At 43.1% G+C, this 72,089-nt stretch overlaps 1 protein-coding gene and 2 long non-coding RNA genes across 4 annotated transcripts; 1 reads left to right on the forward strand and 2 right to left on the reverse strand.

Moving 5' to 3' along the window:
• Positions 1–3,298: 3,298 nt before the first annotated feature.
• Positions 3,299–6,329, forward strand: LOC311424532. The gene is made up of 3 exons (XR_014686125.1): positions 3,299–3,445; positions 5,065–5,172; positions 6,269–6,329. It is a non-coding gene; the product is annotated as an uncharacterized lncRNA (long non-coding RNA).
• A 23,649-nt stretch (positions 6,330–29,978) lies between these two features.
• On the reverse strand, positions 29,979–33,082 carry LOC311424800. The gene is made up of 3 exons (XR_014686199.1): positions 32,927–33,082; positions 31,894–32,046; positions 29,979–30,968 (listed from the first exon to the last, which is right to left on the reverse strand). It is a non-coding gene; the product is annotated as an uncharacterized lncRNA (long non-coding RNA).
• Positions 33,083–35,374: 2,292 nt separating this feature from the next.
• Positions 35,375–59,673, reverse strand: LOC311424573 (nucleoporin Nup37-like). 2 transcript variants are annotated; one of them, XM_084499856.1, is made up of 8 exons: positions 59,589–59,673; positions 58,139–58,358; positions 56,418–56,542; positions 55,329–55,401; positions 48,151–48,245; positions 41,626–41,700; positions 40,984–41,040; positions 35,375–35,943 (listed from the first exon to the last, which is right to left on the reverse strand). In XM_084499856.1, exons 2-7 carry the CDS (start codon positions 58,292–58,294, stop codon positions 41,034–41,036), a joined length of 531 nt encoding a protein of 176 aa, XP_084355982.1. In that variant the 5' UTR covers positions 58,295–58,358; positions 59,589–59,673; the 3' UTR covers positions 35,375–35,943; positions 40,984–41,033. The 2 variants fall into 2 exon arrangements, with proteins under 2 accessions (XP_084355982.1, XP_084355983.1); XM_084499857.1 differs by having other exon boundaries at positions 58,139–58,362; positions 59,589–59,630.
• Between the last annotated feature and the right edge of the window lie 12,416 nt (positions 59,674–72,089).

The following is a 72,089-nucleotide window of genomic DNA, read 5'->3' on the forward strand; positions in this document are numbered from 1 at the left end:
AATGTGAAGATTGCGCAGATGGCAGTGATGAGAGTGCTTGTGTGAAGAAGATGTGTGAAGAAGATGTGTGCTGAATCTGACTTTGTGTGCAACAGCGGTCAGTGTGTGCTAAACAGATGGCAGTGTGATGGGGATCTGGATTGTGAAGATGGGTCTGATGAAAGTGCTGAGCTGTGTCATATGAGAACAGTGTCATGGAAATATGATGGTGAAAAAGACTGTGACAGTGGAGAAGATGAAGAGAATTGTGGCGATGTGACAGAGATCTTTATTGTAGGGATGGAAGTGATGAAATTAACTGCCCTTCCTGGACCTGCAGGCCAGACCAGTTCAGATGTGAACTGTGTCCATAGGAGAAGGCAGTGCAGTGGTGTGAGAGACTGTCTGGATGGCACTGATGAAGCAAACTGTAACAATGTTATTCAGTGCCTGGGACCTGGCAAATTCAAGTGCAGAAGTGGAGAATGCATAGATATCAATAAAGTGTGTAACCAGCAGAGAGACTGCAAGGACTGGGGTGATGAGCCCCTGAAGGAATGCAACATAAATGAATGTGACTGTCCAGCTGGGAAACTGTGGAGATGTTGATGAATGCCAAAACCCTGGTATCTGTAGTCAAATCTGTATCAACCTGAAAGGTGGCTACAAATGTGAATGTAGCGATGGCTATCAGATGAATCCTGCTACGGCAAAGCAAATTACATAACCGTTGCTTAACTTGTCAGAAGATAAAAAAGAAAGTGTTTCAACAAGCAGCCATGGGAGGGAAGAATCACTGAACCCCCGATGTGAGGGACTGTACCTTGTTTTACTGACTACTGAAACAGCTGTGAGAACTGCAGAAAGGGACCCACGCATCCAGAATAAAAGGACCAGTAACTACTGAAACTTGGAGGGTTGAGTCCGCTCCTGGGAAACTGAAACTCAAGCTAAGGAAAAACTAATATTCTGGCAACGAGGCTCTGCATTAATTAAGGATGCCAAATAAAGGGGACAAGCCTGAAGGGAGGAAAGGGAGAAGGCAAGACCGGGGCAGGACCCTCCACTGCGGTGTGTATGGTCTACCAAGGGAGGCAACCCCTATGGGTATTGACTGCCGAGTGAGAGGGCCTCGACCAGACTTCTCCCACACTAAGATCAGGTTGTACAGGTTGTCCTGAGAAAGTAACATAAGAACCCTTTTTAAACCTATATAAAATTGTGATTCGTTTTACAGGAGCTGGATCACCCTGACAGGCTGAACGGTAACACAAGCCTGAATCGACCCTGAAGGCGTTTGCCTATTATGATCCAACTACGTGGGCAGAAGACAGATCCTGGGGCTATAGGACCCCAGTATATATACTTAATAGAATAATTAGGTTATTAGCTGTAATAGAAATAGTTATAAATGATGAGAACTGATCTAAATGAGTTATAAAGATGAGAACTGCTTTGTATCAAAATTGCCTAGCTTTGGATTATTTACTAGCACAAAAAGGAGAAGTCAGTGGAAAATTTAGCTTTAGTAATTGCTGTTTAAAGATTGATGAAAAGGGTGTTTCTTCCTAGTAGCTGATAGAATGTTATGTTCTGGTCTAGGATGAGAAGAATGTTAATAATATGCTGATGTTTTAATTGTTTTTAATTGTTACAGAGTAGTGCTTATACCAAGCCAAGGACCAAGCCAAATTCAGCTTCTCACTGTCCTGCCAGCAGGCAGGCTGGGAGGAGGGCCGGACTGCTCGGGGTTAGGTTGGGCATCGGACAGCAGGTGGTGAGCAATTGCATTGTGCATCACTTGTTTCGTACACATTATTACTAGTAGTAATATTATCATTATTATTATTGTTATTATTATTATTTTCTTGTTTTTATCTCAACTCACAGCTTCATTTCACTCAACTCAACCCACTTTCCCATTTCTCTCTCCCATCCCAGAGAAGGAGGGGGGGAGGTGAGCGAGCAAACACAAACCTGGAAGGATATGGAATGGGATTTATTTTCATGGCTGCCTGGTGGACCATGGGTTAAAAGAGTGTTATTTTTATTGTTATGTGGTGTAATTACGTTATTATTTGTACCTTGTATGATACCTTGTCTTACATTATTAATACACCAGGAGATAAATAGTACATTGGTAATAACTTCATTAAAAAAGGAAGGGAATATGTCAATTATGATGCTTAAGAATTGGACCCTCCAAGAACAAACTGATGAAATCCAATTATTAATAACAAAAGAGACACGAATTGGGGATATTAAAAAGAAGATAAGGGATTGTGAGGAATGTTTTAACGATTCGTGTCCATAAAGAACAATTCTGTTTGAATCCTGTCTGCCTCTGGGCTCTGCACTGGCAATTTAATTCTTGAACCACAGATGCCGTGTGTCCCAGTCTCCCCCTCATTCTAGTCAATTTATCAAGTCTTCAGAAAATACTCCTTAACTTTATGAACCTGTTTGCTTTTGTTATTCCGGACTTCTATTTCTAACAGTTACAGCCTTTTTTCCTGTCTTCTTCGAGATTAACTTAACACTGCTATAGATGTGTCTGTGAATGGCTGGGGAAGAATGTTTTAATTACTCGTGAAGCGTCAATAAGAAAGCTGTTTGTGTTTGATGTCTGGGAGTTTCAGAACAACTGATAACAACTAGTGACTGTTATGGGATACTATGCAGATCTTTGGTATCTGGCCAGGGGGCCAAGAGATTAAGAGGAAGAAATAAGAAGCTGAAGGAAGGCTGGGAGACAAGACCTGCAGAAAATGTTCTATAAACTTGGCATGGTGCCAAGTGAGTACAAAGGGGAGAGGAAGACTACGAGCCTTCAGCATGAAAGACCCCTAGAGACCCCCAGAGGAGACTGATGCACATGCTCCAGTAGGAGGGACTGGACCCCGGAAGCTAATTATAATAATCTATTTTTTTAGAAGTAGTAATGAATATACATTAGTCTAGGAGCATAAAAATCAGCTACTTGATGTAACTGGTGTGCGTCCTGGTGGAGCGGAGACTCCCGGTGCACCCAGCACTGTTTGCTTACCTCTATTCCTTTATATTCTTTCAATAAATCCTATTTTTTTATTTAATCCTAATTTGAATCCTGAGCCATTTATAACAGTTAGGTATGTTTGTATCATTTTATACTGTAGGTATGTCTTTATACTGAAGGTACAAAATTGAATATGCATTACTGAAATACAGCATTGAATACAAAAGAAATTGTTTTCCATCCTATCGGCATCCTGAAAATGAATCACAAAAAATAATTTTTTTTTTTTTCTTTTATCTGTATTTGTGCACCAACTGATTTGATTGCTTCTTAGTCAAAACCTGGTCATAGTAACATCAGTATCCTATCTGCCTGATCATTACCCTTTCCTATTATCATTGCAGGTAAATTTTGTTGCAGCTATTGATGTATATGAAGATGGTGAAGCTGGCCTACTATTATGTTATAACTGTAAGTAGTTAGGGAAGACTGGAAATGATAATATCTCAACATGTAATTCTTTCTTCATTGGAGTTTAGATCTGTATTTTAAAGTTTCGGTGTTTCATGGAAAGTATTTCAAAATACTTTTTTTTTTTCAATTTAAGTGCATATTAGAAGGACTAGAAATGGAAGTACTGTTTTATTGTGGTGTGTGTAATTGGACAGACATTACCATCTTACTCACAAAAGTCCTATTTCTTCAGATCTATCTTATTCTTTGCCTAGTCTCACACTGGGTGTTTCTAGGACGTGTACAAATTAGTATTCCACCAGTTTTCTTCTTTCTGCTTTCCCATTCTGTCATTGTGCTTTCTTTCCTTCTGCACACTTCTTTGTGCTGGCACATTTCAAAATTGTAATTCTCTTAATCTCTTTTTATAAAACGGCCTTGGATTTCATATGGATATGCTCTTCTGTGCTGTACACATGTAGTTTTGCTTTCAGTCCTCAGGAAAATCAAAGTTACGAGTATGAAACGTCCTTTATGAGGTGATGCTGAAGGACAAAGCACAACTTTCTGTTTCAGATGGCATGTCCTATTTGCCTTTCCAAAGAGAGCATTGATGGAAACAGGATAAATACATCTACGTATTCTAGCATTGGCCGTTAGATTGGTACCACAGGGAAAAAGTCTCTAAAGTGTATCTTTGTATGCTCTGTGAGGCCTCATTGGTTTCGGTAGTTTAACAAATCCTACCTAGTTCTGGTTCACTCAGTACTGCTTCAGAACTAAAAGGTCTGAGACAGAGCAGTGTGAATTCCCAAACCTGTACTTCTGTGCAGAATCAGTCCTACTCTAGTAGGCTCGTCACAGAGCCAAAGCTAACAAACTTGGTTGATCCTAAGGTCCTAAAGCCTGTTGCACAGGGTTGCAGCAACTTGAATCCCTATTTGTAGGGCCCTGTCACAGGGAAACCTCTTATGGTCTTGTGACAGTTTTACAATTATGAAAGTATCATCATGGAACAAGTATGAAAACACATGATTTGACAGTGTTCTAAGTTTGGATTTTAAACAAGACCTTTTTTTTACACTTGTGGATATAAAGTCAGTTTAAGTTTAAGGACAGCAAACACAAAAAAAAAAAAAAAAAAAGATTTTACCTAAAAATAGAGAAGTAGTAGATTCACAAGTTATATGATTAATGAAATCTTGGTATCTGTAGTATCCCATGTGTATTACAATCCTCAAAGAACACAAACTGTGCTATTATGTGGCTGCTTGAAGGGTAGTTCTTACAGTCAGAGGGGTACAGCTCTGCTTACATCACTTTCAGAAATGTTCTTAACTATTCCTCCATCCATAGACAAAGTAAGGAGCTGATGATTGCTGAAACAGAACAATACTTACTTTGTGAAATCTGACAAGTTATTAAAATGTAGCTCTACTATTTTTATCTTGTAAATGTATTCACAAAGGAAGCACGTTTCCCTTACGGTCTGTTTAGATATAGAGGGACTTCTACATAAGTGTTTGATATTTATCTCTGTATTATCCACACGTCTGTAAAATCTACCTAGAATGTTGGTGTTTGTCTTTTGTGCTGTAAGATATTGGAGGTTTCTTTTTTTCCTTTTTTTGTTACAGATGTTTGCCAATATAGAAAGGTGTATCCTTTTAATGGAGGTTCTCCACTCGTCCAGTCATCGGCTTACGACTTTCACTTTAGCTGGAAACAAGTTCCTTACGCTGTTGGTAAGAACATACCTCTTTTACCCTTTTTTCATTACTGTTTAGGCTTGCACTTGGCTGTTGGTGGAATTGCAGCATGTGTGCTAGGAATATATAAGAATAAATCTAAAATTAAAAATAATTTAACATACATAAATCTATTTTTAATATAATAAAATTTAATAAATATGGGTTAATAAATTCCTATAAATAAGAATTTCTTCATGGAGAGGGTGATTAACCGTTAGAGTGGACTGCCCAGGGAAGTGGTGGAATCCCTATCCCTGGAGAGGTGTTGACATAACACCAAGGTGTTGAAGGATTTTTTGAAACAGCAAAAATCCCATGGCTTGCTGCAGCTGAGCAAACCAAGCTACCAGGGCAACTATGAGAAGTTCCCATGACAGTGTTCCCACATCGCCCAACTGAGGAATTTAGAAAAATATTGTTACCAGCCTCTGGCTTAAAGGACAAGGTCTACATGACTGCTAATCACAAGAGGGGTTGTTTTCTTGCAGGTGGGGTTGTTTTCTTGTAGTTGTTTGTCTGAGTGCTTTTGACCAATAATTTTGTGTGAAACACTATCCACCCCTGTTAAGTTCGTTATAAAAGTTAGGCTATTCGGGCAATAAAATGGAGCATTATCTGACTCTACTGGTGTCTGTTGTGCTTTCAGCCGTGCTTCCTGCAACACCAAGGGACATAATGATGGAACTTGGTAGGTCAGGTTGATTGTTGGACTTGAAGGTTTTTTCCAACCTAGATGATTCTGTGATTCTCTAAGTGTGTTGCATTCATGATGCCACTTCAGCTAAGATTCTGCATATGGTATCTTTAATAAGTGGAGCCTTGGGGCCAAGTTTTTCCTCTGATAAACTTTTTTTTCCTTTCTCTTTTTTCTGTTTTTTATTTTCCATTCAGTTTATATTCTGCCACGCATGGAGAGTGAAGTTTTCTTCAGGCTTGTATCTGAATGTCCATCAGTACAGTAGACAAATCTTGTCATAGGAAAGGGAGATACCAGAGTAGGTCAGATACTCAAGAATTGTTTTCAGGGAGCATCTGAGAAACATTTACATTAATCATTCTTCCTTGCAAAATAATTTTTGTTTCATTGTAGTCTGTGCTTTCCCTTCTATCCTTGCCTTCACTACTGATTCCATTGAGATCCGATTAGTGGTGAGTGGAAACTTAGTCCACACAGCAGTTGTGCCTAAGCTTCAGCTTGTAGCATCAAGGGTAAGACACGAGAAAAGCATGTTTGACTATTTGTGAGGTGTTGGGACCTAATTCACATAAAGAGTTGCTGAAGCCCAAAACAAACCAAAACTGACACATTTTCTGATTTGCATTAACTGTTAATTTGTGTGCTCTTAGCTTGTAGTGAGTACAGTGAGAATCAATATTGATCTAACTGTCCTTTATTGATTGCAGTAATGCAGAGCTGAAGTATTTGATTATTTACAGGGCAAATGCTCTTCTGAACATCACAGAAGTTCTCCCCATTTACAGTAAGATAGCCTTTCTGTGGCCACCTGTAGTTAACTTAGCAGCAATACAGCAACAGTGGCAACAGAACATAGTGGACAAACGTTTAAGCTCTTCTTCAGCAAGTGTTTAAGAAAGTTTTGCTGTACTAATGATGAGTTCTTTGTGATTTCAGTCAGATATTTATTTTAAAGCTACTGCTGCAATAAGGGGATCATCTCATAGCAGTTCTAAGGAAATGAGTTCAAGTTCTCCTCAAGCACCGACGGCTTATGAAATACCAGAATGTCCTCTTTCTTCTTCAGAAGGTAACATGGTTTCCAGGCTGCTTGAAGCTTTGATTATTATCTTTAGTAAAATGAAATCAATCCGTTAAAAGATTTTGTTTTCATGGCTGAGAGTCTGGAAGATGGAAACCTTATCCAGAGATCTGAAACACCTGGATGAGCTTTTGCCCCATAGTATCTCTTCTGAATGCACAGCAGCACTGTTTTAAAGAAATCATGTCTGTAGGAGGGGAAGAATTAAGCTTCACTACCTTAATGAGTCTTTGGCAATATGGCTAAGACTATAAAGCAAAAAGAGGTATAAAATTGTGGGAAAACTTTCAGACTTCACATATGCCATTCCTTTCATTTATGAACAGCTAAACTATTGATAGCTAATTAAACTAATGAAAACTAAAGGCAAGAAGTATTTCTAGTCTCAAAAGAGTTAATAAATTTAAAGTTAATAAATGCACAGTAAATTTGGTGTAACATGATCTGTGAACAATCAATCTACAGGGATAAATAATAGAGAAACAAAGGAACACCAACTAGATAATGCAAGATGTATGTAGATCTTGTTCATTTAGATGTATTTAAATCTGCTGCTGCACTGTTGACAGAAGAGGAAAAGAGAAAGGAATCTGAATTTCAGTTTTTAAGACAGGCAATTTGCTTTTTCTCAGTAAGCCAAGTTGTCAGTCTGCAAAATGTGGACGTATTTCTTCCTCCTCCTAGCCTATTTATAGTGAAAGATACAGTACAAGGAAGATCTTTGTTACTTGGGTTAAAAAGCACCCCACATAATGTTTATAACTTTTCTGTATAACTTTTCATTGGAAGTATTTAGAACTGATACTGGTATGAAAGTGTAATGTTCTTTTTTCCTTCTGCATTTCAGGTGAAGTTCCAGGCTGGAGAAGTGGGCCCACGTGAACCTGATGAGGTTCAACAAGTCCAAGTGCAAGGTGCTGCACCTGGGTCAGGGAAATCCCAGGTATGAGGAGAGACTAGGAGAAGCACTCATTGAGAGCAGACCTGCAGAGGAGGACTTGGGAGTTCTGGTGGACAAAAGGCTCGACATGAACCAGCAGCGTGCACTTGCAGGCCAAAAGGCCAACTGCATCCTGGGCTGCATCAACAGCCCAGGTTTCAGTTAGAACAGAATTTTCTTCCTAGTAGCTGGTGGAATGCTGTGTTTTAGCTTGGGATGAGAAGAGTGCTGATAACACCCCGATGTTTTAATTGTTGCAGAGCAGTGCTTATACCAAGCCAGGGACATCTCAGCCTTTTGCTCTGTCCTGCCAACAGGCAGGCTGGGGGTGCAGTAAGAGCTGGGAGGGGACAGACCCAGGACAGGTGACCCAAACTAGCCAAAGGGGTATTCCATACCATCTGACGTCATGCTAAACAATATATAGGGGTGGCTAGCCGGGGGGAGGGGGCCGGACTGCTCGGGGTTAGGCTGGGCATTGGTCAGCGGGTGAGCAATTGCATTGTGCATCACTTGTTTGTACATATTAGTAGTAGTAGTACTATTATTACCATTGTATTATTATTATTATTATTGTTGTTGTTGTTGTTGTTGTTGTTGTTGTTATTTTCCTGTCTTATTAAACTGTCTTTATCTCAACTCACGGGCTTCACTTTCCATTTCTCTCCCCCATCCCAGAGAGGGAGGGGGAGGGTGAGCGAACGTCTGCGTGGTGTTTAGCTGCCAGCCGGGTTAAACCACAACAAGTGGCCAGCCAGTTAAGGGAGGGGATTATTGTCCCCCCTCTACTCCGCCCTTCTGAGGCCTCACTTGGAGTACTGCATCCAGGTCTGGACTCCCAGCACAAGAAAGATTTGGACCTGTTAGTGCGAGTACAGAGGTGGGGCTACAAAGATGATCAGAGGACTGGAGCACCTCTCCTATGAAGAAAGGCTGAGAGAGCCGCAACTGTTCAGCCTGGAGGAGAGAAGGTTACAGGGAGGACCTCACTGTGACCTTTCAATAATTAAAGAAGTCTTGTAAAAAAGATGGAGAAGGACTCTTTACTCGGGTAGATAATGATAGGATGTGGGAAGTGGTCTTAAACTAAAAGAAGATAGGTTTAGACTAGACTAGGAGGAAATGCTTCACTGTAAGGGTAGTGAGGCACTGGAACATGTTACCAAGAGAAGTCGATGCCCCATACCTGGAGATGTTCAAGGCAAGGCTGGATGGGGCTTTGGCCAACCTGATCTAGTGGGTGGCATCCCTATCTATGGCAGGGGGGTTGGAGTTAGATGATCTTTAAGATCCCTTCTAACACAAGCCATTCTATGATGATTCTATTGTAACCGTATTCTAAGCCAGCTAGGAACTTTTTAGTTAGTAATGAAAACCATCAAGAGAGATCACAATGTTTTTTGTGAACATTTTATTTCCTTTTGAGAGTATTAAGACTTTTATTCCTTTATTGAGGCCTTTTGGATGAACCTATTCCCAAGACAGAAGGTGCACAGAAGCAAAAAAAGTCTTCTCGAAGACAGTCAGATCCCAAGCAGGGAGCGGTTAGATTAACTAGTAGCGACAGGTAAATATATGGGCTTTAGAAAATAACCTAAGTTAGACTGTAAGTTTTTTGGGAATTGATTGTTTCTCAACCTTTTTACTCTAATCTTAGTTCAGTATAGACTGACTGAGGCCCTTGTATACTACTGAGAATTTCATCCTAATGTGTATTAGAGTATCTGAATACTATCAGTACTGAAATGGTTATACCTCTTGCTAAAGATATGTTATGAGCAACGCAAGACTAAATGGGACTTTGTGGGGACCTGCTGCAGTTGAGACAGTCATCAGGCCTACAGCATCTGCACTGTGCAGACTCACTTGCTATTTTCTTCATATCCTTGTGTCTCATTATCTCCAAAATAAATTTTGTAAAGAAACACTATTGCATATGTCTGTTTGTATCTGCTTAACAGACCCCCTGCCATTGTGTTTTTTTCATTGTTTTTATAACCTGCATTTGTGATAAGTAGCAGCAGAATTCAGCCAAGATACAGTAGACTGAAGTTATTTTTTTTCAATTTACTGCAATGTAAAACTTTATTATATTTATTCCACTATTTGAAAATTATATGGAGGGGAGCATTCATTAACATTACCTTTGGGCAATAATCTGATGTATGTGATCTCTGTTTTAATATGAGTTGTTATCAAGGCTCTGGTTCAGTGCTAGCCTGGTGTGGAAGTAGAGTAAAACAGAGAGAAATTCAGTTTTAATGGTTTGTCTCTGCCTTTAGGATAACTTGATTGTATGCAGAAATAGCCACTGACCCTGCTTGCCCTTACCTGTGTATTGTTTCTAAGTAACTTTTGTCTTCATCTTTGCAGAATAATCTCAGCCTCTTTTGAAAGCTTTTCTGAGAGTCATCATCTTTCCACTAGTTCAGATCCTGATACTTGTACTGGGTCTGGCTGGAATGTTAACTTTCCCGGCAGCAGCCCATACAGTGCCGTACTCTGTACTTGTAGCTGGAACAGCAGTGTTATCACACCAGTGTTGTGTCTACTGCTGAGCAGCAGTGGCACAGCATTGGGCCGTTCTCTAACCCTCCTAGGGGGTGGGCAAAAAGTGAGGAGAGAAACATCACTAGGGCAGCTGACCTAAACCAATCAAAGGGATATTCCATACCACGTGATGTCACACTGTCCTGGTTTCAGTTAGAACAGAATTAATTTTCTTCCTAGTAGCTGGTGGAATGCTGTGTTTTGGCTTAGGATGAGAAGAGTGCTGATAACACCCCGATGTTTTAATTGTTGCAGAGCAGTGCTTATACCAAGCCAGGGACATCTCAGCCTTTTGCTCTGTCCTGCCAACAGGCAGGCTGGGGGTGCAGTAAGAGCTGGGAGGGGACAGACCCAGGACAGGTGACCCAAACTAGCCAAAGGGGTATTCCATACCATCTGACGTCATGCTAAACAATATATAGGGGTGGCTAGCCGGGGGGAGGGGGCCGGACTGCTCGGGGTTAAGCTGGGCATCGGTCAGCGGGTGGTGAGCAATTGCATTGTGCATCACTTGTTTGTACATATTATTAGTAGTAGTACTATTATCATCATTGTATTATTATTATTATTATTATTATTATTATTATTATTATTATTATTATTATTATTATTTTCCTGTCTTATTAAACTGTCTTTATCTCAACTCACGGGCTTCACTTTCCATTTCTCTCCCCCGTCCCACAGAGGGAGGGGGAGGGTGAGCGAACGGCTGCGTGGTGTTTAGCTGCCGGCCGGGTTAAACCATGACAGTCTTTTTGGCGCCCAACGTGGGGCTCGAAAGGTTGAGATAACGGCAGATCTGACCAGAGTGTGTTAAACTAAAATTGGTGTAAGTATTAGACCTGCTTAATAGTCACTTGTCATAATGCTGATTGCTTTAATCTCAACTGTGCTGCGCCTGTTTTCCAAATTGAGTATTATAGCACGTTATTTTCCGTATGTGCTTTCTGTCATGTTGTTTATCCTCTCCGGGCCCTGGTTTCAGACCATTATGGTACTGTGTGTTGTAGCAATGGCTTATGAGACGATGAGATATCTGGCCATGACTCTAACTTGGTATTTGTACTCAGTAACATCTTCGATTCTATACTTTGGAAACTGTATTTTGGAAACTATTAGCAATTATATCTGTTGCCTTTCTTCATTAGGGAGTCAATCTGTGGAGGGGAAAGGGGAAGATAATTTTTCTTACTTGATTACTCTCCCTTTCTCCTTCACCACCCCTGTATCCTCCTGGATCACTCTCCTTCCTCCTTCACCACCCTCTTATCCTCCAAGCTTGTTACAATAGCTCTCCAAGATATTGAATATCCTTGGGATACTCAGACCAGCATAGTCTTGTTGTTCTGCCTCCTGAATGCGCTTCAGATTCTGCTTAAAGTTAAACAACTACTTAGGAAGCTCATCCAGAGATCTGCCCAGAGGCAGTATAGTTGTGGGTGGCAGGGAGTATGGGAGGATATGGGCAGGCATCTAGACCAGTTGGCACCCCCAGTGTTTTGGAAATTCACCCCTGAACAACTGCAAAATCCTCAAAAACTGGCAGAATGCTTGAAAAAAAGGTGTCGCGATTCGGGAAGTTCCAAAGTAACACAAATCATTGTAACGTGCTGGGGCCTGGCTCATGCTTATCGAGCTGCCATGGATACTGCTATCAACTTAGTGACAGACCCTGTGGCCACTCCAAGTCCCGCGACAGATCCAACGGCCATTGTGACCCCTACGGTGGACTCTGCGGCCGCTCCAGTCCCAGCTTCTGCAGATGCTCCAATCCCAGTTCTTGCAGTCGCTCCAGTCCCAGTTCCTGAAGCCGCTCCAGTCCCAACTCCTGAAGCCGCTCCAGTCCCAGCTCCTGCAGCCGCTCCAGTCCCAACTCCTGAAGCCGCTCCAGTCCCAGCTCCTGCAGCCGCTCCAGTCCCAGTTCCTGCAGCCACTCCAGTCCTAGTTCCTGCAGCCGCTCCAGTCCCAGCTCCTGCAGCCGCTCCAGTCCCAGCTCCTGCAGCCGCTCCAGCTCCGGTTCCTGCAGCCGCTCCAGCTCTGGTTTCTGCAGCTGCTCCAGTTCCAGCTCCTGCAGCCGCTCCAGCTCTGGTTCCTGCAGCTGCTCCAGCTGCTGCAGCCGCTCCAGCTCCTGTAGCTGTGTCAGAGAAACGAGCTGTAGCAGTGCAAGTTGACCCTGCAGAGGGTATTCCAACCTCTGTGGCAGACCCTGTAACAAGGTCAGAGAAACGAGTTGTAGCAGTGCAAGCTGCCCCTGTAGAGAAGGTGAAAAAATGGTATAGAGATTCAGGTCGTTTAGAACGCAGAGAATCTTCTGCCAAATCTAGGTATAGAGACGACGGAGACGACGACGACGCTGGGCCATCAAGGGTTCAGGAGGAGGAAGATGAGGATGCCGAAAAATCAACAGTAACTACCCGAAGCCTAAACGAGCGTGAGTTACGAGATGTGCAAAAAGATTTTGGTCGCTGTATAGGTGAGCAGCTTGTCACTTGGCTGCTCCGATGCTGGGACACTGGAGCCAATTGTGTGGAATTAGACGGCAGGGAAGCCAAGCGACTGGGATCCCTTGCTCGAGACGCTGGCATTGACAAAGCAATTGCAGATGGAGCACAATCTCACAGCCTCTGGAGGCGTCTCCTCTCAGCTGTGAGGGAAAGGTATCCCTTCAAGGAAGAACTTTTATGTCTACCAGGCAAGTGGACCACTATGGAGAAGGGAATCCAGTACCTGAGGGAATTAGCCATACGGGAAGTGATTTATGAGGATCCAGACCTCAGACAAACATCCAAAGATCCAGATGAAGTCAGGTGTACGCGACCCATGTGGCGGAAGTTTGTACGGAGTGCACCATCATCATATGCCAGCTCATTGGCAATAATGGCCTGGAAAGAGGATGAGGAACCCACAGTGGATGAAGTGGCTAAACAACTCCGGCAGTACGAAGAAAGTCTCTCCTCTTCCTTACAGGCCTGCGTCTCAGCTGTGGAGAAACTTTCTGAAGAGTTCCACCAACTTAAAGAGAATCTATCTTCATCCCCACCTGAACACACCAGTGTCCACTGACCAAAAGAGAACACTTGGGAGAAACTTTCTGAAAAGGTTCACCAACTTGAAGAGAAATTATTCTCCTCCGCACCTGTACAGAGCAGTGTCTCAGCTATCAGGGGTAGGCAGGCGTTCATCCACACAAGGAAGACGATATGGTGGGTACTCACCCCGTGCTACCCTGTGGTTTTACTTACGAGACCATGGAGAGGACATGAGAAAATGGTATGGAAAATCTACCGCGACCCTAGAGGCACAGGTACGTGAGTTGCAAAAGAAAACAATCAGGAAAAAGGGGTTCTCTGAAAAGTTTGCTGCTCCAACTTCCAGCAGACAGTCCTTCAAACACAGAAACGAAGAAGATTCTGACCAGGATTAGGGAGGCCCTGCCTCCAGCCAGGGAGAGGAAAGGGATAATCGAGTTTATTGGACTGTGTGGATTCGATGGCCTGGCACATCAGACGCACAGAAGTATAAGGCTTTAGTAGACACCGGTGCACAACGCACTATAATGCCATCGAGCTATAAAGGGCCATAGCCCATCTGTATTTGTGGAGTTACAGGGGGATCTCAGCAGTTGACTGTATTGGAGGCTGAAGTGAGTCTGACTGGGAATGAGTGGGAAAAGCACCACATTGTGACTGGCCCGGATGCTCCATGTATCCTTGGCATAGACTATCTTCGAAGAGGATATTGCAAGGACCCAAAAGGGTTCCGGTGGGCTTTTGGTATAGCTGCCTTAGAGACAGAGGGCATTAAACAATTCTCTACCTTGCCTGGTCTCTCAGAGGACCCCTCTGTTGTGGGCTTGCTGAGGGTCGAAGAACAGCAAGTGCCAATCGCTACCACAACTGTGCACCGGCGGCAATATCGCACTAACCGAGACTCCCTGATTCCCATCCATAAGCTAATTCATCAATTGGAGAGCCAAGGAGGGATCAGCAAGACTCATTCACCTTTCAATAGTCCCATATGGCCAGTGCGGAAGTCTAATGGCGAGTGGAGACTAACAGTGGACTATCGTGGCCTGAACGAAGTGACGCCACCACTGAGTGCTGCAGTGCCGGACATGCTGGAACTCCAGTACGAACTTGAATCGAAGGCAGCCAAGTGGTACGCCACAATTGATATCGCTAATGCATTTTTCTCCATCCCTGCAGCAGCAGAGTGCAGGCCACAATTTGCCTTCACTTGGAGGGGAGTCCAATATACTTGGAATCGGCTGCCTCAGGGGTGGAAACACAGCCCTACCATTTGCCATGGACTGATCCAGTCTGCGCTAGAGCAGGGGGAAGCTCCTGAACACCTGCAGTACATCGATGACATTATTGTGTGGGGTGACACAGCAGAGGAAGTTTTCTAGAAAGGGAAGAAAATAGTCCAAATCCTTCTGAAAGCCGGTTTTGCCATAAAACAAAATAAAGTCAAAGGACCTGCATGAGAGATCCAGTTTTTAGGAATAAAATGGCAAGATGGACGTCGTCAAATCCCAATGGATGTGATCAACAAAATAACAGCTATGTCTCCACCAACTAACAAAAAAGAAACACAGACTTTCCTAGGTGTTGTGGGGTTTTGGAGAGTTCACATCCCAAATTACAGTCTGATTGTAAACCCGCTCTACCAAGTAACCCATAAGAAGAATGAGTTTGAATGGGGCCCTGAACAATGACAAGCCTTTGAACAAATTAAGCAGGAAATAGTCCATGCAGTAGCCCTTGGGCCAGTTCAAACAGGACCAGATGTAAAGAATGTGCTCTACACTGCAGCCGGGGAGAACGGCCCCACCTGGAGCCTCTGGCAGAAAGAACCTGGGGAAACTCGAGGTCGGCCCCTGGGGTTTTGGAGTCGGGGATACAGAGGGTCTGAGGCCCGCTATACTCCAACTGAAAAGGAGATACTGGCAGCATATGAAGGAGTTCGATCTGCTTTGGAGGTTGTCGGTACTGAAGCGCAGCTCCTTCTAGCACCCCGATTGCCGGTACTAGGCTGGATGTTCAAGGGAAGGGTCTCTTCTACGCATCATGCAACTGATGCTACATGGAGCAAGTGGGTTGCACTAATTACTCAGTGGGCTCGAATAGGAAACCCCAGTCGCCCAGGAATATTGGAAGTGGTTATGGACTGGCCAGAAGGTAAATACTTTGGGATATCATCAGAGGAGGAGGTGGGTCGTGCTGAAGAAGCCCCACTGTACAACCAGTTCCCAGAGAATGAAAAGAAATATGCCCTGTTCACTGATGGGTCCTGTCGTATTGTGGGGAAGCATCGGAGATGGAAGGCTGCTGTATGGAGTCCTACACGACAAGTTGCAGAAGCTGCTGAGGGAGAAGGTGAATCGAGTCAGTTTGCAGAAGTGAAGGCCATTCAGCTGGCTTTAGACATTGCTGAACAAGAAAAATGGCCAGTTCTCTATCTCTACACCGATTCATGGATGGTAGCAAATGCCCTGTGGGGATGGTTACAGCAATGGAAGCAAAACAACTGGCAGCGTAGGGGCAAACCCATCTGGGCTGCTGCATTGTGGCAAGATATTGCTGCTCGGGTAGGGAACCTGGCTGTGAAAGTATGCCACGTAGATGCTCATGTGCCCAAGAATCGGGCTACTGAAGAACATCAGAACAACCAGCAGGTGGATCAGGCTGCTAAGATTGAAGTAGCTCAGGTGGATCTGGATTGGCAGCATAAAGGTGAGTTATTTATAGCCCGATGGGCCCATGACACCTCAGGCCATCAAGGTAGAGATGCAACATACAGATGGGCTCGTGATCGAGGGGTGGACCTGACCATGGACGCTATAGCACAGGTTATTCATGACTGTGAAACATGTGCTGCAATCAAGCAAGCCAAACGGTCAAAGCCTCTTTGATATGGAGGACGATGGCTGAAATAGAAATATGGAGTCCTGGCAGATTGATTACGTCACACTCCCTCAAACTCACAATGGCAAGCGCCACGTACTTACAATGGTGGAAGCAACCACCGGATGGCTGGAAACATATCCTGTGCCTCATGCCACCGCCTAGAACACCATCCTGGGCCTTGAAAAGCAAGTCCTATGGCGACATGGTACCCCAGAAAGAATAGAGTCAGACAATGGAACTCATTTCTGAAACAATCTTATAGACACTTGGGCCAAAGAACATGGTATTGAGTGGGTGTATCACATCCCCTATCATGCACCAGCCTCCGGGAAAGTTGAACGATACAATGGACTGTTAAAGACTACATTGAAAGCAATGGGCGCTGGGACATTCAAAAACTGGGATACGCATTTGGCAAAGGCCACCTGGCTAGTCAATACTAGGGGATCTGCCAACCGAGCTGGACCTGCCCAATCAAACCTGTTACGTACTGTAGATGGGGATAAAGTTCCTGTAGTGCATGTAAAAAATATGCTGGGTAAAACAGTCTGGGCTACTCCTGCCTCAGGAAAAGGCAAACCTATTTGTGGAATTGTTTTTGCTCAGGGACCTGGATACACTTGGTGGGTGATGCAAAAGAACAGAGAGGTCCGGTGTGTACCTCAAGGAGATTTAATACTGGGTGACAATAGCCCATGAACTGAATTGTACCATGTTAATTGCTATATAATACTGTATGTTACCACTAACATGACTACTATAGGTGACTAATTAGAATGTATGGAAAAGAGTGTAACCTGAGCATGACATAAATGGTATGGAATTAGGGGTGGATAGAGGGAGGGGGGAGGGTGAGCGAACGGCTGCGTGGTGTTTAGCTGCCAGCCGGGTTAAACCACAACACACACTCAGCAATAAAAGGTGGAAACAGGAAGAAGAGGGGAGGGGTGGGCTCTCGTTGAAAAAACGTCAGTCCTCCTCTCGAACACCAGCTGCGTGCGTTGAGGCCTTGCTTCAAGGACATGGTCAATCATCGCTCATTTGTGGGAAGTAGAGAGTAATTTCTTTCCTCTGCACTTCCATATAACCTTCATTTATTTTATGTGTTTGTTTTCCTCCCTTCTATTTATTTTTCCTTTTCCCCTCCCTTTTCCCCTTTCCCTTTTTATTTCCCCTTAGTTAAATTGTTTAGTTCATGGTAGTCTTTATTTAATTGTTATAATTATTTCCCTTTAATTAAATTCTCCTTATCTCAACCCGTGAGTTGTTCTTTGCTTTACTTCTCCCCCTCCTCATCTAAAGGAGGGGGAGTGAGAGAGCGGTTGTGGGGTTTAGCTGCCCAGCACAGTAAAACCACCACAACTTTTTCTTCTTCTTCTTCTTCTTCTTCTTCTTCTTCTTCTTCTTCTTCTTCTTCTTCTTCTTCTTCTTCTTCTTCTTCTTCTTCTTCTTCTTCTTCTTCTTCTTCTTCTTCTTCTTCTTCTTCTTCTTCTTCTTCTTCTTCTTCTTCGTTATCTTAATCTTCTTCTTTTCTTCTTCATCTTTATCGTCTTCTTCTCCTTCTTTTTCTTCTTCTTCTTCTTCTTCTTCTGCTTCTTCTTCTTCAACTTTGTTTCCTTAGTCTTCTTCATTTCTTCTTCTTCATCTTCTTTTTCTTAGTCTTCTTCTTTTTTTTTTCGTCGTTATCTTCTTCTGCTTCTCCTTCTTCTGCTTCTCCTTCTTCTGCTTCTGCTTCTCCTTCTTCTTCTTCTTCTTCTTCTTCTTCTTCTTCTTCTTCTTCTTCTTCTTCTTAATTTTCTCAAACTTCTTCGTTTCTTCTTCTTCTTCATCTTATTCTTCTTCTTCGTTTTCTTTATCTTCTTCATTTCTTCTTCGTTGTTATCATCGTCTTCTTCTTCCTCTACTTCTTGTTCTTCATCTTTGTTTTCTTAATCTTCTTCTTTTTCTTCTTCGTCGTTACTGTCTTCTTCTTCTATTTCTTCTTCTTCTTCTTCTTGTACTTCTTCTTCTTCGTTTATTTAATCTTCTTCGTTTCTTCTTTGTCTTTATCGTCTTCTTCTTCTTCTTTATTTTCTTAAGCTACTTTGTTTCTTCTTCGCCGTTATCATCTTCTTCTTTTTCTTCCTCTTCTTTGTTTTCTTAATCTTCTTCGTTTCTTCTTCATTGTTATGGTCTTCTTCTTCTTCGTTTTCTGAATCTTCTTCTTTTCTTATTTGTTGTTATCATCTTTGTCTACTTCTTCTTTTTCTTAATCTTCATCATTTCTTCGTCATCGTTATCCTCGTCTTCTTCTGTGGGAGTATTCTGGGTTGTGCCTGCGTGCACGAAAGGAGGGATCTGGGGTGCCTGCAAGCACAGTGGGAGGGGTCCTGGTTTCCTTGGTGGGACGCTTTGACACTATATAAGATAATGTCACGCAGCAATAAATTGGCTTACGGCACAGAACGCTGGTCGTTGTGTCCATTTGTCCCAGGGCTTTCGGTTGGTTTATCCTACATATGGTGACCCTGACGTGCAACCGGTTGGCACGAGTTAGGCACCGTGCGTACGTGCTAGGTATGCGGGTGGCCATGGGGCCTGGAGTCAATGAGGTGGTGAGTACTTTAAAATCCTTGGCCAAGGAAGTAGGAATAACTTTATGAAAGAAGGACATACGGGCCCTCTTGTTTTGGGTGACACACCGGAATCTGGCAGGGTCTCCAGTCCATTGCCTGAGACAGGCTACTTTAGAAGCAGTGGGATGGGATTTATGTGACAGCGCTTGCATCGGGAACAAAGAGGCGCAGACTTTATTACTGACCTATGGGTCGGTGCGAGCGGTTTTGGAAAAGGTAGCCAACGAGGCATGCCTGTGGGCTACTGTGCACCGCATGCTCTTGTCCGATGGCGACAGTGAGAATAAGCAGGCTCCTATGGAGCTGCCGATAAAAAACAATCTAAAGGAGGGGTCAGGACAGGCAAAGGAGGAGGCTCGATTGGGGGATGAAAATAATGTGGAGCAAGAGAAAGAAGAGGCTGGGAAACCTTTTGTGGCCCCCCTGCGAGTTCGGTTGGATCGTGAAAGAATAGCAACACCTAGTACTCCTCCGGCGGAAGGGAGCACCGTACATACTTCATCAGACGGGTCCTTTTGGGGGGTGAATAAGAAGGGCTCCCTTATTCTGTTCCCTGCCGGGGGTCCTGAAGGGGCAGGGGTGGCATCCGGGTAGGCACCGGCGTTTTCAGGCTCCCTCCGGCTGCCGCTGTATGCAGCCCCCCCCCGCGTTTGACCCTGGAGAGCTGGAGGGGGGGGAAGCGTGGGTGGAGCTTTTTTCGTAGAAGCCCCTACCATCGTCCATGTGTCGCATTCCCGTTCTGTCAGGCGCTGCGTCCCGAGAGAGAGAATGAGTGGATAGTGAGAGTTCAACCGATGAGGAGTCTCGGGATCCTAGACAGGCTACCCCGCGGCAGCCGATGCACATCCGCGAGGAGGTGCAAAAGGCAAGAGAAAAATGGGCTACTAGTGTGAGAGAATGTCTTCTCTCGGGTTGTGAAATAACGCCAAGTCCTGTGCAGATAGGGTGCTATCCTGTTTTTGCAGGGTCTCAAGGACATCAGTGGCAGCCGGTAGATTATAAGATGCTGCTACAGTTAAAAAAGGCTGTATAGGAGGGGGGATTCTCTAGCCCACAGACACAGGTTTTGTTGGATGCGGTGGCCTTGCAAGGGCCCATGATGTTTGATTGGTGGCAGGTTGTCCGGGCTTGCCTGACGGCAGCGCAGGTACCCATGTTTGAGTCTTTGCTAGAAGAGGAAGGTGAAGTGTTAATGGCGCGTGCATGGGCGAATCCCCAGGATCCTTTACATGGTATGCCTGGGGAAGCGTTGTTGGGACGGGGGCGGTGGAATACTCTGCAGAAACAGCTGTTGCTGCCACAACCCGTGCTGATTGCTGCTGCCGATTTGGGCCGTAGAGCATTAGAGCGGATGAATGCTGTAGTCAGCCCAATTCCCAGTTATCTCCATATTCGGCAAAAACCTGAGGAACACTTTGGGCGCTTTGCAGATAGAGTGCAGACAGCTGTGGCGAGCAGTAATTTACCACCGGAAGCGCAAGATGTTGTTTTGAGAGAATGCTTAAGAACGGGAGCTCTACCTCAGTTCAAGGCCGCTCTTGCAGCGCTTCCAGCTTCTGCAAGCACAGGCGAGCTGATTGCTCGCAGATGTGCGTTTGGCAAGGCTCAGGAGATGCAGCCTCTTGCTGCTGCTCTCAGTGAGCAGATGGTTGGGGTCACATCCGCCCTCCAGGCGTTTGCTCTCCAGATTCATCCTGGAGGTCGTTTTCGTTGCGGACGGTGTGGTCACGTAGCTCGTGATTGTTCCAAGAAAAGGGAACCTGTGATCGAAAGCAGCCGTGTCTGTTGTTGGGTGTGTGGGCGATCTGGCCACCATGCTCGCGAGTGTTCACAACAAAAAGGGGAGGTAAAAGAGGAAAAGAGGGGGGGGCTGTCGGGAAACGCCAGCACCGGGATGAAAAGGGACCCACCATCTCAGCCGCAAGCGTGGGTCCCAACCCCCATCGAGCAGGGGTGGACAAGTCTGCCATCCAGTCTCAGGCCGGAAAACGATTGGTAAATACAGAAGCTTGGCTTGCAGGTGCACGGGCGGTGGAGCAAGGAGTGGAGATTCCCGTGCAGCTGCTGACTGCCACAGCTGAGCCCACTGTATTCCCTCTGGTAACCGAAAGTGATAATGGACTCTCTAGCACAAATTATCCCCTAATACAAGTTAGCTTTGACATGGGTTCTCGGCCAACTTTGCCTGCCCGAGTAGCAATTCAAGGTGTGAAGGATGCATTTCCACCGGTAGCCACTATAACCTTTTTAGTGGACTCCGGTGCAGATGTCACCTCCATTTCCACTGCACACTGGCCTCAACAATGGCTGCTAGATCCGCTGCCCCGAGCGGTCAGTGGGGTGGGTGGTTTGGTGGAAGGTCATCGCAGCCATCATCCAGTATTGATTCGCTGGGATGACGCTGGTGTCCGGTGGGAGGTGGGGCCCCTCAGACCCTACGTTCTAGCCATTCCTATATCTCTGTTAGGTCGTGATGCATTAGTGTTAGCAGGAGCTCGCTTGCATATTGAACCTTCACAGCAGGTTTTATACAAGGGGCCACTGGGGAGCCGCGCCCCTGTTGGCGTTTAACATGGTGGTCGGATGACCCCATATGGGTTGCCCAGTGGCCCATCACAAAAGAAAAGCTTATCGCTCTGCATGAACTCGTCAAACAAGAAGTGCAACAAGGACATCTCGTTCCGTCAACTAGCCCTTGGAATTCCCCTGTATTTGTAATTAAGAAAAAATCTGGGAAATGGCGCTTTTTACATGATTTACTTGTGGTTAACGCCTCGATGGAGGACATGGGGCCCTTACAGCCCGGGTTGCCATTACCTACTATGATCCCTAGAGATTGGCAAGGTATGATTATAGATTTAAAGGATTGTTTTTTCAGCATACCTTTGCATCCCGATGACACCAAGCGTTTTGCTCTAACCATTCCATCGTTGAAAAATATGCAGCCAGCAGCCCGGTATGAATGGGTTGTCCTCTCTCAAGGTATGAAGAATTCCCCTACAATTTGTCAGATGTATGTGGCCAAAGCCCTCGAGGCAGTTCGTCAGCAGCACCCCACTATCTTGGTAGTCCATTATATGGATGACCTGCTGCTTGCTGCCCCCGTACTGCCTTCGGGTCTGTATGATCAAATAGAGGCCGCTCTATTGAGATTTGGTCTGACCATCGGGAAAGATAAAACTCAGCTAGTGGCTCCATACAAATATCTGGGGACTCAGCTTACACAACGCCTTGTGCGGCCTCAAAAATTCTTAGTCAAAGAGAATTCGGTTACTAACTTGCATCAGTTACAAGTGTTGGTTGGCGCCCTGCAGTGGCTCCGTCAATTTGTTCCGCTGCCCCCTGATGAGATGCAATTATTTACTGATCAGTTACGGGGCAACACTGACCTGACAGCCCCGCGCCAGCTGTCTTCCCAACATCAGCACATATTAGAGTGCTTTATGGAACACCTCCAAAAGCAAGGCTTATGACATCGTGATGCCGCGTGGCCCTTACTTGCACACATCCTTCTGCAGGTACAGGGAGCTATTATTATTCTACATCAGGGCCAGCTGCAGCGCCCACTGCTTTTTGGCTATGTGTCTGTGCCCCGCGTTGCATTTCCACAATGGGATGAACTCGTTGCCCTCGCTATAGAGTGGGCTCGAACGAAGGTACGTGCAATAGATGGCAGTGAACCGCACCTGTTGTCGGTGGAACTATGGCCGAATGCCCTGGTGTCTCTTTTACAACAATCTATGCGGTTGCAGACTGCCCTAGCAGCTTACCCTTATGCTTTGCAGGCGTACCCAAAGTCGCCTTATGCGAATCTATTTTCCATACTTGATGTAATTCCTGCTTTGCTAGTCTCTCCAGAGCCATTGCAGGCTTGAACTGTTTTCACTGATGCAGCTGGCTCCACTCACAGGTTTGCTGTGGTGTGGTGGACTGGCTCGGAATGGGAAGGCCAAGTGCACTGCAACACTTCTGTTTCTTTACAGCGTCTTGAAATGTTTGCTATTTGTCTCGCGCTCTCTCTTTTTCCCACAGAGCCTTTGAATATTGTAACAGATAGCCAATACTGTTTTCGCTCTGCCACCCTCTGCTGTTCCTGCATTGCACCACGGACTGAAACCGCAGTCCTCCTGTATAATGCTCTTTCTCGGCGCAGCCAGCCTGTTTTTGTAATGCATGTCAACAGCCATACCCAGTTACCTGGTTTCATTATGGCGGGTAACACGGCAGCAGACTTGGCATGCTACCCCACTCTTGTTGATACCCACGTAGCTGCTGCCCAGTCGCACCACCAATTTCACCAGTCGGCTTTGTCGTTGCATCGTCTATTTAAAATTCCACTAGCTGACGCACGGTCTATAATAGCTGCATGTCCAGCCTGTAGTCACCCTGCTCCTCTGCCGTCTGGGGTAAATCCGAGAGGACTGCACCCCAATGAGCTGTGGCAGATGGACGTTACAGAATATGCGCCTTTCGGACGTTTCCGGTTTCTCCACGTTGCGGTGGATACCTGTAGTGGTATGATGTGGACTACTGCTCTCACAGCACAGAAAGCTCGAGAGTGCATTCGTGCCCTGCGCATTGCAGTTGCGGTCATGGGCATCCCGCACACTCTAAAAACAGATAATGGTCCAGGCTACACTAGTCAGCTCTTTGGCCAATGGTGTTGCACCTGGGGCATCACTCATATCTTGGGTATTCCGCATAATTCTACTGGGCAAGCCATTATTGAGCGTACTCATCTGACTTTGAAAGCTCGCCTCGATGCCCTTAAAGAGGGGGGAATGGAGGCGACTGGCTATGGAGATTCCTGTCCGCACGCTTTGTTATTAAAGGCCCTTTTTGGTTTAAATCATTCGGAAGGTCGATCCGCAGACCATGCTATGACAGAATGAGTACCTTTAGGGGTTGTTCAGGTACACCTGGACGGTGGGCCGTGGAATCGGGATCCGGTGCCCCTGTTAGTTATGGGGCGGGGTTACGCCTGTGTACAACTACCATCGGGGGTTCGATGGGTTCCAGCCCGATGGGTATGTCCGTTCCCTGAGCAGGTGGACTCAAAGGAACAGGAAATGAGTAAGTAACTTTCTCCCCTTTACAGCGACTCCTACTTGTCCTCCCCTTGTGCCCTGCAGTGTACGGGGACTACTGGCAGGAGTATGCTGTGGGCTACCAGACCGCTCCGCTGTTTCCAACACCATACGCTTACAACCTACGGTCTGCTGAGCCAGTACTCAACGGGACACTTCGTGGGTTGTTCCCACCTGTTACTTGCCGGGGAAGGAAGCTGACTACCATCCGTATCAATGCCACCGTGCAGGCAGGTATCAATCTGACACATGAAATACACTTGTCATCGGACGGCACCACACATGCAACGGAGGACGGAAAAGAAGCCGTTCTGCCAGTGGCGCAATTGTGCGGCTCCATTGACGTTTGGGACAATGGGGCAATAGCGGATGTGACCATTCCGCCATGGACAGTTAAGACCATGGTGCGCAATCAGTTGGTGGCCTGGTTGTGGGTGGGGCCACCGGGCCAAGCTCCTGCACCAGTGGATTTTTTCCCTGGGGATGCTTGGACTGTAAATAGCCGTGCGACAGCCCTTTATCAATTGGTCCGCGTCGCGCATGTTTCGAACTCTGTTCATTGGCATTTACCTAACCCCTATTGGTTGCTCTGTTCTCAGGAACGTGTTTGGAAGATGATTCCAGCTAACACGACACTTGGTTTGTGCTCTATGGGTCTGCTATTGTGGCCGCATTGCACTGCTCGCAGCCCTCGAGCAACCTGAGGAGTCTGTAAAATTCCGGTGTTGTTAAAAATGAGAGATAAAAGGTCAGTTCAGTACACACAGCAAGCAAGGAGCAATCAAGAGGAAAAGTTAATGATAGGGTTAATTAGAGATTTCGCAAAAATGCAGAATGTGAGTCAAGTGACCGCTTGTTTACCTATACCTAAATCCGCAGGTGATCCTATACCCTGGGGTATAATCACATCACTGATACCCCAGATTGAGAAAAACAAAACAATCCAATGTGAATCAGAAACAGTCATAGAGACAGAAAGGCTGGAAGGGTTTTATAGAGAGTGTCAGATTTGCCTTTATTCTGGGTGTCAAAAGGAAAGAAATTACATATTTATGGACCTAGACAACGAGGATGGACGACTAGGGATGTGTGAGTATGATGCACCACGCACACGACAAAAGGAAAAGGTTATATGGAAGTGTAAAGAAGGTAACGAGATAGGAGGATTAGAGGGTTGGGAGTCAGCATGGGCATTAAATATACTGCAGAAATACCAATATGGAGGGAATACTCCTTGGTGTTTGCAGTGGGTAGGAAGGACAAATAATGACCAGAGTTTACTATATGAGACGGCTCAGAGGGAAACTAGTAGTCGGGAGAGGGTAAAGGCAGTCCCGTGGTGGAATTGTACACAAATATTCAATTGTGACACTGCTTTAGGTATCTCTGCTATATCTCTGCTCCCGGTAAAGATAGCCTTAGCCACCGGATGTGCATGCAGAGGTCTACAAGTTAACATGAGTATAACCAATCGGAATATAGCCAGCCAGACTGGTAGGGAAAAGACCTTAGTGAATTGTAAATCTTTGACTATACGAAGCATGGGATACTTTGTGTAAGCTGCCAGTGATGGAACTTGGACGACTCACTTAAGTTTGGATGGCCCAGTAAAAGAAATAACTTTAGGATTGCCCACCCTTTGCCCGCTTTGGAAAAAATCTCCTCTCATAGAGAGAAGGACAAAAAGAGAAGTAAGTGAAGAAGACGATGAGTGGAAGGAACCGTCCACTGGGATAAAGATAGGATGGGTGGTAGAATCGTTGTTTGCCCCGATAGCCTCCTACCACAACAGGGAGCTGATATACAATTTGATGGGGCAAGTACATAGACTGGCCAACATAACCAAAAGGGGGTTTAAGGAATTAAATATACAGTTACAAGCCACAACAAGAATGACCCTGCAGAATAGATTGGCACTGGATATGCTTCTGTTAAAGGAACATGGCATCTGTGGATACCTTAAAGATAAGGTTGACCATTGTTGTATACACATTCCGAATGTAACTGCCGATGTAGAACGTGACATATCCCAAATAGCCCAGGTAGAAGACAAAATAAAAGAAGAGCAGCGTGACGCAGAACAGAATTGGCTGGGGGCAACACTCGAGGGGTTAGGCTTTCAGCTAGAAGGATGGCTTAAATTGCTCTTACAAACAATATTGCTACTGGTAATAGTATTCATTGTGATAGGGCTAGTATATGCATGTATTAAAGCAAAAATAGCTGGAAGCAGTATAATGAATCGCAGCATGCTGACAATTCTCACCAAAAATCATGAAGGGTTCCCATTGTCACCGCTTGCTCCTGGGACAAATACTCGTCACTAAGTAGTTATGATTAAATCATGCTTAGTGTAACGGGTTAAAGGGGGTACATTACTGCATAAAGAGGGGAGAGGTGTGGGATTATTCTGGGTTGTGCCTGCATGCACGAAAGGAGGGGTCTGGGGTGCCTGCGAGCACAGTGGGAGGGGTCCTGGTTTCCTGGATGCTTTGTCCAGGAATGGGATACTTTGACACTATATAAGATAATGTCACGCAGCAATAAATTGGCTTACGGCACAGAACGCTGGTCGTTGTGTCCGTTTGTCCCAGGGCTTTCGGTCGGGTTATTCTACTTTCTTCTTGTTCTTGTTCTTGTTCTTGTTCTTGTTCTTGTTCTTGTTCTTGTTCTTGTTCTTGTTCTTCTTCTTCTTCTTCTTCTTCTTCTTCTTCTTCTTCTTCCTCTTCTTCTTCTTCATTTTCTTAATCTTCTTCGTTTCTTTTTCGTCATTACCGTCTTCATCTTCATCATCTTCTCCTTCTTTATCTTCGTCTTCGTTTTCTTCTTCTTCTTCGTTACGTCTTCATAGTTATCGTCTTCTTCTTCTTCTTCTTCTTCTTCTTCTTCTTTCTTCTTCTTCTTCTTCTTTGTTTTCTTAATCTTCTTCTTCTCCTTCTTCTTCTTCTTTGTTTTCTTCTTCTTCATTTCTTCTTCATCATTATCTTCTTCTTCTTCTTCATCATTTTTTTAAACTTCTTCGTTTTTTCTTCATCATTATTTCTTCTTCTTCTTCTTCTTCTTCTTCTTCTTCTTCTTCTTCGTATCGTCTTCGTCTTTGTCTTCTTCTTCGTCTTTGTCTTCTTCTTCTACTTCTTCTTCTTATCCTCTTTGTCTTCGTCTTCTTCTTCTTCTACTTCGACGTTTTCTTGATCTTCTTGTTTCTTCGTCATCGTCATCTTCTTCTTCTACTTCTTCTTCTTATCCTCTTTGTCTTTGTCTTCTTCTTCTTCTTCTTCTTCTTCTTCTTCTTCTTCTTCTCCTTCTCCTTCTCCTTCTCCTTCGTCTTCATATTCTTCTTCTTCGTCTTCATATTCTTCTTCTTCTTCTTTTTCTTAATCTTCCTCGTTTCTTCTTCATCGTCATTGTCGTTGTCATCTTCTTCTTCTTCTTCTTAATCTTCTTCATTTTCTTAGTCTTCTTCGTTTCTTCTCCGTCGTCGTCCTCATCGTCATGTTCTCTTCCTTCTCCTTCCCCTTCTCCTTCTCCTTCTCCTTCTCCTTCTCCTTCTCCTTCTCCTTCTCCTTCTCCTTCTCCTTCTCCTTCTCCTTCTCCTTCTCCTTCTCCTTCTCCTTCTCCTTCTCCTTCTCCTTCTCCTTCGTTTGTTCTTCGTCGTCGTTCTAATTGTCATGTTCTTCTTCTTCTTCTTCTTCTTCTTCTTCTTCTTCTTCTTCGTCTTCATCTTTGTCTTCGTCTTTGTCTTCATCTTCTTCTTCGTCTTCTTCTTCTTCGTATCATCTTCATCTTCTTCTTTGTTGTCGTATTCATCTTCTTCTTCATCTTCTTCATCTTCTTCTTCTACGTATCCACAGAAGGCAGGAACATGTTAGGATGGAATTCACAGTTTTAAATCAAAAGGAATATGTGACACATCCCTCTTATTTGAGTAAAACTGAATGAGGTGTTAACTGGACTGCAGCCTACAACCTTCATTGTCAGCAAGAAGACAGGGGAGAGTTTAGGAAATGCTGCAGTTGTGTACTGTATATAACACTACTTAGAGGATCTCTTATTTAAAGGAGATGAGTATTGTCAGTGGTTAAAGACTGCAATAATGAGAAACCCATAAAATAAATTCAATCCCTTTAAGCAAAACTACTTCACTAAGAATTACAGTCAGAATCTGACCGTAAGTTAAAATACATAGCAAAGTCTTCTGCTACGCATCTGGGGCCCCCCATCACAAGAAGGGCATAGACCTATTAGAATGCGTCCAGAGGAAGGCCACAAAGACAATCAAGGTGTTGGAGCACCTCACCTATAAAGACAGGGTGTGGGAGTTGAGACTGTTCAGAAGAGAAGGCTCCAGAGACCTTAATGGGTTCTACAGCAAAGCTGGGGAGGGACTCTATCAGAGAATGTAGGGATAAGACAAGGGGGTATGGCTTTACACCAAAAGAGGGTCGATTTAGATTAGACCTTAGGAAGACATTATTTGCTGTGAGGGTGGTGAGGCACTGGAACAGGCTGTCCAGAGAAGCTGTGGATACCCCATCCCTGGAAATGTTCAAGGCTGGGTTGGATGGGGCTTTGGACAACTGGGCTGGTGGGAGGAATTCCTGCCTGCTGCCAGGAAATAAATGGCCGTTAAGGTCTCTTCCAACCCAAACCATTCTATGATATGAACTCTTTCCACTTCAGACCCTCCAAAAATTAAATATATAATATTATAAACACAACTCAGAGATTAGCAGTTGGTCAGAGAAAAAAGGAGTCTCATTTTAGCTTGGTACTTCTGGAAGAATTTGTTTCAGAACAAAGTAGAACTTCAATATAGTATCTAGTAAACCAAAGCCATTCCTTGCAAGACAAAGTACATGCAGAGATGAGAAAAGTTTATATTTAAAATATTTTTGCAGCACTAATATAAGTAAAATTGCACTCCAGATATTAATTTTCATGATCAGGTGCTCACTGTGGCAGTGTATTCTATTACTTACACAGTCAATTGTCATAAGTCTGATGTTAAATGAAAAAATAAGTGTGTGATGGTTTCCAACAAGCATGTGCCAGCTGACTAATGTCTAAAGGAAGTTCAAAAAGTTCTGGACTTTCATTCCATCATAGACATTGCAAATATTGTGTTTCATGGGCATAGAAAAAAACATGTTATAAAGCATATTCACTTCCTATGCTTCTTGATAATGTAGCACATTAAATCTCCTTGGATTCTTATTTTAGGATGTTTGAAATCCAGTAGCAACATTTCATGCCTAAATACACCTTTTTAGTATTTTCTAGGTATTGTGAACTTAATAGGGCTAACTACATAGCAAAGCCATTTCTATTTTGCCATAGAGTTGTTAAGAAAAACACAAACATGATGCATATTCCAGCAATATTATGGTCTCTCCTACCTTCCCTAAATTAATGGCCACTAACCACTTTTGAAACATGTGCTTTCAAGATTGCAGTGTTGTCTCTAATTCTAGTTTTTCAGACATACTCCTAAATTGCAGTATTCCTGTCCGGCACTCTTCCTGATTTGTGAGATTCTGCAATCTTGCAGTCTCCAACCCTACACTGAGCTTTTAGTGCTTGCATGTGCTCTCTTCTAAGAGGGAGGCTCCCAAACTGTGGCCTATACAGCACATTATGCAATATAAAGCAACACTTCAGATGGGTTTCCTATTCCAGGAAATGTCGATAGGGTTGCATGCAGATTTAGAAACCCATCCATGTAAGAGCAAATATAGAGACATAAGCATCTGATAGCTGTGACACTGAAGTCTGGCAGAAGCAAAGGCAATGAACTTTCAGGCCAAGATCCCAGGCTTAGAAAAGCCAGTATAACTTGAAGAGCTAATTGTTTGGGACTGCACAATGTTTTGGAGGGTAGTCCTCAGTACAAGAGGCACACTGACATATTGAAGAGACCCCAGTGATGAGCCACAAAGATGACCAAAGCACCCCTCCTCTGAAGAGGGGCTGAGAGAGCCAGGGCTGTTCAGCCCTGAGAAGAGAAGGCTCAGCAGGGAATGTGTCAATGAGTACAAACAGCAGAACAGAGGGTGCAAGGAAGGGAGCCAGGCTCCTTGCAGTAGTGCCCCACTGACATGAGAAGATATAACAGGCACAAACACAGGAGGGTCCATCTGATCATCAGGAAAGTCTGTGAGGGTCACTGAGCTCTGGCACAGGTTGCCTATAAAGGCTATGAAATCTCACTCCCTGGGAGGGAGAATTCTCCCTCCTTGAGACTCAAAAGCTGTCTGGACCAATCCTAGGAACAGTTTCTAGGTGGCCCTGCTTTAATAAAGGGAGGTCCACAGGTACAAACATAATCAACAAGACAATTACTCTCAATTGAACTTCACCTTGAAAATTTACTTCTATTCCAAACCTCAAGAAAGGTGTCTCTTCTTGAAAGTTTACCTAAGTTTTTTTAGCTTTTACCTAGATTGATTACTAACTTTCACTACACACTATATGCCACCAACGGCTTTATGCCTTATAGCTACAACAGAAGATACATTCAGAGGAACTCAAATTACACATTTTTCCCCTTTCATCACAACTATTCAGTTAACTTTTCTCAGGCTGTTTGCTACCATTATACTTAGTGAAATTCAAGTCTACAAGTATGAGACTTAAATGTTTCTGTAGTTTTCCAAAGAGCTGTGACAAGACACGCTGTTCAGCTGGGTAGGGAGCAATCTCTTCTTCATCCCTTGACGTATCACATGCAAGGAACACTGTACACTTCCTAGAAGTACTGGGTACACTCACAGCTCAGATGCATAGGACTTCAACTGAGGAGCCTTAGGAAAAACAGCAGCCAAGAATGCAATGTTGCAAGCAACTTGTGCAGTCTATACCCAATCCATCTTACACTCGTTCTTCTCATATCATTCCAAAGCATTTCCAGAGCCCTTAGGAAAAAGATAAAAGGAGAACCTTGAGCTGAGCAGTGGACCAAATGAATTGCCTTGATGGGATAAGAACATCCCAAATGCTAGTTACCTCACTCTGCTCTAAAGAGAATGAGAAGCCCTCAGTAGAAATAAACTGAAGTTGCACAAGAAAACAAAATACACTAGTATTTAAAGCTGAAGACTCAGATAGATACTTAAAACACTTCTATCCTCTCATCTGTCTTGGTGTTCTTTTTCTAAGCCCTAATTTGACAAAGTGCTTAATCATTACTTTTAGAGCATCTCATGGCATCAAACATTCAGATGAAACACTGAATTGACCAAAATGGTTGTTTCAAATAGGTGCCCAAACAAAAAGTCCAGTAAGTGAACCCGGTTTAAGATGCACTAAATACTGTGAGAAACAAAGTTGTATTTTTGCATTAAAGTTGTTTTTGCAGTGGAAAATCCACTAACCTTGAATATTCAAAAGTGATTGTGCAGGCATGACAGTAACATAGCGGTGGGGAGTACGTTAAGCAGATAAGGGGAAGGTCCCACTGTCCCAAAATAATGAAGATAGCTAAGAAAACCAGGATGAGCAGTACAAAATCCGTGAAAACAAAAATCACAGGCCCTCTAGTCACAAAAGAAGGAAAAAGGAAAATGAGAAATTAACAGTTTCTCAAATAAACTTGTACATATATGGTGTAGAAGTGCATCAAATAGTGTGTGAACCTGTAGCACACAGCGAATGAGGCAATGGGAGAAATCAGGTGTCAAGTAATAGGGAATATAAGGTTATGAAAAACTTTTACTGTGAGCTCCTGCTTGAAGGACACTCACCACCGCAACTGCGAATAAAATAGCTTCACAGAAGACCCTGTCTGAGAAACTTGAGATTTTTTGCACAGTACCAAGAATGTTCTGAAAGAATGCTGACCTGTTTATTGACTTCAGCGATTGACAGTTGTAACACCATCAGCATGCAATCTGCTCAACATACAGTAGTTCTTTCTGAGTTTGAAAATAAGTGCCATTGTCTTCTGAAACATTTGATCAAGTTTAAAATCTTTTGCTAGAAATAAACCATTGTCTAGAGTAGAACACAAAATTAAGAGAAATAAATGTGAAAAATAAATAAGAGGCCCACACATGTTTTCACCTTCCATTAAGCTACATATCTGCTGTTGTTTTCTTTTTTTTTTTTTTACATCAAGTCCAGAGAATAAGTTCTTTCCATTAAACACATAGTGCATTAAGACTCACCTCACTAATGACAGAGCAACAATTAAAAGGCAGGGTAAAAAGTGCTTATGCATGATATCTTCACAAAGACCCCTTATTCTCCTTGTATATTTTACTAACTTGAAAGAATGAAAGTTACTACAAAGGACACTCTTTTGTCTCAGCAAGGACCCAATCTGAATACCCTAAAGTGTATCTTCAATACTACCTGCTTTCACTGCTTGTCCAGTCCATATCTATTAAAACAGTTTTAAACTGGAAAGATGACATTCACTATTGTTTCCAAGTTATTAATAAAAACGTCTGATTTTTTGTTGTTGTTACCTATGCACAAAGCCTTTTTTCCTTTCCTCCCATGAGTCATCATTCTCCCTATTTCCTTTGGAAACGAGTTTCAACATCAGTTTTGAATTTGATTATTTCGTGCTTTGGTCTTTCACCTTCTTGCCTTTACTAAGCCAAAAGTACCTGAGACTCTTAAACTGCCTTCTCTAAACCCATTCATTTTTGAAACACAATTCACTAACGCTGCATACAGTATACAATCAAGACCCCCGTCTTTTACTTTCAGAACACAAACCCAACCTTTCCCCTTATTTCATCTTGTTAACATGTAGGTCACTGCACTTATTTATTTATTGGTAAGTGGTATGATCAGGAACAGGAGAGGGGTGGGGAAAACAAAGAGACATCTTGCAAAAAGCAACACAAAGCAACAACTTACTTACCAAGATGTTTGCAGGGGAAGAGTTCAAATCACAGTATGGTTTGGGTTGGAAGGGCCCTTAAAGACCATCAGTTTCCAACCATGGAAAGCCATGCGCAGGGACACCTCCCACCATATCAGGTTGCCCAGGGCCCCATGCAGCCTGGCCTTGAACACCTCCAGGGATGGGGCATCCACAGCTTCTCTGGGCAACATGTGCCAGCACCTCACCATTGTCTAAGCAAACAATTTCTTCCCAATATCTAATGTAAAGCCAAAAATTTCATTAAAGTTATTAAAGTTATAAGTTATTTAACTTTTAACCTATTCTCCCTTGTCTTATCATTACACTCCTTGATGAACAGTCCCTCCTTATCTTTCTTGCAGGCCCCCTCCAAGGGAGTTAAGTTGCTTTATTTTATCCCATTTTACTTTGACATGAACAAAAACCAGGAGCCATAGCAAACAAAACTGTTGGATAGGTACAAATCAGCCTAGGGCAGGCATAACAAACTCTCGATAAGGGGTTTCTACTCCCTCATTCTCCTCAGTGGGAGATGATTCTGAGGAACAATACAAGTCACTGGGAGCCAGCACCCGCCCTAACAACCCCAAAAAACCCGCAGGACAAGCCCTGGACCCTATACCTGGCATTACGAGCCGGCATCGCTACCACCACCCGGGACCCACCCCGAGCTCCGAGGGTCCCCCCGTGTCGTGGTTTAACCCGGCCGGCAGCTAAACACCACGCAGCCGTTCGCTCACCCTCTCCCTCCCTCTCTGGGACAGGGGAGAGAAATGGAAAGTGAAGCCCGTGAGTTGAGATAAAGACAGTTTAATAAGACAGGAAAATAACAATAACAATAACAATAGTAATAATACAATGGTGATAATAGTACTACTACTACTAATATGTACAAACAAGTGATGCACAATGCAATTGCTCACCCGCTGACCAATGCCCAGCCTAACCCCGAGCAGTCCGGCCCCCTCCCCCCGGCTAGCCACCCCTATATATTGTTTAGCATGACGTCAGATGGTATGGAATACCCCTTTGGCTAGTTTGGGTCACCTGTCCTGGGTCTGTCCCCTCCCAGCTCTTACTGCACCCCCAGCCTGCCTGTTGGCAGGACAGAGCAAAAGGCTGAGATGTCCTTGGCTTGGTATAAGCACTGCTCTGCAACAATTAAAACATCGGGGTGTTATCAGCACTCTTCTCATCCTAAGCCAAAACACAGCATTCCACCAGCTACTAGGAAGAAAATTAACTTGGTTCTAACTGAAACCAGGACAGTTGAACACTTCACAAACTGTATGTCCTTCCAATTAATTGTTTTATTTGGCATTCGATAACTGACTTAATTTGCAAGTGTACAGGTCACATGAGGTCCTACATGAGTATTAAAAAAAAGCTGAAATTAGACATACTTTGAGCTCATAGTGATCCACAGTAACTACATTGTCTGGCTCCGTAGAAACTTGCACAGTGTTCTCAACACTCATCTGTTGCTGTTCTACCTGAGGATGTCCAGCAGGAGTCATGTGAAGTGTCCAGAAACTGGAATGACACAAATTTCTTCAGCCAGGTTTCCTGTTTATCTAGAATACAGTCTCAATGAAGTACCCTCTACCTGTAAAACACTCTCTTTCTACAGAAACAGAGTCAGAATTGTTGTCGTCTTCACTGAGAAATACTTGGCTTCTCCCTTCTTTCCACCTAAAGTCACTGCTCCATAAAAATTAGAAATTAAGACAAAAACCAAACAAACCAAAAAACCACAATCAATCAAAAAGCACTAGAGAAAAGGGTAACAGCTTAAAAAAAATAGTCATGTTGCCAACTCAGGTTAGGAAACACATCTTACACTGCTACACTAGGGCATAAGTCTCCTGTTCCACATGTTACTTTGGATCCGCACATCTTGAAGTGTAGCTTTTTAACAGCACATTTTTGCTGCTCGTTATTGGAAAGTGCCTCGTATGATAAAAGAACATCAGTGATTGCTGCTTTTCAGTTAGGTACTGTTCGAAAAAACAGACTTTAAAATCAAAAAACCAGCACCTCCAGAAACACATGGGCTTGGCTTGCATAAGTAGAGGAGCAACATCACTACAGAATAAGCCATGGGATGATTTTTGAGAGCTGTAACAGAAAAAAACAGAGCAAAAGTGAAGGCTAAAGCTAATCGTCTTCGGCAAGAAGAAGGTGCTAACCAACCTGTTGGACTTTTCACTCACCATTTGAAGTTTGCCCTTCAGGATGGAGTTTCCCACCTTAGTGCTGAATGCCTAGGAAGCTCGGCACTCTCCGTTTCAGCATCAGGCTGAGTCCCATCCAAGTCTCCCCCACTTCTCTCCCCATCTCTCCCAGAAAATGTGATTTCCTTGCTCCTTGCCTGCTGTTCTGGCCTCCCCTCCCCTTTCTTTCCTCCCCTCCCTCTCCTTAGCGGCCGGGACGCCTTCTGTAAGCAACTCAATATTCCAAATCCAATGAAGTTCCAGCCGTTTAGCAAAACGCCCAAAACCACAACATCCCCCCCTTGAAGGGGGGCAGAGCACAAGGCTGAGGAGCGCCCAAGCCGCTCCGCGCGGCCCGTGAGGGCGGGGAGCGAGGCGGCAGCAGGAGAGCTTTGGTTTGTTTTCTTTCGTGGTGCTTTTCCCCTGGTTGCAGAACTTTCCCATGCTTCGAGGCACAGAGCCATTCCTGGTTCATTTGGAGGACCGCCAGGCTTTGCTGAAGCACTCAAATTGCGGAGACGTGTAGAAGTGCCCTAGATGACAAAGGTGATGATCTTGCTCCTAGCTGCACGTTCAAGTCCAAATGTCTCTTCCCTAACTTTGTGATGCACAAAGACTTGGTGGTAGCAGCTTTTGCAGTTTCCCCAATATCAGCAAGCCATTTATATCCAGTTATTCCAGGAGTAGAAGAATCTTGTCTATTTTCTGACTTTAGAGTGAAATTTAGTTTGACATCCTCTTAATGAAACTTCATTTTGTAAGCAGAATGAGCCCCCTCTCGAGGTTATCACAACTTCCCTCCTGTAGTAAAAATGATAGTACTGTTAGGAATGTTTTAACAATTCGTGTCCATAAAGAACAGTCCTGTCTGCCTCTGGGCCCTGCACTGGCAATTTAATTCTTGAACCACAGATGCAGTGTGTCCCAGTCTCCCCCTCATTCTAGTCAATTTATCAAGTCTTCAGAAAATACTCCTTAAGTTTATGAACCCGTTTGCTTTTGTTATTCCGGACTTCTATTTCTAACAGTTACAGCCTTTTTTCTGTCTTCTTGGAGATTAATTTAACACTGCTATAGGTGTGACTGTCCCTGTGAATGGCTGGTGAAGAATGTTTTAATTACTCGTGAAGTGTCAATAAGAAAGCTATTTGTGTTTGTATGAAGTCTTTGATGTCTGGGGGTTTCAGAACAACTGATAACAACTAGTGACTGTTATGGGATACTATGCAAACCTCTGGTATCTGGCCAGGTGGCCAAGAGATTAAGAAGAAGAAAAAAGAAGCTGAAGGACCGCTAGGAGACAAGACCTGCAGAAAATGTTCTATAAACTTGGTACGGTGCCAAAGGAGTACAAAGGGGAAGGACTTGGAGAGAAAGACTACGAGCCTTCAGCATGAAAGACCCCTAGAGACCCCCAGAGGAGACTGATGCACATGCTCCAGTAGGAGGGACTGGACCCCTGAAGCTAATTATAATAATCTATTTTTTTAGAAGTAGTAATGAATATGCATTAGTCTAGGAGCATAAAAATCAGCTACTTGATGTAACTGGTGTGCGTCCTGGTGGAGCGGAGACTCACGGTGCACCCAGAGCTGTTTGCTTACCTCTATTCTTTTATATTCTTTTAATAAATCCTATTTTTTATTTAATCCTAATTTGAATCCTGAGCCTTTTGTAACAGTACTCATCCTTGTAGGAGCAGCAATATGACGAAGCTCAACAACAATAAGAAGGGTTCTATGCTTTGGTGTAATGAACCTTACTCTTTTCTGGAGAGAGCTCCTCATAAACATATTTAGCAAGGTAGGGAGACGGGAGAAAAACTCTAACTAGATTTTAATTCTGCGATGAATAATGTCAAGCTTGACTGTTCCGCTGACCACTTGAATTTGAAGTGTGTTTTGCTGTTGTTGTTTTTTGTTTGTTGTGTTTTGTTTATACATGAAACACCGAGTTTATGTGAAAAGTTCTGCTGGAATATCTTTTTGCAAAGGATATTAAGCTTAAGTTATCCACAAGAAAATGGTTAGCTGATTTTTTTTTCCCTGAAAATCCCAGACTTTTTTTCCCAGAATGCCACAATTTTCTTTGCATACTATGGAGCACTGGCTTATAAACGTGGTGAAATTTCCCATTCTCAATGGGTCTAATCCAAGAATTCTTTTCTTTCATCTCTCCTCTGTCCTCTTCTTAATGTAGGCAGTTGACAAAGCCAAAATCAGACCGAAAAAGAGAATCTACTGCAGGTAAGAGGCTGTAACTCCCTAGGATTCATGCTGGTTATTGAAAAGGATGGTCACTCCATCTATTTCATTTGGCCCCCAAACCTTCTAACCTTGTCAGCTCATTCGCTCATCAGTGACGTTTCTGTGAAGAGAGGTAGGTGCAAATAGGAGGCTATTTTATGAATTCCTTGAAGGCTTGGGGAGAGAGCAGTATGAATTCCATCTTGTTCGTAGGCACAAAGGAATGTGTTGTTTCCCAAATGTCGTATGGAAAACAATGGGCAGAGTTTTTTCTAAAAAGCAAGAGTTGGAGCTACCTGGTATTTGGGTATTTCTCTTGAAACAGTTCTTACCTCCTTGAGCTGTTAGATCATAATGCAGGAAATGAAAGTGCTGCATGCAAAAACAGGGTAATAAAATGTATACACCTTAGGAGGAGACTTAAAATGGAATAGTTTTTTTTTGAACACTGTCAGTTAGAGTTCTACATGAACAGAGTGAAAACAGCTTAGAGAAAGGTGTTGATTGTTTTCACTTTTCCAGACAAGAAGTAACTGGAGTAAACTTCCCTCCTGTGTGGAACAAACATCGCACATTAGTTTTTGTCTAGCTTTCAGTCTATGAAAAAGTTTCTCTACAGATCATGCTTTTAAGTAGTTAGTTTCAACATGCAGAATGATAAAAATGTGGAATGCAGTGGTCATGACAAGGACTTCTGATTTGGTATTTAAAGAAAAATCAATTCGTTTCAGTGTGTCTCTTGTTTGCTTGTTTGTTTACATTTTACCAGAGCAACGGTGAAATCAAGAGAATCCCATCTTTACTGTCTCAAAATATTGTCTATGTTTCTGCATTTCAGTCACCAGAACACTGAGGACCAGAGCAGATGAGAAAGCTGCAAGATGAGTTCATGGAGAAAATGGGGATTTGGAAGTCCGCCGAAGCTGCAGACTTCGATGAAGTCGTTACCCTACTACAAATCCATCCCTTCTGCTTGACAAATATATAAGAAAGTGTCCTGGTTTCAGTTAGGACAGCACTCTTCTCATCCTAAGCCAAAACATAGCATTCTACCAGCTACTAGGAAGAAAATTAAGTCTGTCCTAACTGAAACCAGGACACAAAGTAAGTCTCCTTTTCCTGCAGGCCTACTCAAATGATCTTTCTGAGCAAGCCTTTGTGCACGATATTGGCCTTGACTCGCTCGCTCTTTTGACAACAGAGAGGTATTGTCACTCCTGGCATTGAGAGTTCATTGTGTTTGGGGGTAGGCTGAGACCTCCTTACATGCCCCCCTGTGTGTTATGCATTGCTACTGTTAACTACTGGCCACCAGTGACCGTTACTGGTCAGGTATCAGAGGCTTTGGGAGTGTTTGGTCTGAGCATTCCACTGCTTAGCAGTTTTCATGGCTGGTGAGCGTAGGTGATGCTCTCTTCACTGCTCTACTAATGGTCAGCTCTTTCCTTGGCCTACACCGGTATGTCCTGCTCTCCTTGGTAATAATTGATTCCTTGAAGTCGTGGTCCTTTGTAGCTTACTGCCAGACTGTTTAACCTGACTTTTGGGGGATTGGGCATTCGTGGCTGGTTAAGTCTGCCTGGACTGAGATGGTGTGAGAGAGGATGAACTTGGCAGGAGCTTCATGTCTAAAGAACTTGGGCCCAATTGGTTTAATTTGCTGCTGAGGCTGTAGTTTGGGGATTGCTGTTTGATGAGAGATCTTCAGCCTGAGCATGCTTATTATATGGGCCTGGTGGGTTTCTGGGTTGTCTTCTGAACCAAAATGATTACTTTACCTGTGACTTTCATCAGATTTAACTTTCCCCAAGGAGCAATTTTCTTAGTATCAGAAGTGCCTTCATTTTGAATGCACTTTTAGTTCCATAGTTATAAAAGGGAATGTAAGTCTTGGTTAAGAAACTGAGGACAGTTTGATACAGTCAAAGTGAAGTAGTTCTAATGATTCTGCATTTGTGTCTGCTGTTTATTTCTGTTTCTGGAGCTGAAATTGTTATCTGCTTCAGAATTGCCTTGCCTTGCCTTGCCTGCCCTGCCCTTCCCTGCCCTGCCCTTATCTTCCCTGCCCTGTGCCTTCCTGTGCCCTGTGCCTTCCTGTGTTCCCTTATCTTCCTGTGCCCTGTGCCTTCCTGTGTTCCAGAGGCATTTGGGCAATGCCCTCAAGAATATGCTTTAACCCTGTTATAATGTTTAGCCCTGAAGAGGTCAGACATTTGGACTCGATCTTTGAAGGTCCCTTCCAACTGAACTATCTTATTCTAGGAAAACTCGCTTCCAGCTCTTTCAAGATAGTAGCAGCATCATTTCTAACTAAAAGCTTGGCCAGATGATTGTAACTGAAGATTGAGTCCGAAGACTCAAACAGCTCATCTGGAGCAAAAATGTACGACATGTCTTCTGGAAGTGGCTCCTGTTTAATGTCATTTATCTCGTTGTCAATCGAGTTTCCATCTGCAGCCATTTCTGCGAGAGGTTCCTTTTGGTCCTGCCAGTGAGCAAGTGAGGCTCAACGGACTGTCTGGGGGTTCTGGTGGGGGAAGCTCAAACGTCACCATGACGACCCAGTGTCACCATGATGATATCACAGTGTGGCTCTGGCCAGAGCAGCCAGAGCAGGCATGTTGCTGGTCCTGCAATGTAGCTATGGGTGTTTTGACTCAAGAGCCAAGAAGCAAATAAAGTTATTTAAAGGGAATCACCCCTCACCTGGCTGTTGCTTCCCCTTCCCTGTGTGGTCCCCTGAATAACCCCCTTCTGGCCTCCTTGATGTCCCTCCTGGTTCTCCAGCTGGGGAGGGCAATCAATCTCCCAGGCAGGCAAGGTTAACACAAGCAAACAGCAATCTCTTACACCAGTTTGTCACCGTTACTTGCAAATGCTTAGTGACTTCAATAGCGCTGCTTCAGCAAGGTGATGCTCTGCAATGTCAGTGGTCTGCCAGAGGCTGCTCTGTAGGTCCAACTAGAACAAGACACTACGTACATTTTGATAATGCCATAAACGGAAGATGTGCAACCCCTCCTTTCTTGATTCAGTTCTGATGCTTTGATTGGATATGTTAGCAATTTAGAAAGCAAGCCAACACACTCAGTGTGTTCTCTTAGCCTTTTAAATCACACCCCTCTCTGCAGAATTCTCTTCATGTATCCTCACAATGCCAAAAAAAGTCTATGAAAAATGGTTTTCTGCTTGAAATATAAAAGCAGTAAGCTATTTCTGTAAAGATTTAGTAGAAAGTATAGGTCTTTTCTGAGCCACAGTGTCAGCAAAGAGTTCAATGTCATACTAATTTCAGAGGCTGATGTATTCCATCAGTTTACTCTGATAAACCAACCACAACTTTTGTCTTCTATGAAGAAGTTGGTCAAGCCACTGAAGTTTTTAGATGTGTGCACAGGTATGTTCTTATCCACTTACTACAGGCCTGAGCAATAAACTTCTACAAAAGAAGCCTTCAGTGCCATCCTTTCTGCGTATCACTGAAATACGCAACACAGATGCCACTTCAAAATCTCCAAGGTTCATTGCGAACAGCACACCACGTCTGGAAGAATTTCTAGGGCCTCCTTACCAACTTTTCATATCTTTCACTCACCTGTGCAGCAAACAACAAGTATTTCACCTGGCTGTGCATTCGTATTGCTTCTACCTCCTTGGAAAAGGGCCATAAAAGATAAACAAATGGAAAAGCTTACAAGGGAAGCAAACAATCATAAGCAACAAAAACATACAGTGCTCTTCCCCATACACCTCTGACTAAAAATTCATTTGGAAGGAAGCAGACTATTCACAGTTCTATGACAAATGGCAGTGTGAACTAAATCTCCAGAACAGCAGTAACAATAGAGCTTGCCTCTGAGACTGATAATCCCAGCCTCAGAAGGTCTTAGGCTAATTCCTGAAGGACTTGATCAAGAACAAGGACAAAGCTAGTTCCATCTCCAACTTCTTGCTCTTGCACGTGGGAAGCCTTCACAAGCATTTTTGCAGTAGGGTGCTGTACCTTTAAAAGAAGTCACACATCTTGGACACTAACATCTCACCTGGATTGCAGCTCCTGTTTTTTCCTGTGAGTCCAGTATAAGCTCCCTAATTTCAAGATATATCTAAAGATACACTGAATGCATGAAGTAGGAAAAGAAAGCAATACAGATTAACTTAACTGGGTAAGTTCTCTAAAAGCCAAAAGTACAACCATCTATGAAAAAAAAAAATCACAAAGAACCAAACGTCTCACCTGCAACATACATTGGACATCCTTTTTATTGGTTCTGTGCTGTTTTGACAGTGTGCAGAGGTTTCGCTGTCATTTCTGCAACATGAGAGAAGCCTGAATTTAGACCTTTAAGCTGAATTCACATATGTGTATCTTACGAACAAGATCTCTACATTACAGTTTCTAGTGTTTTATCTACCTTGGGAATGCACTGTTTTCCCGCCTCTCACACCACTTTTATTTATTTATTTATTATTTCCCAAAGTGTAATTAACAACTATCTAAACTAATACAAAGTTAGAGATAGCTACAAATGTCATTCAAGAGAAACTCTTGAAATATTAGTATATTCCTCTTATCACTCACATTCTGTGATTAAACAAAATAACTGCAGTTATCTCAAAGCACGGAGCTATTCAAACTATGTTGGAACAACTATATTTTATGTAGTATACATGAATGTGCATGATGACATGCGGCATATGTGCAGCAATTTTACCACGAAATGGACTTTTAATAAAATTGCCAAAGTATTCATTGGAACATCTGAAAACCTGTTTTGTGGCAATAGAGATTACCCTTATTGTACATTCTAACTTTCTGAATAATGAATAATTCTAGCTAGAGAGCAAAACCAAATTATAAATGAATAAAAGTCATCAAAAAGAATAGTATAAGAACAAAACCATATTGTAACTTTAAGGCATTTCTCAAATCTTCAGACAATGGAAGTAAAAAAAAAATAAAAAAATATTTTAACATAAGGTTTCCAGCAATCTTTGTGAGTGGGGTTGGGGTACAGAACATCTAGTATCTTTCTGTGACATCTAATACCATCTAATACCTCACCACAAAGCGGGATTGGCTATCCTTGAACTGTCTGACCTACTCTTATAAATGACCAACAATTTTTTTGTGTGTTTTTTGTTTGTTTGTGTTTTCCTTTTCTTTTTAAAATTTAACTTAAATATCCTTAAAGTTTCTTTGTTTCTCCAGTAGACATACTTGCATAGCAATTGTATAACCAAAAGCATAACCAAAATTGATGGTTAATATTTTGGTTTTGACTGTGAGGTATAAGAAGTATCATGTAAGTCTTTGGGGGGACACACAGGGATGCATATAAAAAACATGCAAAGCCACAAGCTAGACTCCTAAAAATAATTCAAGACTCCAACTTATTTTCATCAATTAAAATGCACAGCTAGCTTGATAAACACTATTAGCATAGCTCAAAAAGGATAACTATTTTGCTATCATATTTCTTGTATGTAGAAATACTGCGGAATTCTATCACAACAAACTGATGAACACAGAACATGGAATAAAATACTTTATTAAAAAAAAAATCTATAGTTGACAGCACAAAATGAGAAGATACAAATGAAATATAAATTTAAGGCAGGAATAAGTGAGAAAGGCAACTTCACAATATGGCCAGAGACTGAATTGGTCTAACAAAGTAAGACACAAATGCAACAAGCACTGAAAACACAGGAAAGGAAGGAAGGAAGGAAGGAAGGACACCAAATAACCAATAAAACCAACAAAAAATAACAAATAATTTATCACTGACTTTTCTTGTCTACTGTCTAGTGAAATACCTATGCAAAATAACAAAGACATAAGAGTACCATGGAAACAAACACGCTATAGGTAGAAAAAAGAAACAAAACCAAACAACTAAACTACAAACAATATAATAAAGGTTGTGACTTTAGTTATATTTATTTTCCAGTGATATCAAACCTTTCCCCAGGAATCTCTGTATAGAGACTAAAACTAACCTCCTGATGGACTGATATTTGTGGTATGTGCAACAAAAACTGGACTTGACAGTGACTGACAAGCCTGGACACCTGAACAAGCTTGCAAAGTGGGCCCATGTGAACCTAAGTCCAAGTGCAAGGTGCTGCACCTGGGTCAGGGTAATCCCAGACATAAGTAAACACTGGGAGAAGATCTCACTGAGAGCAGCCCTGCAGAGAAGGACCTGGAAGTAGATGAAACGCTCAACATGAGCCAGCAGCACGTGCTTGCAGCCCAGAAGGCCAACTGTATCCTGGGCTGTATCAAAGCAGGCCGAGGGAGGTGATTGTCCCCCTCTACTCTGCCCTTGAGAGATGCTACCTGGAGCACTGTGTCCAAGTCTGGAGCCCCCAGCACAAGAAGGATGTGGGTCTGTGTGAATGGGTCCATAGGAGGGCCATGAAATTGATCAGAGGGCTGGAGCGCCTCTCCTACGAAGAAAGGCTGAAAGAGCTCTGGCGTGACCTCATTGCAATTTTTCAATACTTAAAGGGGGCTTATCAAAAAGATGGAGAGCAATTTTTTGCTCAGTGAGACAATTCTTCACTCAGGGGGTGGTGAGGCACTGGAAAAGGCTGCCCACAGAAGCTGTGGATGCCCTATCCCTGCAGCTGTTCAAGGCCAGGTTGAATGAGGCCCTTGGCAACCTGATATGGTGGGTGGCTTCCTTGCCCATGGAAGAAATGTTGGAGTTAGCTGGTGTTCCCTTCCAATCCGAGCTGTTCTATGATTCTTTATATTTTACTTTAACTGTGCTCCACATTAACACATATGACTCATCGATAAAACTGATTCACATTTTTCTTTACTGCAATTAATAATTTAACAATAGTTATTTTAGCTATTTCCTCTACCAGCATTTTTAACCATTTTCTTTACAATTTTGCTATCAAATTAAAAAAAATATATTTCTTTCTGTTCTTAATGAAAGAGTAAAACAATTATGAAATGCTTAAAAAAGTGAAATACAGGAATTATCCCTCAAGTTCTTCATTAGTTTACTCTAGATTATACTTTAAAATATAGAATAAGCAAAATTCAAAATTTGCAATAGCCTGCCAAATACATAAGTAAACCATAGGCTTGTGAACTGCTTCATCCATCTTGGAATCTAGCCATCCTTGAGAAGGTAACGCACAATATATAGAACACGGGGTTTGAATTTTTCAATCAACTTTGTTGCAACTTTTAATCTTTTATTTATTTATTTTGTAATTTTTACAGCTGTGGGAATTTTGATCTTGTATATACATACAGTTGTGAATAACTGTAACATGGTGGGGTTGATAAATACTGCAAAGGTGTATTCTTTCAAAAAAAAAGATACTTTCTAAGGTTATATTAGTTTTGAGATTGTCAATGCAGAGAATCATGATAATTTTAAAGTGTACATCATATTTATAAACCAACACCTCTTGTCAATGAATGCCCTTCAATTTACGACTACATGGCACAGAAAACAACTGTAATTATTCTGATGCTCTAGTATTTTTAAACAGTCTTAAATAATCAGTTCTACTTTGCAGCTGGTCTTGTGAGACCAACAAGACCAAGAAAGTTACATGTAAAAGCAACATGAACTCCTGAACTAACAATTTAAAGGTAAGAACGCTGAAGGCATCACCACAGCCTCTTCTCAACTGGTATCTGACTTAACACTGTCTTCCAACAACAAAAAAAAAACAAAGCCAGCCATGAGATGTAACTGTTGCAGCTGCTCATGGCAAGATTTTTAATGCATTAAAATTGAAAACTTGTGTTCCTTTTGTATTTCTGCTAAACTTACCGGAGTGAAGAGGAGGGAAGATCTGAACTCGTTTGTCTCTCTGTATGATATACATACTGAGGCACAGTATTAATTATATCAAGACACAGAGGTGGAACTCTAACAGAACAACACTAACACACTTGAAACTCCTTGCTCTTGTGCTAATTGTTCTACTACTTCATTCCAAAGGTATTAACAGATGATGTATCCTGAGAAAAATTTCTGAGTAGAAACTGAGTACAGACTGAAAAATTATTCCTCTTCTTACATTACTGCCAAGGCAAATTACACAGTAAGTAAAGAATAATTTTGGTAAGTCTGAGGGAATGCATTTTCCATTCGTTTTGAAAGTTTAACCTTTAAGTTCAGTAAAAAAAAGTCTTCATGCTCCACATGCATAAAGGTAAAAAACAAGAACTCAAGTAGCCAAAAAAAATCCTGCTTACTTCACATGGCTTTGAACCATTGATTTTATGGTTTACTGCATAACTGTCTTTCAGTTATTAACTCCTGATAGCACACACTAATTAAATAATTTGTAGTTCCTTTTCCTTTAGTATCAGACTATTGTTTTTAAAACAGTCCTCTTATCTCAGAAACACTGAGCATTTCATAAAATAAACAAAACATGCTACATATTCAAATACCTCTTTGCTGAATAAACCCAACATTAGTTTAGATCTAATGAAAAAAAAAATCAAGAATAGAGAATAAATTGGAACAAGCTAGGAGTAAGTCATACACATTTTTACTACTCATTCCAAATGATTTTGTTGGAAATAGAGACAAGGCAGCTGTGGAAAATCTGCCTGCTGGTCAAAGTACTATTTTTGAGTTCCCTAGGGGTTTTGAAAAATCACAGGCCTTTTAGATTTTCAATTCACGTAAGACAGAGTAGCTCTACTAATGCTACTAGACTGTGATTTACACCAGTTGATGTTCTGCCCTTTACAAAATCTCATACACAGAATAATCATCCTAACAGCTATTTCTTTCTCTCTTACCAGATAGCTTCAAACACAAGATCTTTTCCTTTGTTCTTATAGCACTTTTTTTCTTCCCCTGAACATTAAATGGTCATTTATATAGCAATCAATATGGTCATAACTTCAAAGAGCAAATATATAATTCATATAATCAGAGAAAAACTAAAACAGTTCCTTAACTGAGACAAATTTTAAACTATCACAGCTATACCAAGAAAAGTCAATGATGATGCTTTCTCATAAGCCTCTTCCCCTATTGCAATGGCTTGCTAAGCCTGCACAGCTGCCGTGCTGCCTTCTCCAGCTGTGAGCTGCACTGTAAGGATGAAGACCAACAGCTTTATAGATTCACAAGCACAATTAGAAGTGTAAGATGGGGGACATTTTGCCAAGGAAAAACAAACTTGTGCACTACAAAACAGTGCTTTTTAGCATACTAAGCTGGTGAAGGGCCTGGAACACAAGTCCTATGAGCAGTGGCTGAGGGAACTGGGGTTGTTTAGTCTGGAAAAGAGGAGGCTAAGGGTAGACAATATTGCTCTCTGTAACTACCTGAAAGGAAGGTGTGGGGAGCTGGGAGTCGGCCTCTTCTCTCAGATGAGTAGTGATGGGATCAGAGGGAATGGCTTCAAATTGTGCCATGGGAGGTTCAGGTTGGAAATTATAAAACATTTCTTCTCAGAAAGAGCAGTCAGGCATTGGAATGGGTTGTCTAGGGAGGTGGTGGTGTCACCGTCCCTGGGGGTGTTCAAGGACATGTTGGACGTGGTGCTTAGGGAAATGATTGAGTGGGTGACGTTGGTGGTAGGGGGATGGTCAGACCAGATGATCTTGGAGGTCTTTTTCAACCTTAACAATTGTGATTTGTGTTTGCCTTTTCTTTCCAGTTGCAAACAATTAAATATATCGGTTTGGAATGGCTATGATCATGGTATTATAAGCTGCTGGTATCACTGTATCAGTATGATACTGTCCTTAGGCTATATAATTGCATCTCCCAGTAAGGCTAATAAGTTCAGGTAAGCAAACAATTTCACATGAGTATACTGGTTTTAAACTTGACTCATCTGAAGATAGAATGGATGGACAGAGTCTGTACAACTCAGAGCTGTACATCATGTCTTATGTCTCCTATTCTTGGAGATCTTTTTTTTATTTCTGTCCCACCTGGGGAAATTGACAGTGTACATAATCATGGAATATGTTGACTTGGAAGACACCCACAAGGATCATCGAATCTAATTCCTGACCCCACAAAGAACTATGTAAAAATCAGACCATGTGTCTGACAGCATTATGCAAACACTTGAACTCCAGCAAGCTTGGTGCCATGACCACTGCCTTGGGGAGCCTGTCCCAGTGCCCGACCACCCTCTGGGTGCAGAACCTTTTCCCAACACCCAGCCTGACCCTCCCCTGTCCCAGCTCCATGCCGTTCCCTCGGGTCCTGTTACTGTCCCCAGAGAGCAGAGCTCAGAGCCTGCCCCTCCACTCCCCTCGTGAGGGAGCTGCAGGCCACCATGAGCCCCCCCCCCCCCAAGCCTGCTCTGCTCGGAGCTGAACAAACCAAGGGACCTCAGCTGTTCCTCCTGTCTTGCCGTCTGGACCCTTCACCATCTTTGTAGCCTTCCTTTGGATACTCTCTAACAATTGTATGACTCTTATTATATGGTGCCCAAAATTGAACACAGTATACTGAACATGATGCTGCATCAGTGCAGAGTAGAGCAGCACAATCACTTCCCTTGACTAGCTAGCAGTGCTGTGCTTGATGCACCTCAGGATGTGCTTGGCCCTCCCTGTCATTTACCAAATTCCTTTCTGCAGAGCTGCCCTTCAGCCTTTTGTCCCCCAGTCTGTACATACATCCAAGGTTGTCCCTTCCCAGGTGCAGAATCTGGCACTTCTCTTGTAAACTTCATATTGTTGGTGATTGCTCAGCCCTCTATGATATTTCAATGATATTTTGAGCAAAATGCATACCTGCAAGTGTGATCATCACTTACACTTGCAACTTCTTGACCTTCTTTGGGAGAAAACACCAGATCATTAATGTAATCTGAGTGGCCATGAAATGTCTGTCAACCAGAAAAAAAGAAATATTTTTAACTTTGAGCAGACTGTTCCACCATTAGTCAACAATATATTCAACAGAACCACTCAATGAAAGATTTGAGTGTACAATAAAGTTGTCATTTCTACATGGAAGGGAAAAATATTCATTAATAAAACTGGAGATATTTAAAACCTCTAACACTTGTGTATATTTACACTGTAGATGAACAGAACCCCACTGCTCCTTGTCATTACCACAGAGGTCAGCTTGATGCTCTTGTAAGTGGATCACACCACAACTTCTTATTCTTTTTCAACCACTGAATTTTGAAGGTAGAAGATAATAAATCTCAGAAAGAAAGAGGAAAATCAGCAGGAAGTCAATGTACACATAATTTACATATTTTAAAGAACTCCAATTATTCATAAGTAACTCATCTCTAAACAAGAGTTTTTAATAGGAATTCCTGCAAGCAGCAAGAGGGTTTTTTTTCCTGAAGGAGCAATAAGCCAATCACTTGTCCAGTATATTCCCTTTCCCAAGCAGTCAATATATAAATTCCTCAAGAGCAGATATCCACCAGAGATGGCAAAGGACCAAAAGACTACCTTTAGAATAAAAAGTAAAAAAAGTCTCAATGAAACAAGTAACAATGCATGCTGAAGGCTTCATGAAAACTAAAAGTGAGGAACAACAGCACGTGAAAAACAAGCAGGCCACACAATATCACAGCAGTTAATCACAGTTTCTGTTAAACATTTGAGAGAAACTAACATAATACTTTATGCTCTTTGCTTTATATACTCTTGTACTAAAGAGTAAGGAAAATTGGGTATAGTGCACACTGTGAAAGTAATAGATCATCCATTTTCAAATAATAGGATATAATTACCCATGGTGTGAATGTATATATGAACTAGCAGTCAAAAGCAAACATTCACAGTTGTATCAGAAAGCATGAAGTCATTTCAAAGGAAACTATTACTATGTAATTGTCCTCAGCTGAAATTTATTAATCATGACATTTTTATTTCAAAGTACTGAGAATAATTTATCTATAATGAAAACCAACTTAGTAACATAGCTTCTCTGAATGAGAAGCAGAATCACAGTTTTTAGTAAAAGTTAAAAGGATATTTTTTACATATTCGGAAGGCTTTTCAGCTGTCTTAGCCATAAAATCACAACACCATTTTCTTCTCAATTCCGTTAAGTGTTTTGTACTCATCTACAGATATCAGCAATCTTTTAAGCTTTACAATATCTTCAAACATCTAAATTAAAGATCAAATGCACATTCAGCATTAAGCAAGCAGGCAAAACTCATCTCATTTAGGCTGAGTCTGAAGTACTTTCAACCCTGCTGAAATACTTTTTCAACCCTGCCCAGAGCAGGGGGGTTGAAACTACATGATCTTTAAGATCCTTTTCAATCCAGGCCATTCTATGATGTTATGATTCAAATTCATTCACATGTTTGTTAGGTATGAGTACATCATCTCTGATCTCATTAGAAAATCTGTAGCTAGTAAGTATCAGTTTGTTCAATCTGAGGATTCATGTGTGTTTTCTCTCACTATGGTCTTTATGCCAAAAAAATCAATTATAATTACTTAAATCACTTAAAATTTGAAGTCAATTATTTGAAGTCCATATGTAGATGCTGGATCTATTACTGTTTCATCCTCTTTACTCTCACTGAATAAGTCACTAGGCATAGATGCTATTGTTTTGCCCAAAGTATCATAAAAAGGACACAAAAATATCCACTGGAGAATGGCATGACATGAAGAGATGGCAAGGAAAAAACAGGTTGAATGAAAACAATCACTTCTCAGCTTTCTGAGAGAACAAAATACTGTTCTCTGTGTTTGTTCCTCAGTACGAGCTATGCAACTGATCAAAAAGAAAAAAATAACTCTGTAAACCATGCACAATAATGAAGCTGCCCCTCTAAAAAGTTATGAATGTTCAATACATCAGTTCAATACAGAACCACTTTCAGCAGCCAAGTTATTTTTTTCCCCCAACAGCCCATAATTTCAATAAAACCTTGTGGATTTTACTAGAACTAATACATCCTAAGATGATGCCAAACTCTTTAGACAGAAACGCAAGTCTTTTGAAAATTTTCAGCATTCAGAATTCAAATATTCTGCCTCATTTTACATACACAGTTTTGATGAAATATGCTTTTTATTAAGCAAAATCTGAAGCAGGAGAAGAAAGCCACAATTCATTTCCAAATGAAAACCTGAGAACAAGAAAAAACTTCACGAAGATCCATCAACTGTACTTTATCTTTTGTTTCTTGTTCTGGGCTTGATCCAGCCCATAAATTTTGGATTAGTTGTGTTGACAAAGTAATGGAAAACTCAGTATGCTTGAAGTTCCTTGTTGATAATTACATCAAGACAGTTTTTCCACTGGGAAAACAGAGTAAGATTACTCTGTCTATCCCTCCAGAAGCAACACATACTAATTGTTTAATATAAAAGACAAAATGTTCAGAGATTACATTTTGACTGTAATGACATACTTCCCTCAGTTTTTTGCACATTTTGTACCTCTCTTGAAACCTCACGTGTAAAGTGTGCACTGTACAATGGATCAAAGTCTTCCATGTGTTCATTATGTATTCAACCTTAGGTTCATGAAATAATTTTTCTGAGGTTTTGATTGACTAATACTAAGAAACCATTCTATTAAACTGTTTAAAATTAACTCGGCATAGCTCATAGAATATTTGTGAACCTCTGAGATTTCCAAATACTTTAGATGGGAGTCAGGTGTTATTTTTTTTTTCAATCACAAGAAGTATATAGCTCAATGATCATCCAAGTATAAGAAACTATGATGACTACCTGGAGAAAGTATTTTCTCCACTTTTTGTCAAAGCAACAAAAAAACCACACACACAAAATCAAACAAACAAACAAAAGCCTGGAACGTGCTTAAAGACATTTTTACCAAAGAATCACGTAATGTTAGGGATTGGAAGGGACCTTGAAAGATCATCTAGTCCAATCCCCCAACATAAGCACACTATTCCTTTTCACTAATGAGATTCTCACTATTAGGTAATAATCCACATGTTAGGCTGTTTTCTGATCATTTTAAGAGCAAGCCCGATCCAGTAAAAACAGGAATTTTTACTTCTTCCTCAGTCTCAGTATACCCTTGATGAAGTTCTTAGACTAAGTTCCAGTGGTGAAATTGGCATAAACAGTGCTAATAACTTCATTGCTAAACTGAAGCCGAAACTTCTCATTTGCATAGCATAAGCCCCAAATGGTCTTTAGTATTCTGTTGCATCAAAAATAAACCATCTATTGTAGCTTCATCTGGCCACACAGTTGTATCGCCTCTTCACACAGAATCACACAGAATTTTCTAGGTTGGAAGAGACCTCAAGGTCATCGAGTCCAACCTCCAACCTAACGCTAACGCTAACAGCCCTCCACTAAACCATATCCCTAAGCTCTACATCTAAGCGTCTTTTGAAGACTTCCAGGGATGGTGACTCCACCACTTCCCTGGGCAGCCTGTTCCAATGCCTCACAACCCTTTCTGTAAAGAAGTTCTTCCTAACATCTAACCTAAAACTCCCCTGGCTCAACTTAAACCCATTCCCCCTCGTCCTGTCACCAGGCACGTGGGAGAACAGGCCAACCCCCACCTCGCTACAGCCTCCCTTGAGGTACCTATAGAGAGCGATAAGGTCGCCCCTGAGCCTCCTCTTCTCCAGGCTGAACAAGCCCAGCTCCCTCAGCCGCTCCTCGTAGGACTTGTTCTCCAGGCCCCTCACCAGCTTCGTCGCCCTTCTCTGCACCCGCTCAAGCACCTCGATGTCCTTCTTGTAGCGAGGGGCCCAAAACTGAACACAGTACTCGAGGTGCGGCCTCACCAGAGCTGAGTACAGGGGGACGATCACCTCCCTAGCCCTGCTGGTCACGCTGTTCCTAATACAAGCCAGGATGCCGTTGGCCTTCTTGGCCACCTGAGCACACTGCTGGCTCATATTCAGCCGACTGTCCACCATCACTCCCAGGTCCTTCTCTGCCTGGCAGCTTTCCAACCATTCCTCTCCCAGCCTGTAGCTCTGCTTGGGGTTATTGCGCCCCAGGTGCAGGACCCGGCACTTGGCCTTGTTAAACTTCATGCAGTTGACCTCAGCCCATCGGTGCAGCCTATCCAGATCCTCCTGCAGAGCTTTCCTACCCTCAAGCAGATCGACACACGCACCTAACTTGGTGTCATCTGCGAACTTACTGAGGGTGCACTCGATGCCCTCGTCCAGATCATCGATGAAGATATTAAAGAGGACCGGCCCCAGCACCGAGCCCTGGGGGACGCCACTAGTGACTGGCCTCCAACTGGACTTGGCTCCATTTCCTCTATGATCATTACACTCACAACTTGTCATATTTTTTTTTCAGATGTGTTACGTAATTGACATACTTTTGCAGTAGAAGCTTGTAACTGCAGGTCAGCACAGTTTGTGTTAGAAAGAAGTCCTAAGGGTAGAAGAAGCAGTTCTCCAAAGAATCTTTTTGTATGAAAAATAATTGCTATCTTAATAGAAATATAAGTGTGGCATTTTAAATTTATTTGTAGGCACCCAGACAAAGCTACTGTGTAATATATTCCGCTAAATTAGAAATACATGTTTTAAAGTTTAATTTGTGTTGGTCACATAGCAGAAAAAAAACAACTTATTAGACCTGGGAAAAACAGTAATCCATCACAGAAATTCTATTTTGAAAAAACAGCATTTTTTCAGAATAGAATAGAATAGTAGCACAGACTGTGCTACTGCGTTGCCTCCTTTGCTTCTCTGGTTTTAATATTGATCGTGCATTGACAGTAAACTACAAAATAACTGTCTCATCAGGTATATTCAAAATGATTATTTTAAGTGTGGGTTTTTTTTGTAATCTTATTATAATTCAGTAATAAACAGCCTAATATAATTCTTCATTAGAATAAACTTGCTTATTTAAACTTCTATTTTTAAAAAAATTTAAGTTCATAATGCATCAAAAATGCATTTGTGTGAAGTTGTAATGCTGAATATTTATCATATGTATTTATTTAACTGGAAGCAATGGGTTCCTATTGAGGAAAACAGCATATCCCATTGAGAATTCCTAGCGTTAGTCTGGAAGGAGTCCTAAATCAATGTGCAACAGTCTGAAAGCTAGTATAGACATGAAGTCTGCTCCAGAATGTATAAAAGAACACCTTCAGCTAAAGACCAGATGATAAGAGACAGGAGACAAAAAGAGGTATGAAGGCTATGAACTATCACAGCTGTCACTTTTTCACAATTTTTGGCAAAAACACAAAAAAAATGTTGGTCGTTAACACCCAATAATTAAAGCTTTCATATTCATTACACAAGGAAAAAAACACTCATTCATGCCTTGAACCATGCTGAAATGAAGAAACTTGTCACTGATTCTAGCAGACAGTCCATCAGGCCCATTGTTAATCCAAAAAAAAAAGAGAGAGACACTAGACAGCTGAATTTAGAGCCTGTAGTACCAGGTTCTTCTATGTGTTTGATTATTTCCACTAATTAACCATTCCATTGTCTATACTGTTATTAATGACTCTACCTATTCTCTTTCTTCCGCGTGCTTACAGACAATTCTATAAATTTCTCGAATTAAAACAGACATATGTAATGAGTAAAGTAACTTTATATTCTGCTAAAAAAGTTAAAAGATTAACTCACATCATCAAAGCTGCTTGTCTACAATATCATAATACTGACAGATATTATATAAAATGGTAACTTTGGTTAAGGAGTGACACACATCAACTTACAAGCAAACAACGTTAACAATTTCTAGAAATATTTTGCTAGAAGTGCCAGCCAAGCTCTTTGCAACCATGTCAGTTATCCTACTTCCTGGCTGACAAAGCCATACAAGGTGATGGACCAAGCATGAAAGAAGGAAAAAATGGGAAGGTGCATGCATGAAGTAACATAGAACATCTTTTCTGAAATTGAAATACTTTTTATTTTTTAGTAATGTCCATTTTTACTTGTATATAGCTTTACTCACTCCATTATTATTTGACCAAGAGTGACATCTGCAATTAATTTACTTTCTGTATGACAAATATTGTCTTACTAATACATACTGCCAAACCACAAAGGAAAGCCAGTTCTTTTCCCCTTCATATTGAATACACAACTCTCGGAGGCATTATCATATTCCAAAGCACTAAAGAAGGAACCCTCACCCCTGATTTTTCAGCATTGATTAGCTTTGCTTGTTCTTGTCTGAAACCTCAACAAAACAAATTCAAACGAACATCTAATTAATATTAATATTTGGACTGGGGTATTGTTTCAAAGGCAAAATTTTGAAGAATATGTACATACCCAAATGACATAGGAGTTACAAAGACAAGAATGCCTTACAAACAACAGAAATCTCTTAGACCCAACACCTCTTACATCACTGGTGAAAGAACACTACACTGAAAGAACAGGAAGCGAAGATATATTTGAAGGAGTCATTCCCTTTCTTTTTATTTTAGACATAAACAAGTACTGGCCCATGGCCATGTTTTATATAACTGTCTGCAGCTAAGTACAAAATTCAATATTCTTTCTTTAAATCTTCTACTGTACAAAATGGTTTCATTGCAACTTTCCTGTTCCCCCAGGAAAGAGACAAAGCATTAAATTTGCTCTCCATATAGACAAGTCTAATAAACAATACCACATAGTATTTTACAGGTCTCTATGTAAAGGAACCTTTTCCAACACAGTACTTCAAATTCACCTGTAGAATATTTTTAGACCATGTTTTAGACCACAAATAAACCTCTACTTACTTTTTGTCAATTTGGCTGTTACATAAATACTTTTAAATCAAAATATAATATAGCTGATAATTAGTTATGCCCAGTTTAAAGATATAAAGGTATATTCAATACACTGATCTTTGCTAGAGATGATGGGTCTGCCAGAGTTTAGTGTTCTACATCATACTGTACATTAAAAAAAGTGAAGCACAAGCTCAGTGAAAGATTAGACTCCACTAGAGACTAAAGAAATATTCAATATCAGCTCAGTTACCCTTACCTTATGTTCATTCTTGTCCTGCAGGTCTGAAGTAAATAGCCTTAACTTCCTATCAGAAGCTGCTGTACAAAACCTACACTCAACAGAAAAAGAAAAGCCCTTCTGTCAGGTAGCACTACAATTTATTTTTTTTTAAATGTTAAAAAATAAAAATAAACAGATAAAAGAACAAACCAAACCAGATCAATCAAGAGTTTCACCCCATTTTAAACCTGCAAAATGACATGCAAAAGGAAATTTAGATTTTCAATCAAACGTATATTCTAATTTTTCTGCTTTGGCATCAAGCATTCAGAGTTATAATTGGAACTTGCCTATAAAATATGGTGTATCAAGTGCCAAGAATACTTTTTAATGGAAAGTAATACAAAACATTTGACAAAGCTAAATCTGAATCAACTATGAATTACCTGAAATCTCTCTTATAACTGCCATAGAATTTACCTTGGAGGAAGTGGCTGATAGAAAAAACAGAACCCTCACCATCAGTGTTTTAAATTACCTAGGGATTAATTTATTAACCAGTCTCCAGTTTATTTTAAACAAAAGACTGTAAAAATATGCAGCAGTAAACAACCAGTATAGTTTTGAAGAGGCTTACAAGCAATTGAGAACATCTGAATTCATGTTAAGTGCATATTTAATAATTGACCATTTTTCTAGACTTGACAGGTCTCACAAATAGCATCCGACTTACTCCTAAACATAGCCCATACTATGGAGAACATCACGTGTAATTTTACAAAGCAGGCCATGATACTAGTATCATTCTTACAATGATACATACACATTATACAGATACATACAACAAAAAGACTAACTAGATTACAGGTCAATTAAAATTAAAAAATCTAGTGTCTACTGTGAATCTACTGTGGGGAGGAAAGAGTAAGGGGCTCAGGAAGCAGAACAAAATATATAAGGATGACTAAGAATTGGAACTGTTGTTCCAATGGTGTTCACAGACTTCCAACAACAATTTCTTCAGAGTTAGATTTCAGCTGTAAGCATTAAAGTTAGTTCAATACTAAGGACTTAGAGAAAACAGATATGAGACAAGGACTCATTATAGTAATTTATTCGAAATACCTTATCTGGGGAGGTAAAGCATCAAGTCTAGTTTCTGGACTCCTTGCTATGGCATCAACTCTGATTCCATGACAAAATGTTCGTAGTGTCTTATATTGCATGCCTTCCACTTCTGCATCCTCTTCCTACAGAAATACTGTAGTTAGCTAATTCAGAATAACAGGTTGATGACTTCTAATAAGTCAGATTGATATGAAATTGAAAGTTAGATGTGTCTGCTGCGATAAAGAAAGTATTTACTTGAAATATGTAAGTAAGTAAAAATCCATGAAATGATTGCAGTTTCAAACCAAAGTCAACATAGCACAAAACCAAACCTACATTGCACAAAAAGAAGATTTGCCAGAGGAACATGCTGAGCCCATTCTTTGGGCTCAATATCGGCATAGATACAACCAGAACCACTGACAACAGCATGATAAGCACACACTGCAATGTGAAATAATGGGAACAAAAGCAAGGAGGCCATGTAGGCTACCTTCTCTCCCAGTTGGTTTTACTTTATGGAAAAATGCTAGAACAACCTGGTTGTTCCGGAAGAACAGTAGCAGGTAGAAAGGTACCCTTCATCATTTAACATGACCAAAATTACTACCTTGGCTATTCTTCCCAATGGTGAGGGAACTGGATGGTGACAAATCTGAAACAATTGCTGGGATTGTGGACTTAATGAATCAACTGATCTCCAAAAAGTTCTCAAAACATCCTGCGTAGTACCTCAAAATGAATGAAGGCTATTTTGATGAAATGTTCTCTATGGCACAATTCTGCTTTAAGGAAAAAAATCTCTCTGTATACACTCTGCATAATGTAGAAGCTAGGAAGGACCTAGGTGATTTTCAGAAAATTTCCAACAGTAAGATTTTGGGGAATAATAAAGACCAGTTATACTGTTTTCTATATTAGATAGTAAAGTATAAAAATAGTACCATGTAACAGAGAAGTGAGCTCAAGAAAAAAAAAAAAGTAAAAATAGATTCCAAAGATGAGAGTGTTCTACTATCAATTTTCAAGCATCCAGGGGAAAAAAAAAAAAAAAAAGTGTCTCAATTAAAAAAAAAAAAGTATTACATATAAATATACACAGTATGCTATCTTACTTTTTAAAAATTTTCACGATATGGTGACTGGAAATAATGTCAAGGTAAAAAAAACACATTTTACTGTTTCTAACAGTCTGTCAGAGAGATGTAAAAAAAATAACCTAGAAAGCAGATGTATATTAAGTTATTATTTGCCACTGTTCTTCCTTGAAATAAATGTCTCTAAACTTACTTTGGAAATTTTAATTATTCCTTTCTACTCCGGGTGTTTGAAATCTTTGCTGCTTTGATAGCTACCTGAAAGCCTTAAAAAAATAAAACACCATACAGCAAATGTTAAGTTACATATTTCCAAAGCTACTTGCTTAAGTTCCCAGGTAGTAGTCACAAACATTTGCAAGAAATACTGAACTGGGATTACTCTTCCAGTAGAGCACTCCTGTTTTCATTGCAGCCTACTCAAAAAGAACTTTACACCAGCAGGATGCTAATACCAATATGTATTTATATATACATTTTTTTCTCTTTAAGACCAAATATCCCAAAGTCATAATGTAATAAAGGAGTAAAACACTTCCTGGCAAAATGGGGAAGGAAAGAAGCAGGAAAGTGACTTTGTCAGAAGACATGCTGTCAGTTTCATGAAGCAACTAATAAAAGCAATAAACAAAAACTAACCTGAAATCTACATGTCCCTACAACTACATAGTTATTGCCACCATATGCAGTGAGGGAACATGCATCTCCACTATCAAATGGATTGAATTTTATCACATGCACATAATCTTCACAGTCCACCGTGTAAGCAGCATTTCTAGTAGAATCTTGCTTCATTTCCAGGGGACTATGTCAAAGTATCAAGGAAGTGATGTCTTCTTCAGGATGAAGGTCAATGTTCCTATCTGCAAAGTATTAAAAAGCATGCATTATGTATTTGCATAAAGGAAAACAAGTATTTGTGGCGCAACAAATCAAGATTTCTTGTAACACCATATTTATGGACACAAAAGGTCAACTTAAGCTCATTATATCCAGATTTAACACGTAATTCCAACAATCAAGAGATTAACTAACCTAACTGACCTAATTCACTAACAGACATTCAAAACTTTTTGTACAGACATCAGTAACAACTGCAGATTTTGTGCTACTGATGGCAACCTATCAAGACATGGGATTAAGTAACTCTACGTACCAGAAAAGTCACATACGTAATTTTAAAAATTTCAAGCAAATGACAACAAAATATGTATTATTACCTTCAAATTCTCTTCCCTGTTGTACCTTTTTAAAGGACAATAGGTAAGTAACTAAAAGCAGAATTAAAACCACCAAACTCTAAATGCAAACACTATTCTGCAGAATACTTGTTTCATGACATAAGCCAACCCAACTGCAGACAGTGCCTCTATGTCTCTGTACTTGCACAGAAAAAGTTAATTTTCAACTGGATCAAAAGTATACCTAAACATTAATGCTTTACTCTATTCAAGCACTTTTCAAGAAAATCTGACGCCTGTGCTTGCACACAGCTGAGATACACAACTGATTAGGGGATCATCCCAGATTTGACATCAGTGTACACCTTTTGAGAAATGACCATTTTCTCCACGTGCAGCATGGAAAGATAGCTTTAAACTTCAGACCCTTGTCATATTTTGTTGCGTTAATGACCTGAAGGGCTCAGCACTGAGGCTGAACATCATGCCTGGGAGCCACCACAGTTTGATGGGGATATCACCGGGATTCAAAGAGGCTCTCCACATTTGTAGTGTGTATTTATTAACCAACACAACAAACCACCACGTTGACAGAAGTATGTTAGCCACATAACTTGCATCGCCACGCTCCTAAGGCCAAACACAACTCCTCGCCACCTCGAAGGCTCCCCACCACAGCAGACCCCATGCCTTGGGGCAGCACCAGGGGGACAACCCGGCCATGTGGCCTTCCCACTCCCTCCTTTTCCCTTGGGGGCCCAGCGGCTGCCCCAAAGGAGCCCACCCCACACCATGCGGCCCCACAACGCTACCAGCAAGGGCCCGGGCCCAACCCCTGGCACAGCCCCACTCAGATCCGGGGGAAAGCACCGAGCCCTCTGCGACTCCCCCGCGCTCTCCCCACTCACCTCTCCGGCCCCACATGGCCGCGGTTCCCGGCAGCGCCTCCCAGCCCCGGGCCACCCCCTGTGCTTCCGGGGCAGCGGCCCTGCGCTCCCTAATTGGGCGGCAGCGGAGGATTTAAATTAAAACCGGCGGAAAGGGCCGCCAGCCGCCGGCAGCCCCGGCCTCCCGAGGATCGGAGGTCGGTGAGCAAGGGCAGCCTCAGCCCACTGGGGCTTCGCGTCATGCCCGGGGAGCCGGGCAGTGGGGAAGCGGGGTGTCCTGGTTTCAGTTAGAACAGAATTAATTTTCTTCCTAGTAGCTGGTGGAATGCTGTGTTTTGGCTTAGGATGAGAAGAGTGCTGATAACACCCCGATGTTTTAATTGTTGCAGAGCAGTGCTTATACCAAGCCAAGGACATCTCAGCCTTTTGCTCTGTCCTGCCAACAGGCAGGCTGGGGGTGCAGTAAGAGCTGGGAGGGGACAGACCCAGGACAGGTGACCCAAACTAGCCAAAGGGGTATTCCATACCATCTGACGTCATGCTAAACAATATATAGGGGTGGCTAGCCGGGGGGAGGGGGCCGGACTGCTCGGGGTTAGGCTGGGCATTGGTCAGCAGGTGGTGAGCAATTGCATTGTGCATCACTTGTTTGTACATATTATTAGTAGTAGTACTATTATCACCATTGTATTGTTGTTATTGTTATTGTTGTTATTGTTATTGTTGTTATTGTTATTGTTGTTATTGTTGTTGTTGTTATTGTTGTTGTTGTTATTGTTGTTGTTGTTATTGTTGTTGTTGTTATTGTTGTTGTTGTTATTGTTGTTGTTGTTATTGTTGTTGTTGTTATTGTTGTTGTTGTTATTGTTGTTGTTGTTATTGTTGTTGTTGTTATTGTTGTTGTTGTTATTGTTGTTGTTGTTATTGTTGTTATTTTCCTGTCTTATTAAACTGTCTTTATCTCAACTCACGGGCTTCACTTTCCATTTCTCTCCCCTGTCCCAGAGAGGGAGGGGGAGGGTGAGTGAACGTCTGCGTGGTGTTTAGCTGCCGGCCGGGTTAAACCATGACAGTCTTTTTGGCGCCCAACGTGGGGCTCGAAAGGTTGAGATAACGGCAGATCTGACCAGAGTGTGTTAAACTAAAATTGGTGTAAGTATTAGACCTGCTTAATAGTCACTTGTCATAATGCTGATTGCTTTAATCTCAACTCTGCTGTGCCTGTTTTCCAAATTGAGTATTATAGTACATTATTTTCCATATTTGCTCTGTGTCATGTTGTTTATCCTCTCCGGGCCCTGGTTTCAGATCATTATGGTACTGTGTGTTGTAGCAATGGCTTATGAGACGATGAGATATCTGGTCATGACTCTAACTTGGTATTTGTACTCAGTAATATCGTTGACTCTGTACTTTGGAAACTGTATCTTGGAAACAATTAGCAATTATACCTACTGTTTTTTTCCATTAGGGAGTCAATCTGTGGAGGGAAAAGGGGAAGATATTTTTTCTTACTTGATTACTCTCCCTTTCTCCTTCACCACCCCTGTATCCTCCTGGATCACTCTCCTTCCTCCTTCACCACTCTCTTATCCTCCAAGCTTGTTACAATAGCTCTCCAAGACATTGAATATCCTTGGGATACTCAGACCAGCATAGTCTTGTTGTTCTGCCTCCTGAATGCGCTTCAGATTCTGCTTAAAGTTAAACAACTACTTAAGAAGCTCATCCAGAGATCTGCCCGGAGGCAGTATAGTTGTGGGTGGCAGGGAGTATGGGAGGATATGGGCAGGCATCTAGACCAGTTGGCACCCCCAGTGTTTTGGAAATTCACCCCTGAACAACTGCAAAATCCTCAAAAACTGGCAGAATGCTTGAAAAAAAGGTGTCGCGATTCGGGAAGTTCCAAAGTAACACAAATCATTGTAACGTGCTGGGGCCTGGCTCATGCTTATCGAGCTGCCATTGATACTGCTATCAACTTAGTGACAGACCCTGCGGCCACTCCAAGCCCTGTGACAGATCCAACGGCCACTGTGACCCCTACGGTGGACTCTGCAGCCGCTCCAGCCCCGGCTCCTGCAGCCGCTCCAGCCCCGGCTCCTGCAGCTGCTCCAGCTCCCGCAGCCGCTCCAGCTCCTGTAACGGGGTCAGAGAAACGATCTGTAGCAGTGCAAGTTGACCCTGCAGAGGGTATTCCAACCCCTGTGGCAGACCCTGTAACAAGGTCAGAGAAACGAGCAGTAGCAGTGCAAGCTGCCCCTGTAGAGAAGGTGAAAAAATGGTATAGAGATTCAGGTCATTTAGAACGCAGAGAGTCTTCTGCCAAATCTAGGTATAGAGACAACGGAGACGACGACGATGCTGGGCCATCAAGGATTCAGGAGGAGGAAGATGAGGATGCCGAAAAATCAACAGTAACTACCCGAAGCCTATACGAGCACGAGCTACGAGATGTGCGAAAAGATTTTGATCGTTGTATAGGTGAGCAGCTTGTCACTTGGCTGCTCCGGTGCTGGGACTCTGGAACCAATTGTGTGGAATTAGATGGCAGGGAAGCCAGGCGGCTGGGATCCCTTGCTCGAGACGCTGGCATTGACAAAGCAATTGCAGATGGAGCACAATCTAACAGCCTCTGGAGGCGTCTCCTCTCAGCTGTGAGGGAAAGGTATCCCTTCAAGGAAGAACTTTTATGTCTACCAGGCAAGTGGACCACTATGGAGAAGAGAATCCAGTACCTGAGGGAATTAGCCGTACGGGAAGTGATTTATGAGGATCCAGACCTCAGACAAACATCCACAGATCCAGATGAAGTCAGGTGTACACGACCCATGTGGCGGAAGTTTGTACGGAGTGCACCATCATCATATGCCAGCTCATTGGCAATAATGGCCTGGAAAGAGGATGAGGAACCCACAGTGGATGAAGTGGCTAAACAACTCCGGCAGTACGAAGAAAGTCTCTCCTCTTCCTTACAGGCCTGCGTCTCAGCTGTGGAGAAACTTTCTGAAAAGGTTCACCAACTTAAAGAGAATATATCGTCCTCCCCACCTGAACCAACCAGTGTCCACTGACCAAAAGAGAACACTTGGGAGAAACTTTCTGAAAAGGTTCACCAACTTGAAGAGAGATTATTCTCCTCCGCACCTGTACAAAGCAGTGTCTCAACTATCAGGGGTAGGCGTTCATCCACACAAGGAAGACGATATGGTGGGTACTCACCCCGTGCCACCCTGTGGTTTTACTTACGAGACCATGGAGAGGACATGAGAAAATGGTATGGAAAATCTACCGCGACCCTAGAGGCACGGGTACGTGAGTTGCAAAAGAAAACAATCAGGAAAAAGGGATTCTCTGAAAAGTTTGCTGCTCCAACTTCCAGCAGACAGTCCTTCAAACACAGAAACGAAGAAGATTCTGACCAGGATTGGGGGGGCCCTGCCTCCAGCCAGGGAGAGGAAAGGGACAATCGAGTTTATTGGACTGTGTGGATTCGATGGCCTGGCACATCAGACGCACAGAAGTATAAGGCTTTAGTAGACACTGGTGCACAACGTACTATAATGCCATCGAGCTATAAAGGGCCATAGCCCATCTGTATTTGTGGAGTTACAGGGGGATCTCAGCAGTTGACTGTATTGGAGGCTGAAGTGAGTCTGACTGGGAATGAGTGGGAAAAGCACCACATTGTGACTGGCCCGGATGCTCCATGTATCCTTGGCATAGACTATCTTCGAAGAGGATATTGCAAGGACCCAAAAGGGTTCCGGTGGGCTTTTGGTATAGCTGCCTTAGAGACAGAGGGCATTAAACAATTCTCTACCTTGCCTGGTCTCTCAGAGGACCCCTCTGTTGTGGGCTTGCTGAGGGTCGAAGAACAGCAAGTGCCAATCGCTACCACAACTGTGCACCGGCGGCAATATCGCACTAACCGAGACTCCCTGATTCCCATCCATAAGCTAATTCATCAATTGGAGAGCCAAGGAGGGATCAGCAAGACTCATTCACCTTTCAATAGTCCCATATGGCCAGTGCGAAAGTCTAATGGCGAGTGGAGACTAACAGTGGACTATCGTGGCCTGAACGAAGTGACGCCACCACTGAGTGCTGCAGTGCCGGACATGCTGGAACTCCAGTACGAACTTGAATCGAAGGCAGCCAAGTGGTACGCCACAATTGATATCGCTAATGCATTTTTCTCCATCCCTGCAGCAGCAGAGTGCAGGCCACAATTTGCCTTCACTTGGAGGGGAGTCCAATATACTTGGAATCGGCTGCCTCAGGGGTGGAAACACAGCCCTACCATTTGCCATGGGCTGATCCAGTCTGCGCTAGAGCAGGGGGAAGCTCCTGAACACCTGCAGTACATCGATGACATTATTGTGTGGGGTGACACAGCAGAGGAAGTTTTCGAGAAAGGGAAGAAAATAGTCCAAATCCTTCTGAAAGCCGGTTTTGCCATAAAACAAAATAAAGTCAAAGGACCTGAATGAGAGATCCAGGTTTTAGGAATAAAATGACAAGAGAATGGCCCCACCTGGAGCCTCTGGCAGAAAGAACCTGGGGAAACTCGAGGTCGGCCCCTTGGGTTTTGGAGTCGGGGATACAGAGGATCCGAGGCCGGCTATACTCCAACTGAAAAGGAGATATTGGCAGCATATGAAGGAGTTCGATCTGCTTTGGAGGTGGTCGGTACTGAAGCGCAGCTCCTTCTAGCACCCCGATTGCCGGTACTAGGCTGGATGTTCAAGGGAAGGGTCTCTTCTACGCATCATGCAACTGATGCTACATGGAGCAAGTGGGTTGCACTAATTACTCAGCGGGCTCGAATAGGAAACCCCAGTTGCCCAGGAATATTGCAAGTGGTTATGGACTGGCCAGAAGGTAAATACTTTGGGATATCATCAGAGGAGGAGGTGGGTCGTGCTGAAGAAGCCCCACTGTACAACCAGTTCCCAGAGAATGAAAAGAAATATGCCCTGTTCACTGATGGGTCCTGTCGTATTGTGGGGAAGCATCGGAGATGGAAGGCTGCTGTATGGAGTCCTACACGACGAGTTGCAGAAGCTGCTGAGGGAGAAGGTGAATCGAGTCAGTTTGCAGAAGTGAAAGCCATTCAGCTGGCTTTAGACATTGCTGAACAAGAAAAATGGCCAGTTCTCTATCTCTACACCGATTCATGGATGGTAGCAAATGCCCTGTGGGGATGGTTACAGCAATGGAAGCAAAACAACTGGCAGCGTAGGGGCAAACCCATCTGGGCTGCTGCATTGTGGCAAGATATTGCTGCTCGGGTAGAGAACCTGGCTGTGAAAGTACGCCACGTAGATGCTCATGTGCCCAAGAATCGGGCTACTGAAGAACATCAAAACAACCAGCAGGTGGATCAGGCTGCTAAGATTGAAGTAGCTCAGGTGGACCTGGATTGGCAGCATAAAGGTGAGTTATTTATAGCCCAATGGGCCCATGACACCTCAGGCCATCAATGTAGAGATGCAACATACAGATGGGCTCGTGATCGAGGGGTGGACCTGACCATGGACGCTATAGCACAGGTTATTCATGACTGTGAAACATGTGCTGCAATCAAGCAAGCCAAACGGTCAAAGCCTCTTTGGTATGGAGGACGATGGCTGAAATAGAAATATGGAGAGGCCTGGCAGATTGATTACGTCACACTCCCTCAAACTCGTAATGGCAAACTCGTAATGGCAAGCGCCACGTACTTACAATGGTGGAAGCAACCACCGGATGGCTGGAAACATATCCTGTGCCTCATGCCACCGCCTGGAACACTATCCTGGGCCTTGAAAAGCAAGTCCTATGGCGACATAGTACCCCAGAAAGAATAGAGTCAGACAATGGAACTCATTTCTGAAACAATCTTATAGACACTTGGGCCAAAGAACATGGTATTGAGTGGGTGTATCACATCCCCTATCATGCACCAGCCTCCGGGAAAATTGAACGATACAATGGACTGTTAAAGACTACATTGAAAGCAATGGGCGCTGGGACATTCAAAAATTGGGATACGCATTTGGCAAAGGCCACCTGGTTAGTCAATACTAGGGGATCTGCCAACCGAGCTGGACCTGCCCAATCAAACCTGTTACGTGCTGTAGATGGGGATAAAGTTCCTCTAGTGCATGTAAGAAATATGCTGGGTAAAACAGTCTGGGCTACTCCTGCCTCAGGAAAAGGCAAACCTATTTGTGGAATTGTTTTTGCTCAGGGACCTGGATACACTTGGTGGGTGATGCAAAAGAACAGAGAGGTCCGGTGTGTACCTCAAGGAGATTTAATACTGGGTGACAATAGCCCATGAACTGAATTGTACCATGTTAATTACTATATAATACTGTATGTTATCACTACCATGACTACTATAGGTGACTAATTAGAATGTATGGAAAAGAGTGTAACCTGAGCATGACATAAATGGTATGGAATAAGGGGTGGATAGATGTCCTGGTTTCAGTTAGAACAGAATTAATTTTCTTCCTAGTAGCTGGTGGAATGCTGTGTTTTGGCTTAGGATGAGAAGAGTGCTGATAACACCCCGATGTTTTAATTGTTGCAGAGCAGTGCTTATACCAAGCCAAGGACATCTCAGCCTTTTGCTCTGTCCTGCCAACAGGCAGGCTGGGGGTGCAGTAAGAGCTGGGAGGGGACAGACCCAGGACAGGTGACCCAAACTAGCCAAAGGGGTATTCCATACCATCTGACGTCATGCTAAACAATATATAGGGGTGGCTAGCCGGGGGGAGGGGGCCGGACTGCTCGGGGTTAGGCTGGGCATTGGTCAGCGGGTGGTGAGCAATTGCATTGTGCATCGCTTGTTTGTACATATTAGTAGTAGTAGTACTATTATCACCATTGTATTATTACTATTGTTATTGTTATTGTTATTGTTATTTTCCTGTCTTATTAAACTGTCTTTATCTCAACTCACGGGCTTCACTTTCCATTTCTCTCCCCTGTCCCAGAGAGGGAGGGGGAGGGTGAGCGAACGTCTGCGTGGTGTTTAGCTGCCGGCCGGGTTAAACCACGACACGGGGGGACCCTCGGAGCTCGGGGTGGGTCCCGGGTGGTGGTAGCGATGCCGGCTCGTAATGCCAGGTATAGGGTCCAGGGCTTGTCCTGCGGGTTTTTTGGGGTTGTTAGGGCGGGTGCTGGCTCCCAGTGACTTGTATTGTTCCTCAGAATCATCTCCCACTGAGGAGAATGAGGGAGTAGAAACCCCTTATCGAGAGTTTGTTATGCCTGCCCTAGGCTGATTTGTACCTATCCAACAGTTTTGTTTGCTATGGCTCCTGGTTTTTGTTCATGTCAAAGTAAAATGGGATAAAATAAAGCAACTTAACTCCCTTGGAGGGGGCCTGCAAGAAAGATAAGGAGGGACTGTTCATCAAGGAGTGTAATGATAAGACAAGGGAGAATAGGTTAAAAGTTAAATAACTTATAACTTTAATAACTTTAATGAAATTTTTGGCTTTACATTAGATATTGGGAAGAAATTGTTTGCTTAGACAATGGTGAGGTGCTGGCACATGTTGCCCAGAGAAGCTGTGGATGCCCCATCCCTGGAGGTGTTCAAGGCCAGGCTGCATGGGGCCCTGGGCAACCTGATATGGTGGGAGGTGTCCCTGCCCATGGCTTTCCATGGTTGGAAACTGATGGTCTTTAAGGGCCCTTCCAACCCAAACCATACTGTGATTTGAACTCTTCCCCTGCAAACATCTTGGTAAGTAAGTTGTTGCTTTGTGTTGCTTTTTGCAAGATGTCTCTTTGTTTTCCCCACCCCTCTCCTGTTCCTGATCATACCACTTACCAATAAATAAATAAGTGCAGTGACCTACATGTTAACAAGATGAAATAAGGGGAAAGGTTGGGTTTGTGTTCTGAAAGTAAAAGACGGGGGTCTTGATTGTATACTGTATGCAGTGTTAGTGAATTGTGTTTCAGAAATGAATGGGTTTAGAGAAGGCAGTTTAAGAGTCTCAGGTACTTTTGGCTTAGTAAAGGCAAGAAGGTGAAAGACCAAAGCACGAAATAATCAAATTCAAAACTGATGTTGAAACTCGTTTCCAAAGGAAATAGGGAGAATGATGACTCATGGGAGGAAAGGAAAAAAGGCTTTGTGCATAGGTAACAACAACAAAAAATCAGACGTTTTTATTAATAACTTGGAAACAATAGTGAATGTCATCTTTCCAGTTTAAAACTGTTTTAATAGATATGGACTGGACAAGCAGTGAAAGCAGGTAGTATTGAAGATACACTTTAGGGTATTCAGATTGGGTCCTTGCTGAGACAAAAGAGTGTCCTTTGTAATAACTTTCATTCTTTCAAGTTAGTAAAATATACAAGGAGAATAAGGGGTCTTTGTGAAGATATCATGCATAAGCACTTTTTACCCTGCCTTTTAATTGCTGCTCTGTCATTAGTGAGGTGAGTCTTAATGCACTATAGTTGGCAGGACAGCAACTATCCTACAAAGAGGATCGTGTCCTTCCCTGCTGCTTTGGAGGCAGCCAGCTTGCAATTATGACCACAGATGCGATAGAATGTTTTGTAATAAAAGATTGTCTAAAATGTAAGCCTTTCCTTTCTCTGAAGTATGAAAAATTAACTCATTTGAGAAATGAACACATCCATCCCCAGGCAGAGCTGCAGGGATGGATGCTACTTGCTGCTCCTTGACAGGGAGGGCAATGCCCCCTCCTTGTGTCCCCAGCCTGTCCTTCCTAAAGGGCCCGCGTCCTTCCATTCCAACATGCCAGTCATGGGAGGCATCCCCCCGTGTCTCCTCAGTGCCAAAGAGGTCATTTCATAGCAGCGGGCACCGATGGGGCTGAGGGACTCCGTGCCTTCTTTCTCCTCAGTCTTTGCCAAAAATCTCCCTCTCCTCTGTGCTCAGGGATACGGGAGAGAATCAGAAAATGGAAAGAAATTGTCGGTTAAGGTAAAAACAGTTGAAGAGGACAGAAAAGGAAGGGAGGATGATAACAAACGAATTGTAACCAGCAAGGACAGCCAGCAGTGTACTGGGCTGTGTGAGCTGGGAATGGCCAGGGAATGCAGGGAAGGCGTGATCCAGAAGACGGCTCCTGATTTTCAGGTCTCCAGGACAGGAGGGATGTCAGCAAGCTGTAGCAGGTTTAGCACAGGGTCCCCAAGATGCTCTGGAGAACTCTGCCCATGAGGAGAGGCTGAGGGTGCTGGGCTTGTCCAGCATGGGGAAGGGCAGGGCGAGGGGGACCTCCTCTTGCTGTATCTCTGAGGGGGTTGTGAAGGATGCGGAGCCAGGATCTTCAGCTGGGTTCAGGGTGGGAGGACAAAAGACAACAGCTGTGAAGGTGAAAGATGAGAGCTTCAGGCTAAAAAGAAGGCAAAAAGCCTTCTCACCATGAGCTCAGCCAGGCGTCACCCAGAGGCTGTGCAGTCTCCGTCTTTGCTGGTTTTGCAGAATGCAACAGGATCAAGCCCTGAACAGCCTGTTCTGACCGTGCTTGTGACAGCTTGGGCTGCAGGCCTCCTGAGGACCCTGCCAACATGCCTTATGGTCCTTTGACCTCAGGCCCAGTTTCTGGTGGTGCCAGAGGAGATGCTGTGGGGCCTGAATCCTCCTGTGCTGTAGGGGACCATCTAAAGCCAGGCAGGTGAACATCTCCTCTTCTCCCTTGGCTGTTACTGTAGCCTGGGAGGCACTGCCTCAGCCATCTCTGCATTACATCTCCAGCTCCTGTCTTCCAGCTGTAAGCACCTGAAAGTCCATTGCCTGGATGTGCTCTGAGGTGTGGGAAGTGATCAGGGCTTTTCTGGCGTGCTAGTTCTCTCCCTCTGCACGCTGCTCCTCTCAGAGACGGTCTCATTTTTAACTTTCTTTCCTACCTGGAGGGGAATGCATACTCTGTCCTGGCCATAAAGCTGAGCATGTTTTCTACTTTTGCCACACTTCCACATCTCCTGGATCTGTCACCTGGAAAAGTGAATATTGCGTGCATGTTCGTGGCCCTGCTTTCTTCCATCTGTGCAGCAAGGTCCACATCTCAGTGTTATGCACTTTTTTGCAAAGACTCTGAATTGTCATGGATATGATAAGGTTCATCTGGGGGGCACAGGGCTTTGTACAAGATGCAGAATGATCTTAATGGTGTTGGCCTAACAATACTAGAAATGCTTTGAAATGTTGTTGTTTTTTTTTTAAAAAAAAAGAAAACAAAACTAAACAGAAATAAAGGCAAACTTCTAAAGCATTGATAATTTATGGATGCACATTTCCACTTTTATGATTTTTGTGACTTTGTTTTCCTTTGTTTTCATATTTATTAATGGCTGGTATCAATCCTTTGAGACACACTGCCCAGTCTCCACCTGCAGCTCCTGAGGGCCTCCGGTCTCCCACAGCTCCTCTTGACAGCTGCCAGCCCCAGGCAAACACCTCCAGTACAGAGGGGCCCCTGAACCTAGCAAGGTCTGCCTGGAAAGGTAAACAAATTATTCCAACATAGGAAAGAAAATAAAAATAAATAAATAAATAAAAGAGCACGTGTTCATCACTTCAAACACTCTGCCTAGAACAGTCCTTGTATGGCCATCCCTTGGGGAAGGTGAACCTCATTAGCTGCAGCTTGCACTGGGCACACAGCTGAGGAGAGTGTTTTACCGTTTACTGAACAGTACCACACTTAACTTTGGTTGGTTTTCAATGGGGAGCAGTCTTTCTGTGCCTGCGTGCAGGCAGTTCTGTGGGGAAAAGGGCTGGGAGTTGGTGCAAAAGAGCTGTAACATGCAGCTGCAGTCCTGACTGGAGAAGTCTGATGGGAGGAGAAGTGCTGCAAGTCCCAGGTGGCTCCTGAGAGAAATGGTGAGGCTGGGGAGGTGAGGAGCAAGGTTGCCCACGGAGTGCCTGGCCTCAAGGGACTGCCTTTCCAAGCTGACCAGGCCTCCTTAGGTGACCCTCTGGATCAATAGCAAAGGGAGAGGGCAGGGAATTGAAATAAATCAATAAAGAATCCAGCTTGAAGGGAAAGCTCCCTTATTATCAACTGCTCATTGAAATGTGCCTCATTCACTAGCTTTCTGAAATCTCCCCAATTAGACGTAAAAGCCCTGAAGCCTTGAAGGAATTGCTGGGCAGAAAGAGAGCACAGGAGGGCTCTCTGCATTGTGCCGAGCCCCAGGGTGTATTTGGCACTGAGTCCATGCACCTCTGATGCTGAGAGGAGATAGCGCAGGCTGTTCAAGAGGTTAAGGCCAGGAGAAATGCTGAAGGTTCTGGGAGTGTTAATTGGTCCCACTGGGGGCCATTACCACCACAGCTCCCCCATGGACTTGCTAGGAAAGGAAACGGGAGGCAGTGATGATAGGCAGGCAAAGGCAAAGTAAAGGTGGCCCTGATGGCAAGGAAACCTTGATGTGTTTTATCAAAGCAAGCATCAAGGCCTGACACCCAGCTCTGGGAAGAGTGTTTCTGTCCCTCACGCTGCTCTTCAAGGGGCAGTAGGATCTGGGGTGTGTGATGGCAACTAAAGGACAACAGTACAACTCCAGTGCACAGGGCTGCAAGGAGGCCACATGGTTCCAGTGCCAGGAGCACCATGTGTCATCTCATAGGCCCCAGTGGCAGAGACAACAGCCAGAGCCACAGGGACAAAGACTTCTGCTGTGTCAGGGCCTTCCAGCCCTGCCAGTGCCCTTGGACATCTCCTCACAGGTTGTCCTATCCTGTCGCATGCCTGAACCATTTTCCCTGCAGCCTGGGGACATCCAACCTGCTTCCCCACCACAGCATCTCCCTACCCATACTAGGGACTCCTTGTGCTCACTGCCTCTGACTTGAAACACAAGCCATGGGCTGAAGCAGACACCCTCTGAGTCACCACAGCACTGCCCTTGGAGTGGCATTTCTTTCTCCTCATCACCACTCTGGACCTCCAAAACAGCCACTTCTTGGTGGATTTCCTTTCTCATGCTCTTTACCCGTACCCAAAATGTGCCATCATCTCTGAAAGCAGATTTCTATCTGTCAGGAGCTCCTACAAGGGTGCCCTGAGCCTGTGCTTCACCAGGCCTATGAAGCGCAGGGCTCTCAGCCTCCACACACATGACCCCTAGCCCTGTCTTGGCACACCTCTTCTGAACCGTCTCCATCCCTCCCTAGTCCTTCAGAATAGGAGCCTCACACTGGGAAGCCCTCTTCCAGTTAGGGCCACACCAGTGTGGAGTCATGGAAGATGAGAAGTCCCTTGCCCGGGTGGACACACTCCTCCTAGAGCATCCCAATGTGGATGTGACCATATCCGCGTATACACTGCTGGTTCATATGGCATCCCTGGTTGTGCCCAAGCTCTCTCCTCCGCGTTGCTCTTCCTGCAGTCTGGTCTAAGCCTGCTGTGATGTATGGAGCTGTTCCGACCCTGATGCAGAGCAGAGCATCACAAGATGGGAAAGAGAGGCTCTCTTCTCCTTGGAAAACAGAATGAGATTTATTCACCAAATCCCAGCGTTTCACAA

Source organism: Aythya ferina, assembly GCF_964211825.1.
Source record: "Aythya ferina genome assembly, chromosome: 28".
NCBI classification, from domain to species: domain Eukaryota; kingdom Metazoa; phylum Chordata; class Aves; order Anseriformes; family Anatidae; genus Aythya; species Aythya ferina.

Excerpts from the sequence above, each read along its gene's own strand:
- LOC311424573 (XM_084499856.1), bottom strand. The coding sequence starts at position 58,294 with ATGAAGCAAGATTCTACTAGAAATGCTGCTTACACGGTGGACTGTGAA. Across the intron at positions 56,543-58,138 it reads TAGGGACATGTAGATTTCAG|GAAGAGGATGCAGAAGTGGA; the intron begins GTTAGTTTTTGT and ends GTATTTCTGTAG. Across the intron at positions 48,246-55,328 it reads AGGACAAGAATGAACATAAG|ACATTTCATGGCCACTCAGA; the intron begins GTAAGGGTAACT and ends TCTGGTTGACAG.